General features: G+C 45.6%; 1 protein-coding gene across 2 annotated transcripts; it reads left to right on the top strand.

The window, feature by feature from the left end:
• The first annotated feature begins 12049 nt into the window (after positions 1 to 12049).
• Positions 12050 to 44075, top strand: LOC138637983 (protein CLN8-like). 2 transcript variants are annotated; one of them, XM_069726916.1, is made up of 4 exons: positions 12050 to 12412; positions 12718 to 12863; positions 37921 to 38556; positions 40644 to 44075. In XM_069726916.1, exons 3-4 carry the CDS (start codon positions 38008 to 38010, stop codon positions 40947 to 40949), a joined length of 855 nt encoding a protein of 284 aa, XP_069583017.1. In that variant the 5' UTR covers positions 12050 to 12412; positions 12718 to 12863; positions 37921 to 38007; the 3' UTR covers positions 40950 to 44075. The 2 variants fall into 2 exon arrangements, with proteins under 2 accessions (XP_069583017.1, XP_069583016.1); XM_069726915.1 differs by lacking the exon at positions 12718 to 12863.
• The last annotated feature ends 28014 nt before the right edge of the window (positions 44076 to 72089 follow it).

Here is a 72089-nt window from a genome sequence, read left to right as displayed (position 1 = left end):
CAGTATTCTTTTTCCTCTAAACACGACAAGTTGTGTTTCTACCAAACAGTTCCAGTTTGGTTTCATCAGACCATAGAACATTCTCCCAAAACTCCTCTGGATCATCCAAATGCTCTCTAGCAAACTTCAGACGGGCCCGGACATGTACTGGCTTAAGTAGTGGGACACGTCTGGCACTGCAGGATCTGAGTCCATGGTGGCGTAGTGTGTTACTTATGGTAGGCCTTGTTACATTGGTCCCAGCTCTCTGCAGTTCATTCACTAGGTCCCCCCGCGTGGTTCTGGGATTTTTGCTCACCGTTCTTGTGATCATTCTGACCCCACGGGGTGGGATTTTGCGTGGAGCCCCAGATCGAGGGAGATTATCAGTGGTCTTGTATGTCTTCCATTTTCTAATTATTGCTCTCACTGTTGATTTCTTCACTCTAAGCTGGTTGACTATTGCAGATTCAGTCTTCCCAGCCTGGTGCAGGGCTACAATTTTGTTTCTGGTGTCCTTTGACAGCTCTTTGGTCTTCACCATAGTGGAGTTTGGAGTCAGACTGTTTGAGGGTGTGCACAGGTGTCTTTTTATACTGATAACAAGTTTAAACAGGTGCCATTACTACAGGTAATGAGTGGAGGAAAGAGGAGACTCTTAAAGAAGAAGTTACAGGTCTGTGAGAGCCAGAAATCTTGATTGTTTGTTTCTGACCAAATACTTATTTTCCACCATAATATGCAAAAAAAAATGATAAAAAAACAGACAATGTGATTTTCTGGATTTTTTTTCTCAGTTTGTCTCCCATAGTTGAGGTCTACCTATGATGTAAATTAGAGACGCCTCTCATCTTTTTAAGTGGTGGAACTTGCACTATTGCTGACTGACTAAATACTTTTTTGCCCCACTGTATATATAATGTGTAAAAAGATGTAGAAGTGCATTACGGAAAACTATCTATACCATAAATAAATAGTGCAGTATAACATACAGTGAGCCTAACGATATGACAATATATAAAAGGACAGATGGATATTCTATAGGCAACAAATATATACAACAGATGTAAAGGCTATGTAAAGTACTATTGGAATTAGACATGGTTACAAAGACCAAACCAAGTACAGTATACAAATAAGCAATCTAGAATAACCAAAATACCCCCCCCCCCCCTCCCCATAACCCTTAGTAGCCCAATACGACGAATTGGCATATATGATGACAGTCCTTTAAACTTCAAGCTTCAAAGTCTTCCAGATTCCAGATGAAGATGAACACCCAATCCATCATACCCATACGAAGGTCCTAAATAACAAGGAAAAAGATATAAAAGCTAAAAAAAAGCACTCGGCGCCCAGCGATGAGAGGTATGTCTTTTTTTTTTTTAAATCGCAGCAGCTTACGGGGCATATTATATTATGGAGCATCTTATGGGGGCCATCAACCTTTATGGAGCAGCGTATAGGGCATATGGATGGGAGCAGACAATGACAGGATGAGGGAGCAGCACATTACAGAATGGGGGCGCAGGATGGGAGCAGCACATTACAGAATAGGGGCGCAGGATGGGAGCAGACAATGACAGGATGAGGGAGCAGCACATTACAGAATGGGGGCGCAGGATGGGAGCAGCACATGACAGGATGGGGGCGCAGAATGGGAGCAACACATAACAGGATGGGGCGCAGGATGGGAGCAGCACATTACAGAATGGGGCGCAGGATGGGTGCAGCACATTACAGAATGGGGCGCAGGATGGGTGCAGCACATTACAGAATGGGGCGCAGGATGGGTGCAGCACATTACAGAATGGGGGCGCAGGATGGGAGCAGCACATTACGGAATGGGGCGCAGGATGGGTGCAGCACATTACAGAATGGGGCGCAGGATGGGTGCAGCACATTACTGAATGGGGCGCAGGATGGGTGCAGCACATTACAGAATGGGGCGCAGGATGGGTGCAGCACATTACAGAATGGGGGCGCAGGATGGGAGCAGCACATTACGGAATGGGGGCGCAGGATGGGAGCAGCACATGACAGGATGGGGGCGCAGAATGGGAGCAGCACATAACAGGATGGGGCGCAGGATGGGAGCAGCACATTACAGAATGGGGCGCAGGATGGGTGCAGCACATTACAGAATGGGGCGCAGGATGGGTGCAGCACATTACAGAATGGGGCGCAGGATGGGAGCAGCACATTACAGAATGGGGCGCACGATGGGTGCAGCACATTACAGAATGGGGGTGCAGGATGGGAGCAGCACATTACAGAATGGGGGCGCAGGATGGGAGCAGCACATGACAGGATGGGAGCGCAGAATGGGTGCAGCACATTACAGAATGGGGCGCAGGATGGGAGCAGCACATTACAGAATGAGGGTGCAGGATGGGAGCAGCACATGACAGGATGGGGGCGCAGAATGGGTGCAGCACATTACAGAATGGGGCGCAGGATGGGAGCAGCACATGACAGGGTGGGGCGCAGGATGGGAGCAGCACATTACAGAATGGGGCGCAGGATGGGTACAGCACATTACAGAATGGGGCGCAGGATGGGAGCAGCACATTACAGAATGGGGGCGCAGGATGGGAGCAGCACATTACAGAATGGGGGCGCAGGATGGGAGCAGCACATTACAGAATGGGGGCAGCACATTACAGAATGGGGGGCGCAGGATGGGAGCACCACATGACAGGATTGGGGTGCAGGATGGGAGCACATGAAGGATGAGGGCTCAGGAAGAGAGTAGCACATGACAAGATGGAGGCGCACAAAACAGGATAAAGGCGCAGGATGGTAGCAGCACATGACAGGATGAGGGCTCAGGAAAAGAGTAGCACATGGTAGGATGGGGGCGCAGGATGGGACCAGGACATGATAGGATTGGGGCGCAGGATGGGAGCACATGACAGGATGCGGGGTCAGGAAAAGAGTAGCACATGACAGGATGGGGGCGTAGGATGGGAGCAGCACATACCAGAATGGGGGCGCAGGATAGGAGCAGAACATGATAGCATTGGGGTGCAGGAAGGGAGCACCACATGACAGGATGGGGGTGCAGGATGGGAGCACAATATGACAGGATTGGAGTGCAGGATTAGAGCACATGACAGGATGAGGGCTCAGGAAGAGAGTAGCACATGACAAGATGGAGGCGCACAAAACAGGATGAGGGCGCAGGATGGTAGAAGCACATGACAAGATTAGGGCGCAGGATGGAAGCAGCACATACCAGGATGGAGACCATATACCGATATAAATGCTCGCCACCCGGGCATAGAACGGGTTCAATAGCTAGTCAATAATATAACGCTGGGAGCCCAGGAAATCGCGTAAGCACTGAACACATAATGTGATCTCCGACGGAGAGGCAGGGACGTGCCAGGAGGGTGAGTATGCTATATTTACCTGTCCCTGTTCCACCGCTGCGCGCCGCTCTGTCTTCCGCGTCCTCTGCCTGTAACGTTCAGGTCAGAGGGCGTGATGACGTGGTTAGTGCCCGCCCTCTCACTGAACAGTCACAGCCAGAGGACCCGGAAGACGGAGCAGCACGCAGCAGTGGAACAGGGACAGATGAATATAGCAAGTGTCAGGGGCCTGAGCCAGCAGCGACTGCGGCACCTGAACCCATAGCGCGCCGGTGTCCCTGCCTGCTCAGGCCCCTGGCACTCGGCGCCCAGCGAAAAGAGGTGATTATGTCATTTTTCTTTTTAATCGCAGCAGCATATTATACTATGGAGCATCTTATGGGGCCATCTACCTTTATGGAGCAGCATACGGGGCATATTATGCTATGGAGCATCTTATGGGGCCATCAACCTTTATGGAGCAGCGTGCAGGGCATATGGATGGGAGCAGCACATGACAGAATAGGGCACAGGATGGGAGCAGCACATGACAGGATGAGGGAGCAGCACATTACAGAATGGGGGCGCAGGATGGGAGCAGCACATTACAGAATGGGGGTGCAGGATGGTAGCAGCACATGACAGGATGGGGGCGCAGGATGGTAGCAGCACATGACAGGATGGGGCACAGAATGGGTGCAGCACATTACAGAATGGGGGCGCAGGATGGGTGCAGCACATCACAGAATGGGGGCACAGGATGGGCGCAGCACATGACAGCATGGGGGTGCAGGATGGGAAGACCACATGACAGAATGGGGGCGCAGTATGGGAGCACCCCATGACAGGATTGGGGCACCGGATGGGGGCACATCACAGGATGAGGGCTCAGGAAGAGTAGCACATTACAGGATGGAGGCGCAGAATGGGAGCAGCACATACCAGAATGGGGGCGCAGGATGGGAGCAGCACATGACAGCATGGGGGTGCAGGATGGGAGCACCACATGACAGGATGGGGGTGGAGGATGGGAGCACCACATGACAGGATGGGGGTGGAGGATGGGAGCACCACATGACAGGATTCAGGCTCAGGAAGAGTAGCACATGACAAGATGGAGGCGCACAAAACATGATGAGGGCACAGGATGAGGGCGCAGGATGGTAGCAGCACACGACAAGATTAGGGCGCAGGATGGAAGCAGCACATACCAGGATGGAGACAATATACCAATATAAATGCTCACCACCCAGGCATAGAACGGGTTCAATAGCTAGTACAATTATAATTGTCTATGATACCCTTAGGCTCTGACTCAAGAGGGGAGTTATATCTCATGAGCAAAAGCTTCAATATACAGAATTGCTGGACTAATATCATATAGGGAATGTCTCTATTGGAACAGCCATTTAAGTCTCAATAACTATCCCACCAGTGGATGACATGGCTCCCCAAACCAACACTGATTGTGGAAACTTCACACATAAGGATTGGGGCCATGCATACCAGAATGGAGATGGGGTCCCTGCATACCAGGATGGGCATTGGGGCCAATCATACCAGGATAAGGATGGGGCCATGCATACCATAACGGAGATGGGGTCCCTGCACACCGGGACGGAGATGGCGTCCCTGCCTACTAGGATAAGGATGGGGCCATGCATACCAGGATAAGGATGGGATGATGTATACCAGGATGGAGATGGGGTCCCTGCATACTAGGATAAGGATGGGGCCATGTATACCAGGACGGAGATGGGGGGCCATGCATACCAGGATAGGGATTGGGGCCATGCATACCAGGATGTAGATGGGTGATCCTGCATACCAGGATAAGGATTGGGGCCACGCGTACCAGGATGGAGATGGGGTCCCTGCATACCAGGATAGGGATTGGGGCCATACATACCAGGACTGAGATGGGGGCCCTGCATACCTGGATAAGGATAGGTCCCTGTATACCAGGATGGAGATGGGGGCCAATAATACCAGGATAAGGATGGAGCCATGCATACCAGGATAAGGATGGAGATGAGGGGTCATGCATACCAGGATAGGGATTAGGGCAATGCATACCAGAACTGAGATGGGGGTCCAGCATACCAGGATAGGATTGGGACCACGCATACCAGGATAAGGATGGGGCCATGCTAACCATGATGGGGACGGGGGCCAATCATACCAGGATAAGAATAGGGCCATGCATACCGGGACGGAGATGATGGCCCTACATACCAGGATTAGGATGGGGCCAACCATACCAGGATAAGGATGGGGCCATGAATACTAGGATGGGGGCCAATCATACCAGTATAAGGACTGGGCCATGCATACCAGGATGGGAATGGTGGCCCTGCATACCAGGATTAGGATGGGGCCAACCATACCAGGATAAGGATGGGGCCATGCATACTAGGATGGGGGCTAATCATACCAGTATAAGGATTGGGCCATGCATACCAGGATGGGGATGGTAGCCCTGCACACCAGGATTAGGATGGGGCCAACCATGCCAGGATAACTGTTGTGATAGGCAATTCAGTATCACAATGGACATAGCTGTCAGAGCACATACAGTGATCTGACAATAACCCAAAATAATAGAACGAGCTCTGAGACGTGGGAACTCTGCAGACCGCAATCCCTAATCCTCTCCAAACAACACTAGAGGCAGCCGTGGATTGCGCCTAACTCTACCTATGCAACTCGGCACAGCCTGAGAAACTAACTAGCCTGAAGATAGAAAATAAGCCTACCTTGCCTCAGAGAAATACCCCAAAGGAAAAGGCAGCCCCCCACATATAATGACTGTGAGTTAAGACGAAAAGACAAACGTAGGGATGAAATATCACTGACCTGCAGAAAAGGAACTGAGCGGCACTCGATGTGTTAATCTTCACAGGCAGTAACAGTGTAGGAGAAGTCTCGGCATAAACTTCAAGCCACCAGTCTATGTATTTGCAGATGCCGGGTGGTGCTTAGCATATAAAGTCCAGGCACCTGGACCCGTGGAAGCGCATTTTGCATGAAACGGCCGTAGTCCTTCTCCTCTCCCCCGCACCCAATCCTCTTTCCTGCCGCCTCTCCGCATAATGTCTCACATCGCTTTAAGCGAATAAAGGACACTATCTTCAGCAAGAATCTGGTGAGTGCTGCATCTTTTGTTATTTAACAAGTAGGGATGAAATAGATTCAGCAAAGTGAGGCCCGACTTTCTTAACAGAGCGAGGATAGGAAAGATAACTTTGCGGTCTACACAAAACCCTAAAGAAAACCACGCAAAGGGGGCAAAAAGACCCTCCGTACCGAACTAACGGCACGGAGGTACACCCTTTGCGTCCCAGAGCTTCCAGCAAAACAATTAGACAAGCTGGACAGAAAAAATAGCAAACAAATAGCAAAGAAGAACTTAGCTATGCAGAGCAGCAGGCCACAGGAATGATCCAGGGAAAAACAAGTCCAACACTGGAACATTGACAGGAAGCATGGATCAAAGCATTAGGTGGAGTTAAGTAGAGAAGCACCTAACGACCTCACCAGATCACCTGAGGGAGGAACCTCAGAAGCCGCAGTACCACTTTCCTCCACAAACGGAAGCTCCCAGAGAGAATCAGCCGAAGTACCACTTGTGACCACAGGAGGGAGCTCTGCCACAGAATTCACAACAGATAACTATGGGGCCATGCATACCAGGACGGACATGGGGTCCCTGCATACCAGGATAGGGATTGGGGCCATGCCCTCCACCACCTCCATTATTGCCCTCTGATCCACCTCCACCATTGTTCTCCCCTACCACCCCCATCATTGCCCACTCCACCACCTCCATCATTGTTGTCCCCCACCACCTCCAGCATTGCCCTCTACACCACCACTATCATTGCTCTTTCCAACACCTCCAACATTCCCCTCTCCACCACCCCCATCATTGTCCTCCACCACATGTATTGTTAAAAAAAAAAAAACACACAGCACCACTCACCTATCTGCACATTCCCCCGCAGCATCATCATCGCCGGCAACTTTCTGTCTGAAACAGGCACGCGCTGAATGCTGACCTCATCCAGTCGTGTGGCTGTGTCAGACAGAAAGCACGGGCAAGAAGCAGAGCACGGAACCCGGCAGCTCCGCTACGCTGACATTTTCTAGTGCAGGCAGCGAAGTGCAGGGATCGTTCCTTGCCTGCCGCACATGATGGCAATAAGGCCATGGGTCTGAGGAGGCTCGAGGCCAGATAAACACCAGCCAGATTGCCCTCATTATTAGCCACCCTGCAGGGGCCCCTTTACGGGCTCCTGAACAGCTGTACCTGTTGCACCGGTGGTATGTCTGCCCCTGAAGCATTGTATGCATGAACATTGCTATGCTTTAGGCCGGCGTCACACACAGCGTATGAAAATACGGTCCGTATATTACGGCCGTAATACGCTGAAAAGTCCCGAAAATAGTGGTCCGTAGCTCCTCCGTAGGCAGGGTGTGTCACCGTTTTTTGCGCATGGCATCCTCCGTATGTAATCCGTATGGCAGCCGTAATGCGTGTTTTTAGCGCAGGCTTGCAAAACCGACATACCGCTATACAAGGGATCCATGTGTTAAAAAGAAAAAAACATATATACTGTCTCTCTCTCTCTCTCTCTCTCTCTATATATGTCAGTAGACACATATACAGTTAGGTCCATATATATTTGGACAGAGACACCATTTTTCTAATTTTGGTTATAGACATTACCACAATGAATTTTAAACGAAACAATTCAGATGCAGTTGAAGTTCAGACTTTCAGCTTTCATTTGATGGTATCCACATTAAAATTGGATGAAGGGTTTAGGAGTTTCAGCTCCTTAACATGTGCCACCCTGTTTTTAAAGGGACCAAAAGTAATTGGACATATTCAATAATTTTAAATAAAATGTTCATTTTTAGTACTTGGTTGAAAACCCTTTGTTGGCAATGACTGCCTGAAGTCTTGAACTCATGGACATCACCAGACGCTGTGTTTCCTCCTTTTTGATGCTCTGCCAGGCCTTCACTGTGGTGGTTTTCAGTTGCTGCTTGTTTGTGGGCCTTTCTGTCTGAAGTTTAGTCTTTAACAAGTGAAATGCATGCTCAATTGGGTTGAGATCAGGTGACTGATTTGGCCATTCAAGAATATTCCACTTCTTTGCTTTAATAACTCCTGGGTTGCTTTGGTTTTATGTTTTTGGGTCATTGTCCATCTGTAGTATGAAACGACGACCAGTTTTGCTGCACTTGGCTGGATCTGAGCACAAAGTATGGCTCTGAATACCTCAGAATTCATTCGGCTGCTTCCGTCCTGTGTCACATCATCAATAAACACTAGTGACCCAGTGCCACTGGCAGCCATGCATGCCCAAACCATCACACTGCCTCCGCTGTATTTTACAGATGATGTGGTATGCTTTGGATCATAAGCTGTACCACGCCTTCGCCATACTTTTCTCTTTCCATCATTCTGGTAGAGGTTGATCTTGGTTTCATCTGTCCAAAGAATGTTCTTCCAGAACTGTGCTGGCTTTTTTAGATTTTTTTTTAGCAAAGTCCAGTCTAGCCTTTTTATTCTTGATGCTTATGAGTGGCTTGCACCGTGCAGTGAACCCTCTGTATTTACTTTCATGCAGTCTTCTCTTGATGGTAGATTTGGATATTGATACGCCGACCTCCTGGAGAGTGTTGTTCACTTGGTTGGCTGTTGTGAAGGGGTTTCTCTTCACCATGGAGATTATTCTGCGATCATCCACCACTGTTGTCTTCCGTGGGCACCCAGGTCTTTTTGCATTGATGAGTTCACCAGTGCTTTCTTTCTATCTCAGGATGTACCAAACTGTAGATTTTGCCACTCCTAATATTGTAGCAATTTCTCGGATGGGTTTTTTCTGTGTTCGCAGCTTAAGGATGGCTTGTTTCACCTGCATGGAGAGCTTCTTTGACCGCATGTTTACTTCACAGCAAAACCTTCCAAATGCAAGCACCACACCTCAAATCAACTCCAGGCTTATATCTGCTTAATTGAGAATGAGATAATGAAGGGATTGTCCACACCTGCCCATGAAATAGCCTTGGAGTCAATTGTCCAATTACTTTTGGTCCCTTTAAAAACAGGACGGCACATGTTAAGGAGCTGAAACTCCTATGCCCTTCATCCAATTTTAATGTGGATACCCTCAAATGAAAGCTGAAAGTTTGAACTTCAACTGCATCTGAATTGTTTTGTTTGAAATTCATTGTGGTAATGTCTCTAACCAAAATTAGAAAAATGGTGTCTCTGTCCAAATATATATGGACCTAACTGTATGTATATATATATTATTACTTCATACAGCGCGAGATAGCAGAAAGCCGGTAATTCAATTACCGGCTTTTGCTTTCTCCTTCCTAAACCCGACATGATATGAGACCTGGTTTACATACAGTAAACCATCTCATATCCCCATTTTTTTTTTGCATATTCCACACTACTAATGTCAGTAGTGTGTCTATGCAAAATTTGGCCGTTCTAGCTAGTAAAATAAGGGGTTAAATGGCGGAAAAAATTGGCGTGGGCTCCCGCACAATTTTCTCCGCCAGAGTAGTAAAGCCAGTGACTGAGGGCAGATATTAATAGCCTGGAGAGGGTCCACGGTTATTGGCCCCCCCCCTGGCTAAAAACATCTGCCCCCAGCCACCCCAGAAAAGGCGCATCTGTAAGATGCGCCTATTCTGGCACTTGGCCACTCTCTTCCCATTCCTGTGTAGCGGTGGGATATGGGGTAATGAAGGGTTAATGTCACCTTGCTATTGTAAGGTGACATTAAGCCAAATTAATAATGGAGAGGCGTCAATTATGACACCTATCCATTATTAATCCAATACTAGTAAAGGGTTAAATAAAAAACCACACACACATTATTAAAAATTAATTTATTGAAAAAATCACAAAGGCTGTTGTATTCATTTATTCTACTCTCAATCCACTCACTGAAGTCCCTCGCTCCGTAAATAAAAAAAAATAATAAACCAACAATATACATACCTTCCGAGGATCTGGCACGTCCAACGATGTAGATCCATCTGAAGGGGTTAAAATACTTTGCAGACACGAGCTCCGCTAATGCAGGATGCTCATTTCTGCAAAACCCCGGCGAATGAAGCTAAATATAGATCAATGAGCTATATTTAGCTTCATTTGCGGTGAGGCGCCCTCTGCTGGCTGTCCTCATATGAACTCGAGCAAGGGAGCTTTCTAGGAAAGTTCCCACGATCTAGGAACAGCCAGCAGAGGTCGCCTCACCGCAAATGAAGCTAAATATAGCTAATTGATCTATGTCACCTGAATTTGGAGGGAACAATCTTCAGCCATAAGGGCGGGGTTTTCGGGTGTTTGATTCACCCTTTCCTTACCCGCTGGCTGCATGCTGGCTGCAATATTGGATTGAAGTTCATACTCTGTCCTCCGTAGTACATGCCTGCACAGTGCAATCTTGCCAATGCAAGTCAATGAGTGCGAGAAAAACAATCGCACAGCATACAGACCATCCGTATGCTGTCCATTTTTTACAGATACCTTACCATTCTTTGGCATAGAACACTGTAAATGGTCCTGTAGATGATTGTAGAAAAATAGTAGCAGAGAAAAAAAAACGCATTACATACGCATGTCATACGGATGCTATGTGAGAAAAATCGCATTCTACTCGCATGACACTCGTCCATTTTTTTTGGTCCAGATTATGGACCGTTTTTTTTCTCGCAAATGGGTATGAGCCCTTAGGGTTCATACCTGCGAGAAACTCGGATGAGTCTCGCACGTCAATCCCCGACGCTGCACCCGTCACTCAGGAGCGGAGCGTGCGGCTGCATGTATTCCTATGCGGACGCACGCTCCGATCTGAGTGACGGGTATTAACATGCGAGACTCATCCGAGTTTCTCGCAGGTGAGTATGAGCCCTCAGGGTATGTATGTGCACACGCAGCGGATCCGCAGCTGTGGATTCGCAGCTGTTTTCCATGCAATTACAATACCATTGTAAAGCTATGGAAAACAAAATCCGCAGTGCACATGCAGCGGAAAAAAACGTGCGGAAACGTAGCTTTGTTTATTCCGCAGCATGTCGTCTTTGTGCGGATTCCGCAGCATTTTACACCTGCTCCATAATAGGAATCCACAGGTGTAAAACCGCAGGTGGAATCCGCACAAAAATCGCGGTGAGGCTATGTGCACACGTTGCGGATTCTCTGCGGATCCGTAGCATTTTTTGAGGTGCAGAAACGCTGCAGATCTGCAATTGATTTACAGTACAATGTAAATCAATGAGAAAAAAAATGCTGTGCACACTTTGCGGAAAATCCGCTGTGGTTTAAGGCTATGTGCACACGTTATGAATTAGGCTTAGGAATTTCTGGTGCGGATTCTGTCTCTCCTGGCAGAAAACGCACCTGCGGATTTGTCGCGTTTTTTGTGTGGTTCCGCAGCATTTTTTGTGCGTTTTTGCTGCGGTTTTCTTGCGGATTTGCTGGGTTTTTTTACCTCTGCGGATTTCTATAATGGAATGGGTACAAAAACGCTGCAAATTCACAAAAAAGAAGTGACATGCTATTTCTTTTATCCGCAGTGCGGTTTACCTGCGGATTTACCAAAAACAGTCTGGAAAAATCTGCAGAGTTATCCGCAGTGTGTGCACGTACCCTCACAGTGACATTCGTCAGTCATAGATTACTTTATAAAAAAAAAAACCCACAGCTCCTGGCAGATAGAAGAGTGCAGGAAAGTATCACACCCCGGTGAGGCGGAAGCCAAGTGTATGTGCTCCAGCCCTCAGATACCCGCACTGTGGCCACAATGAATAGTGTGAGCGGGTCTCCAGCACAGTGTCCCCCGTATAGCGCTGAGCACTGTGACGTGAGGACGCTCCGGAGGTTCCGCAGCAGAAGCCCCGGCACCGCGCCCTCCCGGTCCTGGAAAGACTTGCTGGGGCGGTGATCACGTGACGCTGGGCACTAGTTCCCATCGCTGCGATACTCCTCAGATACAGTGAGCCAATAGTGCAGTGATCGGCGCGGTCGGATGGTCAGCGGCTGCCGGGTGAGTGACCGCCTGTAGTGCACGGCGCCGGCTGTGAGTACAGCTCTATTTCTAGTGTAATGTTATACAATGTCCTCATCAATTACAGCTGTAATCCTTGTCCTGTGTGCCTGGCTGGAAGGAGCAGTGTGGTAACTGCTGCAGCACTCAGTGATGGCTCATGTAATGCACAGTGTGGCAGCGGAGATGGGCAGTGGGTACAGTTACTGGGTGCCCCTGCAGTCTGGGAGATCACAAACATACACTACATACATATACATCAACTACATAGGATTTTGCTCTCACTAATTTATTTTCCCATAAAGAGATTTTCTAGTAGAAAGAAATGGAGAAATAGAAAGTGAAAGCGCTTCTCTACACAAAGCCCCGACAGCCCTAACCTCACTCCTGTGCCTCACCGACCGTACACGCCGTGGCCTGGATGGGAGCGGGCCTCATCTTCAGGCTTCAGGTAACTGCTAATTACAAAGTGACATTTACATGTAGAAATATCCACTCAGAACTCCCCTGCCTTATTATTTACTAGATGGTGGCCCGATTCTAACGCATCGGGTATTCTAGAATATGCATGTCCACGTAGTATATTGCCCAGCCATGTAGTATATTGCCCAGTCACGTAGTATATTGCCCAGTCACGTAGTATATTGCCCAGCCACGTAGTATATTGCCCAGCCACGTAGTATATTGCCCAGCCACGTAGTATATTGCCCAGCCACATAGTATATTGCCCAGTCACGTAGTATATTGTCCAGCCACATAGTATATTGCACAGCCACGTAGTATATTGCCCAGCCACGTAGTATATTGCCCAGCCACGTAGTATATTGCCCAGCCACATAGTATATTGCCCAGTCACGTAGTATATTGTCCAGCCACGTAGTATATTGCCCAGCCACGTAGTATACAGCACAGAGCCACGTAGTATATTGCCCAGCCACATAGTATATTGCCCAGTCACGTAGTATATTGTCCAGCCACGTAGTATATTGCCCAGCCACGTAGTATATTGCCCAGCCATGTAGTATATTGCCCAGCCACGTAGTATATTGCCCAGCCACGTAGTATATTGCCCAGCCACGTAGTATATTGCCCAGCCACGTAGTATATTGCCCAGCCACGTAGTATATTGCCCAGCCACGTAGTATATTGCCCAGCCACGTAGTATATTGCCCAGCCACGTAGTATATTGCCCAGCCACGTAGTATATTGCCCAGTCACGTAGTATATTGTCCAGCCACGTAGTATATTGCCCAGCCACGTAGTATATTGCCCAGCCATGTAGTATATTGCCCAGTCACGTAGTATATTGCCCAGCCATGTAGTATATTGCCCAGTCACGTAGTATATTGCCCAGTCACGTAGTATATTGCCCAGCCACGTAGTATATTGCCCAGCCACGTAGTATATTGCCCAGTCACGTAGTATATTGTCCAGCCACGTAGTATATTGCCCAGCCACGTAGTATACAGCACAGAGCCACGTAGTATATTGCCCAGCCACGTAGTATATTGCCCAGCCACGTAGTATATTGCCCAGCCACGTAGTATATTGCCCAGCCACGTAGTATATTGCCCAGCCACGTAGTATATTGCCCAGCCACGTAGTATATTGCACAGCGACGTAGTATATTGCACAGCGACGTAGTATATTGCACAGCGACGTAGTATATTGGCCAGTCACGTAGTATATTGCCCAGTGACGTAGTATATTGCCCAGTGACGTAGTATATTGCCCAGCCACGTATGTAACAGGTTAAAAAAGATAAACATATACTCACGTTCCGAGGGCCCCTTGTAGTCCCGTCGCCTGTGTGCAGTGCACCCGGCAGCTTCCAGTCCCAGGGTTGGTATGAGCGCAGGACCTGTGATGACGTCGCGGTCACATGACCGTGACGTCATGGAAGGTCCTTCTCGCATAGCATCCCTGCTACCGGAACCTGCCGCTTGCACTGCCGAGGAGAGGGCGCACGTCGGAGGGTGAGAATAACCTTTTTTTTTTTTATTATTATTATTATTAGTAACATTAGATCTTTTGACTATTGATGCTGCATAAACAGCAAAAAGTTGGTCACACAGGGTTAATAGCTGCGTTAATGGAGAGCTTTACACCGCGGCATAACGCGGTCCATTACCGCTGCCATTAACCCTGTGTGAGCGCTGACTGGAGGGGAGTATGGAGTGGGCACTGACTGCGGGGAGGAAGGAGGGGCAATTTTTCAGCCAGACTGTGCCCGTCGCTGATTGGTCGTGGCAAAACGCCCACGACCAATCAGCGACTTGGATTTCCATGACAGACAGAGATCTCGACCAATGATTATCTGTGACAGACAGACAGACAGACGGAAGAGACCCTTAGACAATTATATAGTAGATACTATGGCTTTTGGCATAGGAAAAATAGGTCCAAAACTTAAATCTTTCTAATGTCACAATCTAATTATTTTCTAATGTACTTTAATTAACAAGTCCCCAGCTTCCCCTCACTAAGGCTATGGTCACATTTGCGTTGAGGAGGGCTGTCTACTTCCTCCGTGAAGCCCCGCCTACGCTCTGCCTACTTCTGCATGCGTCCTGCATACCTATCTTTAACGTTGGGTGCGCAGGACATGCGGACATATGCGGGTGCGTCCGCATGCGGCGATTTGATGTGTGTGGCGACCGCATACATCGCATGTCCTGCATACCCAATGTTAAAGATAGGTACGCAGGACGCATGCAGAAGTAGTCGGACCTAAACGGCAGAAGTGGGGGGAGCTTAACGGAAGTACGCAGCCTTCCTCAAAGCCCCCGTACACAAGTGTGAATCCAGCCTTAGCGATCTAACTGCTGTTTTTTACCAACTTCCTGTGTGATGACGGTTCGTTGGAGAATACCAGTGCATGTTGGGATACTGAAGCGAATCGTCATCCTGGACAGATCTCTGCTTCCATCTCTGCTTGTGACAGCTGTCTAATAAAGAATCACTTACCTTTCCAGCCGATCCCCCGGGTGCCGTATTGTAAGACCCGTCCCTGTGACCTGTTTATGAGAAGATCACTTATATGGGCGCAAAACTGAAACAATTTTAGGGCCAGAGAGGGCAGTGAACAACTGTTAACTTGGTGTTCTTGGAATATCTGACTGCCCCCTCAGGCCCTACACTAGGCGTAAGAGTGGTGTTTCCTAGGATGCTCCTCATGGCCCCGATGACAGAAGCTCCTGCCCAGTGTCATCATGAGGGTATGTTTCCACGTTCAGGATTGCATCAGGATTCGCTCAGGATTTGACGCAGGTAAAATCTGCACCTGAGGTCACTGGCAGGTCACCTGCGTTTTTGAAGCGTTTTTCATGCATTTTTTTCATGTGGATTTGTGTGTGTTTTTGTAAGCTAAATAAAGATATACCAAAAAAAAAGAATTGTGATGTCATTTCTTGTCCAACCTCTTCATTTACATACTCCACAGACAGATGATAGATAACAGATAGATGATAGATAGATAATAGATACGATAGATAATAGATAGATACGATAGATCTATCTATTATCTATCTATTATCTATCTTATCTATCTATCTATTGTATCTATCTATCTATCTATCTGTAGATATATCTCTTATCTATCTATCGATAGATATATCGATAGATAGATAATAGAGAGATACGATAGATATGATAGATAATAAGAAAATTAGAGCAGCACAAAAAAAGAGTCCGGATGCAGAGCCCCCCAGGCAAATACCAAACCTCAATTATAAAAATCCAGAAAAATTGGAGGCAGCACAACGTTTGTAGTGAAAAGGAGCTACCGTATATACTCGAGTATAAGCCGAGATTTTCAGCCCATTTTTTTGGGCTGAAAGTCCCCCTCTCGGCTTATACTCGAGTCATACCCGGGGTCGGCAGGTGAGGGGTAGCGTGGGCTGTGTAGTTATACTTACCTGCTCTGGCGCGGTCCCTGCAGTCCCTGCTTCTTCCATCGCTGCATCTTCTTCCTGTATTGAGCGGTCACATGGTACCGCTCATTACAGTCTTGAATATGCGGCTCCACGTCCCATAGAGGTGGAGCCGCATATTCATTGCTGTAAATCAGCGGTAACTGTGACCGCTCAATACAGGAAGAAGATGCAGCGCTGGAAGAAGCCAGGACTGCAGGGACCGCGCCGGAGCAGGTAAGTATACGGGGAGGGGAGTGCTGCGTGATATTTACCTGCTCCTCGCTCCGATGCTGCTCCGTCTCCAATGTCCTCTGGCAGTGACGCTCAGGTCAGAGGGCGCGGTGACGTAGTCAGTGCGCGCCCTCTGCTGAGCGTCAGTACTGGAGACGGAGACGCACAAGGAGCAGGTAAATATTGAAAGCGCCGGTGTCCTGAACGAAGAGAGGTGAGTATGTGATTTTTATTATTTTTTTATTGCAGCAGCAGCAGCATTATATATTGGACAGCTTTATATGGAGCATCTATGGGGCCATAATGAACAGTGCAGAGCATTCTATATGGCACAGCTTTATGTGGAGCATCTATGGGGCCATAATGAACGGTGCAGAGCATTATATATGGCACAGCTTTATGTGGAGCATCTATGGGGCCATAATGAACGGTGCAGAGCATTCTATATGGCACAGCTTTATGTGGAGCATCTATGGGGCCATAATGAATGGTGTGGAGCATCTATGGGGCCATACTGAACGGTGCAGAGCATTCCATATGGCACAGCTTTATATGGAGCATCTATGGGGCCATAATGAACAGTGCAGAGCATTCCATATGGCACAGCTTTATGTGGAGCATCTATGGGGCCATAATGAACGGTGCAGAGCATTCCATATGGCACAGCTTTATGTGGAGCATCTATGGAGCCATACTGAACGGTGCAGAGCATTATATGTGGGGCACAGCTTTATATGGAGCATCTATGGGGCCATAATGAACAGTGCAGAGCATTCCATATGGCACAGCTTTATGTGGAGCATCTATGTGGCCATAATGAACAGTGCAAAGCATTCCATATGGCACAGCTTTATGTGGAGCATATATGGGGCCATACTGAACGGTGCAGAGCATTATATGTGGCACAGCTTTATGTGGAGCATCTATGGGGCCATAATGAACGGTGCAGAGCATTCTATATGGGGCACAGCTTTATGTGGAGCACCTATGGGTCCATAATGAACAGTGCAGAGCATTATATGTGGGGCACAGCTTTATGTGGAGCATCTATGGGGCCATAATGAACTGTGCAGAGCATTATATATGGCACAGCTTTATATGGAGCATCTATGGGGCCATAATGAACGGTGCAGAGCATTCTATATGGGGCACAGCTTTATGTGGAGCATCTATGGGGCCATAATGAACGGTGCAGAGCATTCTATATGGCACAGCTTTATATGGAGCATCTATGGGGCCATAATGAACGGTGCAGAGCATTCTATATGGCACAGCTTTATATGGAGCATCTATGGGGCCACACTGAACGGTGCAGAGCATTCTATATGGCACGGCATTATGTGGAGCATCTATGGGGCCATACTGAACAGTGCAGAGCATTCTATATGGCACAGCTTTATATGGAGCATCTATGGGGCCATAATGAACGGTGCAGAGCATTCTATATGGCACAGCTTTATATGGAGCATCTATGGGGCCATAATGAACGGTGCAGAGCATTCTATATGGCACAGCTTTCTATGGAGCATCTATGGGGCCATAATGAATGGTGCAGAGCATTATATATGGCACAGCTTTCTACGGAGCATCTATGGGGCCATAATGAATGGTGCAGAGCATTATATGGGGCACAGCTTTATATGGAGCATCTATGGGGCAATAATGAATGGTATGGAGCATCTATTTTTTTTTTTTAAATTCACTGGTAGCTGCTGCATTTCCTACCCTAGGCTTATACTCGAGTCAATAAGTTTTCCCAGCAAAATAAGGGGGGTCGGCTTATACTCGGGTCGGCTTATGCTCGAGTATATACGATGATACAAGGAGAAAAATACAGAGCATTGATGACCATTTTCGATTAAACAGATTTTATTCCAGAAATGGTACAAGGACATATAATTTAATATTAAATATTGTAAATTAGTAATAAGAATGAATGCCTGAAACATGCTGTGAAAAAGGCCCCCTTAACACCCCCCCCCCCCCCACAGGTGTAACTGCCAAAACGGGAGCTCAAAAGAGACTCCTGCACCACCCCCTCCAAAAAGGGGGAGAGGAAAGTAATAAATAGCCCGACACTGATTACAGGCAGATACAGGCACTAGTGTGCCTAACCTGAGAAGCACACACCCATGTATACAGCAAAAACATGTCCATATTAGGACTCCATAGTGGCACCAAAAGTCGTGGTGGCTGACATGGGGGCAGAGACTTACCAGGTACGAGGCAGGGTGGGGAGACAGTCAGGAGGTGGTCCCCGACGCGCGTTTCGCGGCCGCACGGTGCCGCTTCCTCAAGGGGATAGCTGTATTATGCCGAAAAGGACCTTCAAATAGCCCCTGACCCCGGTCACATGATACCCGGCGGCCAATTACAGTGGCGCTGTCGGCGCATGCGCACTGCGTCCGGCAGGTCCCGGCAGTGACACACAGCGTCAAGACAAGTGCGCACCCCTGGGAAAAACCCAGGCGTGCGGACGAGCCCTAAAGACGCCAGTTCACACCGAGGCATGACAGACCGCAGCGCAACACCCACGGCCACCAATGAGAAAGGGTATAATTTATGGGAAATAGACACATAATTATTATTAAATCTACAAGCCGCCCCATGGATAAGCTGGAGACCCATCAAATATAATTCTCATGAACCACATACATGAAAAAAAGCGCGCATATAAACAAATACATAATTAGAAAAACAAGAGAGATAATCCAGTCGCTGTACAACAAATCCACGCTGTAGTAAGCGTATTCCTCATTTCGTAAAGATGATGTCCATAATAATAGACTGGAATTATCCCATTCATTTTCTTAGTGGTATTTATTGGCGGGTCCCCATTACCCCAACTGGGGTGGTATCCGTGATGGATGTTTAACAAGGCCAAGGACACATTTGCAAGGAACACCTCAGGGCATGACATCAATTCAAATCATTAATAATGATTTAATGGTATTAAATGATTTAATGGTATTTAATCAGCCCAGAAAGTGACGTTTCGGTCCCAACAGGAACCTTTCTCAAGCAGTGAACATGTGAAAGTGCCAGGTATATAATGAGTATATACTATATAATTGTCTATGGGTCACTTCCGTCTGTCTGTCTGTCACGGTTATTCATTCGCTGATTGGACGCGGCAGCTGCCTGTCATAGCTGCCGCGACCAATCAGCGACGGCCACAGTCCGGAAAAAAATGGCCGCTCCTTCCTCCCCGCAGTCAGTGCTCGGCGTCCGCATTCTCCCCTCCGGTCAGCGCTCACACAGGATTAATGGCAGCGTTGACCGCGGTGTAACGCACTCGGTTACCGCTGCTATTAACCCTGTGTGACCACCTTTTTACTATTCATGCTGCCTATGCAGCATGAATAGCAAAAATATCTCATGTTAAAAATAATAAAAAAATAAAAAATAGTTACATACTCACCCTCCGGTGGCCCCCCCGGATCAGGAACCAGCCTTTTCCGCCCGCGCGACGGCCCGGTGACCGCTGCATGCATTGCGGTCTCGCGAGATGATGACGTACGGTCTCGCGAGACCGCTACGTCATCATCGCGCGAGACCGCAATGCACTCTTGGGACCGGACCGCGCGCCAAGCATCGGGAGCCGGCCGCTTCGATCCGGAGACTCCAGGAGGTGAGTATGTAACTATTTTTTATTTTACATTTTTTTTTAACAGGGATATGGTGCATACTACTGTCTGTGCTGTATACTACGTGACTGGGCAATATACTACGTGGCTCTGTGCTGTATACTACGTGGCTCTGTGCTGTATGCTACGTGGCTCTGTGCTGTATGCTACGTGGCTCTGTGCTGTATGCTACGTGGCTCTGTGCTGTATGCTACGTGGCTCTGTGCTGTATGCTACGTGGCTCTGTGCTGTATGCTACGTGGCTCTGTGCTGTATACTACGTGGCTCTGTCCTGTATACTACGTGGCTCTGTCCTGTATACTACGTGGCTCTGTGCTGTATACTACGTGGCTCTGTGCTGTATACTACGTGGCTCTGTGCTGTATACTACGTGGCTCTGTGCTGTATACTACGTGGCTCTGTGCTGTATACTACGTGGCTCTGTGCTGTATACTACGTGGCTCTGCGCTGTATACTACGTGGTTCTGTGCTGTATACTACGTGGCTCTGTGCGTAGCTGGGCAATATACTATGTTACTGGGCAATATACTACATGGCTGGGCAATATACTACGTGGCTGGGCAATATACTACGTGACTGGGCAATATACTACGTGACTGGGCAATATACTACGTGGCTGTGCAATATACTACGTGGCTGTGCAATATACTATGTGGCTGGGCAATATACTACGTGGCTGGGCAATATACTACGTGGCTGGGCAATATACTACGTGGCTGGGCAATATATCTACGTGGCTGGGCAATATACTACGTGGCTGGGCAATATACTACGTGACTGGGCAATATACTACGTGGCTGGGCAATATACTACGTGGCTGGGCAATATACTACGTGGACATACATATTCTAGAATACCCGATGCGTTAGAATCGGGCCACCATCTAGTACATGATTATAATTAGTGATGAGCGAATATACTCGTTACTTGAGATTTCCAGAGCATGCTCGGGGATCCTCGCCGCAGCTGAATGATTTACATCTGGTAGCTAGCATAAGTTCATGTGGGGGTTGCCTGGTTCCCCCTTACACTTGTCATTTCGACCTCACATCTGTCATTTTCCGATCACTCCACTATTTTCCCTCACTCCTCCTCATTTTGCACTCACACCTTTTCATTTTCACCTCACACCTCTCATTTTCACCTCACACCTCTCATTTTCCTCTCAGTATATACATGTTTGTCATCTCCCTTATACTGTATATAGTATACACCTGTATGTCATCTCCTGTATATAGTATATACCTGTATGTCATCTCCCCTGTATATAGTATATACCTGTATGTCATCTCCCCTGTAAATAGTATATACCTGCTGTATGTCATCTCCTCCTGTATATTGTATATACCTGCTGTGTGTCATCTCCTCCTGGATATAGTATGTACCTGTAAGTCATATTTTGTATATTGTATATACCTATGTGTCATCTCCTCCTGTATATACAGTAGTATATACCTGTGTCATGTCCTCCTGTATATAGTATATACCTGTGTGTCATCTCCTGTATATAGTATATACCTGTATGTCATCTCCTCCTGTATATAGTATATACCTGTATGTCATCTCCTCCTGTATTAGACCTAGTTCACACGTTATTTGGTCAATATTTTTACCTTAGTATTTGTAATCTAAATTGGCAGCCTGATATATCCCCAGCCAACAGGAAGCCCTCCCCCCTGGCAGTATATATTAGCTCACACATACACATAATAGACAGGTCATGTGACTGACAGCTGCCCGATTTCCTTTATGGTACATTTGTTGCTCTTGTAGTTTGTCTGCTTATTAATCAGATTTTTATTTTTGAAGGATAATACCAGACTTGTGTGTGTTTTAGGGCGATGTTATAACCTGGTGGTTAGAAGCACCCGGAATGACCTGATAGTTAAACCTCATACAGGATGAGCTATGGGATGTGGGAGATCTGCTGACCGCAAGCCCTAATCCTATCACACACACTAAAAATAGCCGTGAAGCGCTCCTGACCAGACCTAGGCGCCTCGTCACAGCCTAAGAACTATCTAGCCCTAGAGATGGAGAATTAAGCCTACCTTGCCTCAGAGAAACTCCCCAAAGGTAAAGGAAGCCCCCCACAAATATTGACTGTGAGTAAAGATGAAAGTCACAAACGCAGAGATGAAACAGGTTTCAGCAAAGGCAGGCCAGACTTACCTTTCCTATCCTCTGTCTATTTAGTAACTTTGCGATCAGCACAAAAACCTACAAAAGACCACGCAGAGTGTGCAAAAAAGACCTCCGCACCGACTCACGGTGCGGAGGGACCACTCTGCATCCCAGAGCTTCCAGCTAGCAAGACAAAATCATGAAAACCAGCTGGACAAGAAAACAGTGAACAAATAATGACTATCAGGAACTTAGCTTCTGCAGGAGAAGGCAGGTCACCAGAGAGATCCAGGAGCGAACTGAACAAATGCAAAAACATTGACAGCTGGCATGGAGTAACGATCTGAGAGGAGTTAAATAGAGCAGCCAACCAAAGGACAACCCACGTCACCTGTGGAAGGAACCTCAGAAGCAGCAGCTTCACCCATAGCCACCAGAGGGAGCCCATAGACAGAACTCGCCGAAGTACCGCTCACGACCACAGAAGGGAGTTCGACAACAGAATTCACAACAGTACCCCCCCCTTGAGGAGGGGTCACCGAACCCTCACCAGAGCCCCCAGGCCAATCAGGATGAGCCAAATGAAAGGCATGAACAAGATCGGCAGCATGAACATCAGAGGCAAAAACCCATGAATTATCTTCCTGACCATAACCTTTCCACTTGACCAGGCACTGGAGTTTCCGTCTCGAAACACGAGAATCCAAAATCTTCTCCACCACATACTCCAACTCCCCCTCGACCAACACCGGGGCAGGAGGATCAACGGAGGGAACCATAGGCGCCACGTATCTCCGCAACAACGACCTATGGAACACATTATGGATGGCAAAAGAAGCTGGAAGATCCAAACGAAATGACACAGGATTAAGAACTTCAGAAATCTTATATGGTCCAATGAAACGAGGCTTAAACTTAGGAGAGGAAACCTTCATAGGAACGTGACGAGATGACAACCAAACCAAATCCCCAACACGAAGTCGGGGACCAACACAACGCCGGCGGTTAGCGAAACGTTGAGCCTTCTCCTGGGACAATGTCAAATTGTCCACCACATGAGTCCAAATCTGCTGCAACCTGTCCACCACCGCATCCACACCAGGACAGTCCGAAGACTCAACCTGCCCTGAAGAGAAACGAGGATGGAAACCAGAATTACAGAAAAACGGAGAAACTAAAGTAGCCGAGCTGGCCCGATTATTAAGGGCGAACTCAGCCAAAGGCAAGAAGGACACCCAATCAACCTGATCAGCAGAAACAAAGCATCTCAGATATGTCTCCAAAGTCTGATTAGTTCGTTCGGTTTGGCCATTAGTCTGAGGATGGAAAGCCGAAGAAAAAGACAAATCAATGCCCATCTTAGCGCAAAAGGATCGCCAAAACCTCGAAACAAACTGGGAACCTCTGTCCGAGACGATGTTCTCTGGAATGCCATGCAAACGAACCACATGCTGGAAAAACAAAGGCACCAAATCAGAGGAGGAAGGCAGTTTAGATAAGGGTACCAAATGGACCATCTTAGAGAAGCGATCACAAACCACCCAAATGACCGACATCTTTTGAGAAACAGGGAGATCAGAAATAAAATCCATGGAAATATGCGTCCAGGGCCTCTTCGGGATCGGCAAGGGCAAAAGCAACCCACTGGCACGAGAACAGCAGGGCTTAGCCCGAGCACAAATCCCACAGGACTGCACAAAAGAACGCACATCCCGTGACAAAGAAGGCCACCAAAAGGATCTAGCCACCAAATCTCTGGTACCAAAGATTCCAGGATGACCAGCCAATACTGAACAATGAATCTCCGAGATAACTCTACTAGTCCATCTATCAGGGACAAACAGTTTCTCCGTAGGACAACGGTCAGGTCTATCAGCCTGAAACTTTTGCAGCACACGCCGCAAATCAGGGGAAATGGCAGACAAAATTACCCCTTCTTTAAGAATACCCGCCGGCTCCGGAACACCCGGAGAGTCAGGCACAAAACTCCTTGACAGGGCGTCAGCCTTCACATTCTTAGATCCCGGAAGGTATGAAACCACAAAATCAAAACGGGAGAAAAAGAGCGACCATCGAGCCTGTCTAGGGTTCAACCGTTTGGCAGACTCGAGATAAGTCAAATTCTTGTGATCCGTCAAGACCACCACGCGATGTTTAGCTCCTTCAAGCCAATGTCGCCACTCCTCGAATGCCCACTTCATGGCCAATAACTCCCGATTGCCCACATCATAATTGCGCTCAGCAGGCGAGAATTTTCTAGAAAAGGAGGCACATGGTTTCAACACCGAGCCATCAGAACTTGTTTGCGACAAAACAGCCCCTGCTCCAATTTCAGAAGCATCAACCTCCACCTGAAAAGGAAGCGAAACATCTGGCTGGCACTTCACAGGGGCAGAAGCAAAACGACGCTTCAACTCCTGAAAAGCCTCTACAGCCGCAGAGGACCAATTGACCACATCAGCACCTTTCTTGGTCAAATCAGTCAATGGCTTAGCAACACTGGAAAAGTTAGTGAAGAAGCGAGGATAAAAATTAGCAAAGCCCAGGAACTTCTGCAAGCTCTTCACAGATGTCGGCTGGGTCCAATCGTAAATGGCCTGAACTTTAACAGGGTCCATCTCGATAGTAGAAGGGAAAAAAATTAAACCCAAAAATGAAACCTTCTGAACTCCAAAGAGACCCCTTCACAAACAAGGAATTTGCACGAAGGACCTGGAACACCATTCTGACCTGCTTCACATGAGATTCCCAATCATCCGAAAAGACCAAAATGTCATCCAAATATACAATCATGAATCTAGCCAGGTACTCTCGGAAGATGTCATGCATAAAGGACTGAAACACAGATGGAGCATTAGAAAGCCCGAATGGCATAACCAGGTACTCAAAATGGCCCTCGGGCGTATTAAATGCCGTCTTCCATTCATCACCCTGTTTAATTCGCACAAGATTATACGCACCACGGAGATCTATCTTGGTGAACCAACTAGCCCCCTTAATCCGAGCAAATAAATCAGACAGCAGCGGCAAAGGATACTGAAATTTGACTGTGATCTTATTAAGAAGGCGGTAATCAATACAAGGTCTCAAAGAACCATCCTTCTTGGCCGCAAAAAAGAACCCTGCTCCCAATGGTGACGACGATGGGCGAATATGACCCTTCTCCAAGGATTCCTTTACGTAACTCCGCATAGCAGCGTGCTCTGGCACAGATAGATTAAACAGACGGCCCTTAGGAAACTTACTACCAGGAATCAAATCAATAGCACAGTCGCAATCCCTATGAGGAGGTAGGGCACCAGATTTGGGCTCTTCAAATACATCCCGGTAATCTGATAAAAACTCAGGGACTTCAGAAGGAGTGGAAGGTGAAATTGAGAGCAATGGAACATCACCATGTACCCCCTGACAACCCCAACTGGACACAGACATAGATTTCCAATCCAACACTGGATTATGGACCTGTAGCCATGGCAACCCCAAAACGACCACATCATGCAGATTATGCAACACCAAAAAGCGAATATCCTCCTGATGTGCAGGAGCCATGCACATGGTCAGTTGAGTCCAGTACTGAGTCTTATTCTTGGCCAAAGGCGTAGCATCAATTCCTCTCAATGGAATAGGATACTGCAAGAGCTCCAAGAAAAAACCACAGCGCCTGGCAAACTCCAAGTCCATCAAATTCAGGGCAGCGCCTGAATCCACAAATGCCATTACAGAATAGGACGACAGAGAGCAAATCAGAGTAACGGACAAAAGAAATTTAGACTGTACTGTACCAATGGTGGCAGACCTAGCGAACCGCTTAGTGCACTTAGGACAATCGGAGATAGCATGAGTGGATTCACCACAGTAAAAACACAGCCCATTCCAACGTCTGTGTTCTTGCCGTTCAGCTCTGGTCAAAGTCCTATCACACTGCATAGGCTCAGGCCTATGCTCAGAGAATACCGCCAGATGGTGCACAGCTTTGCGCTCACGCATGCGCCGATCAATCTGAATGGCCAAAGACATAGACTCATTCAGACCAGCAGGCGTGGGAAATCTCACCATGACATCCTTAAGGGCTTCAGAAAGACCCTTTCTGAAAATTGCCGCCAGGGCACATTCATTGCACTGAGTAAGCACAGACCACTTTCTAAACTTTTGACAGTACACCTCCGCTTCATCCTGACCCTGACACAAAGCCAGCAAGATTTTCTCTGCCTGATCCACTGAATTAGGTTCATCATAAAGCAATCCAAGCGCCAGAAAAAACGCATCAACATCACGCAATGCAGGATCTCCTGGCGCAAGGGAAAATGCCCAGTCTTGAGGGTCACCACTGTTATGTTTGCTAATGACAGGTGTTATGAAGGCAATCCAGAAACACAGTGTGCTTAGCGATCAGAGCGCACACAGTGATCTGACAAATACCCAAAAATACAAGAACGAGCTCTGAGACGTGGAAACTCTGTAGACTGCAAACCTGATCCTATCCTAAACACAACTAAAAGCGGCTGTGGATTGCGCCTAACAACTACCTAGGCAACTCGGCACAGCCTAAGAAACTAGCTAGCCTGAAGATAGAAAAATAGGCCTGACTTGCCCCAGAGAAATTCCCCAAAGGAAAAGGCAGCCCCCCACATATAATGACTGTGAGTAAGATGAAAAGACAAAACGTAGGGATGAAATAGATTCAGCAAAGTGGGGCCCGATATTCTAGGACAGAGCGAGGACAGTAAAGCGAACTTTGCAGTCTACAAAAAACCCTAAAGCAAAACCACGCAAAGGGGGCAAAAAAAAACCCACCGTGCCGAACTAACGGCACGGCGGTACACCCTTTGCGTCTCAGAGCTTCCAGCAAAACAAAAGACAAGCTGGACAGAAAAAAAGCAACAAAAAAGCAAAAAGCACTTAGCTATACAGAGCAGCAGGTCACAGGAACGATCAGGAGAAGCTCAGATCCAACACTGAAACATTGACAAGGAGCAAGGATAGCAGCATCAGGCGGAGTTAAGTAATGAAGCAGTTAACGAGCTCACCAGAACACCTGAGGGAGGAAGCTCAGAAGCTGCAGTACCACTTGTGACCACAGGAGTGAATTCAGCCACAGAATTCACAACAGTACCCCCCCCTTGAGGAGGGGTCAACGAACCCTCACCAGAGCCCCCAGGCCGACCAGGATGAGCCGCATGAAAGGCACGAACAAGATCGGAAGCATGAACATCAGAGGCAAAAACCCAGGAATTATCTTCCTGAGCATAACCCTTCCATTTAACCAGATACTGGGGTTTCCGTCTAGAAACACGAGAATCCAAAATCTTCTCCACAATATACTCCAATTCCCCCTCCACCAAAACCGGGGCAGGAGGCTCAACAGATGGAACCATAGGTGCCACGTATCTCCGCAACAACGACCTATGGAATACATTATGTATGGAAAAGGAGTCTGGGAGGGTCAAACGAAAAGACACAGGATTGAGAACCTCAGAAATCCTATACGGACCAATAAAACGAGGTTTAAATTTAGGAGAGGAAACCTTCATAGGAATATGACGAGAAGATAACCAAACCAGATCCCCAACACGAAGTCGGGGACCCACACGGCGTCTGCGATTAGCGAAAAGTTGAGCTTTCTCCTGGGACAAGATCAAATTGTCCACTACCTGAGTCCAGATCTGCTGCAACCTATCCACCACAGAATCCACACCAGGACAGTCCGAAGACTCAACCTGTCCTGAAGAGAAACGAGGATGGAACCCAGAATTGCAAAAAAATGGAGAAACCAAGGTAGCCGAGCTGGCCCGATTATTAAGGGCGAACTCAGCCAACGGCTAAAAGGACACCCAATCATCCTGGTCTGCAGAAACAAAACATCTCAGATATGTTTCCAAGGTCTGATTGGTTCGTTCGGTCTGGCCATTAGTCTGAGGATGGAAAGCCGAGGAAAAGGATAGGTCAATGCCCATCCTACCACAAAAGGCTCGCCAAAACCTTGAAACAAACTGGGAACCTCTGTCAGAAACAATATTCTCAGGAATGCCATGCAACCGAACCACATGCTGAAAGAACAAAGGTACCAAATCAGAGGAGGAAGGCAATTTAGCCAAGGGCACCAGATGGACCATTTTAGAAAAGCGATCACAGACCACCCAAATGACTGACATCTTTTGAGAAACGGGAAGGTCAGAAATGAAATCCATCGAAATATGTGTCCAAGGCCTCTTTGGGACCGGCAAGGGCAAAAGCAACCCACTGGCACGAGAACAGCAGGGCTTAGCCCTAGCACAAATCCCACAGGACTGCACAAAAGTACGTACATCCCGTGACAGAGATGGCCACCAGAAGGATCTAGCCACTAACTCTCTGGTACCAAAGATTCCAGGATGACCAGCCAACACCGAACAATGAAGTTCAGAGATAAGTTTATTAGTCCACCTATCAGGGACGAACAGTTTCTCTGCTGGACAACGATCAGGTTTATTCGCCTGAAATTTTTGCAGCACCCGCCGCAAATCAGGGGAGATGGCAGACACAATGACTCCTTCCTTGAGGATACCCGCTGGCTCAGATAAACCCGGAGAGTCGGGCACAAAACTCCTAGACAGAGCATCCGCCTTCACATTTTTAGAGCCCGGAAGGTACGAAATCACAAAGTCGAAGCGGGCAAAAAATAACGACCAACAGGCCTGTCTAGGATTCAAGCGCTTGGCAGACTCGAGATAAGTCAAGTTCTTATGATCAGTCAATACCACCACGCGATGCTTAGCTCCTTCAAGCCAATGACGCCACTCCTCGAATGCCCACTTCATGGCCAGCAACTCTCGATTGCCCACATCATAATTACGCTCAGCGGGCGAAAACTTCCTGGAAAAGAAAGCACATGGTTTCATCACTGAGCAATCAGAACCTCTCTGTGACAAAACCGCCCCTGCTCCAATCTCAGAAGCATCAACCTCGACCTGGAACGGAAGAGATACATCTGGCTGACACAACACAGGGGCAGAACAAAAACGACGCTTCAACTCCTGAAAAGCTTCCACAGCAGCAGAAGACCAATTAACCAAATCAGCACCCTTCTTGGTCAAATCGGTCAATGGTTTGGCAATGCTAGAAAAATTACAGATGAAGCGACGATAAAAATTAGCAAAGCCCAGGAACTTTTGCAGACTTTTCAGAGATGTCGGCTGAATCCAATCCTGGATGGCTTGGACCTTAACTGGATCCATCTCGATAGTAGAAGGGGTAAAGATGAACCCCAAAAATGAAACTTTCTGCACACCGAAGAGACACTTTGATCCCTTCACAAACAAAGAGTTAGCACGCAGGACCTGAAAAACCATTCTGACCTGCGTCACATGAGACTCCCAATCATCTGAGAAGATCAAAATGTCATCCAAGTAAACAATCAGGAATTTATCCAGATACTCACGGAAGATGTCATGCATAAAAGACTGAAACTCAGATGGAGCATTGGCAAGTCCGAACGGCATCACTAGATACTCAAAATGACCCTCGGGCGTATTGAATGCAGTTTTCCATTCATCTCCTTGCCTGATTCTCACCAGATTATACGCACCACGAAGATCTATCTTAGTGAACCAACTGGCCCCCTTAATCCGAGCAAACAAGTCAGATAACAATGGCAAGGGATACTGAAATTTAACAGTGATCTTATTAAGAAGGCGGTAATCAATACACGGTCTCAGCAAACCATCCTTCTTGGCTACAAAGAAGAACCCTGCTCCCAGTGGTGATGACGATGGGCGAATATGTCCCTTCTCCAGGGATTCCTTCACATAACTGCACATAGCGGCGTGTTCGGGCACGGATAAATTAAATAATCGACCTTTAGGGAATTTACTACCAGGAATCAAATTGATATCACAATCCCTATGCGGAGGTAGAGCATCGGACTTGGGCTCTTCAAATACATCCTGATAATCAGACAAGAACTCTGGGACCTCAGAAGGGGTGGATGACGAAATCGACAAAAATGGAACATCACCATGTACCCCCTGACAACCCCAGCTGGATACCGACATGGAATTCCAATCCTGGATTATGGGTTTGTAGCCATGGCAACCCCAACACGACCACATCATGCAGATTATGCAACACCAGAAAGCGAATAACTTCCTGATGTGCAGGAGCCATGCACATGGTCAGCTGGGCCCAGTATTGAGGTTTATTCTTGGCCAAAGGTGTAGCATCAATTCCTCTCAATGGAATAGGACACCGCAAAGGCTCCAAGAAAAACCCACAACGTTTAGCATAATCCAAATCCATCAGATTCAGGGCAGCGCCCGAATCCACAAACGCCATGACAGAAAACGACGACAAAGAGCATATCAAGGTAATGGACAGAAGGAATTTGGACTGTACAGTACCAATGACGGCAGACCTAGCGGACCGCTTAGTGCGCTTAGGACAATCAGAAATAGCATGAGTGGAATCACCACAGTAGAAACACAGACCATTCAAACGTCTGTATTCCTGCCGTTCAACTCTAGTCATAGTCCTATCGCACTGCATAGGCTCAGGTTTAACCTCAGGCAGTACCGCCAAATGGTGCACAGATTTACGCTTGCGCAAGCGTCGACCGATCTGAATGGCCAAAGACAAAGACTCATTCAAACCAGCAGGCATAGGAAATCCCACCATGACATCCTTAAGAGCCTCAGAGAGACCCTTTCTGAACAAAGCTGCCAGCGCAGATTCATTCCACTGAGTGAGTACTGACCATTTCCTAAATTTCTGACAATATACTTCTATATCATCCTGACCCTGGCACAAAGCCAGCAAATTTTTCTCAGCCTGATCCACTGAATTAGGCTCATCGTACAGCAATCCGAGCGCCAGGAAAAACGCATCGACACTACTCAATGCAGGGTCTCCTGGCGCAAGAGAAAATGCCCAGTCTTGAGGGTCGCCGCGCAAAAAAGAAATAATAATCAAAACCTGTTGAATAGGATTACCAGAAGAATGAGGTTTCAAGGCCAGAAATAGCTTACAATTATTTTTGAAACTTAGAAACTTAGTTCTATCTCCAAAAAACAAATCAGGAATAGGAATTCTTGGTTCTAACATAGATTTCTGATCAATAGTATCTTGAATTTTTTGTACATTTATAACGAGATTATCCATTGAAGAGCACAGACCCTGAATATCCATGTCCACACCTGTGTCCAGAATAACCCAAATGTCTAGGGGAAAAAAAAAAAGTGAACACAGAGCTGAGAAAAAAAAAAAAAAATGATGTCAGAACTTTTTCTTTCCCTCTATTGAGAATCATTAGTTGGGCTCCTTGTACTGTTATGTTTGCTAATGACAGGTGTTATGAAGGCAATCCAGAAACACAGTGTGCTTAGCGATCAGAGCGCACACAGTGATCTGACAAATACCCAAAAATACAAGAACGAGCTCTGAGACGTGGAAACTCTGTAGACTGCAAACCTGATCCTATCCTAAACACAACTAAAAGCGGCTGTGGATTGCGCCTAACAACTACCTAGGCAACTCGGCACAGCCTAAGAAACTAGCTAGCCTGAAGATAGAAAAATAGGCCTGACTTGCCCCAGAGAAATTCCCCAAAGGAAAAGGCAGCCCCCCACATATAATGACTGTGAGTAAGATGAAAAGACAAAACGTAGGGATGAAATAGATTCAGCAAAGTGGGGCCCGATATTCTAGGACAGAGCGAGGACAGTAAAGCGAACTTTGCAGTCTACAAAAAACCCTAAAGCAAAACCACGCAAAGGGGGCAAAAAAAAACCCACCGTGCCGAACTAACGGCACGGCGGTACACCCTTTGCGTCTCAGAGCTTCCAGCAAAACAAAAGACAAGCTGGACAGAAAAAAAGCAACAAAAAAGCAAAAAGCACTTAGCTATACAGAGCAGCAAGTCACAGGAACAATCAGGAGAAGCTCAGATCCAACACTGAAACATTGACAAGGAGCAAGGATAGCAGCATCAGGCGGAGTTAAGTAATGAAGCAGTTAACGAGCTCACCAGAACACCTGAGGGAGGAAGCTCAGAAGCTGCAGTACCACTTGTGACCACAGGAGTGAATTCAGCCACAGAATTCACAACACACCACGCAACAAAGAAATAATGATTTTTACCTGTTGAACGGGGTCACCAGAGGAGCGGGGTTTCAAAGCTAGAAACAGTTTACAATTATTTTTGAAATTCAAGAACCTAGATCTATCCCCAGAAAATAAGTCAGAAATAGGAATTCTAGGCTCTAACATAGGATTCTGAACCACAAAATCTTGAATGTTTTGTACCCTTTCAGTGAGATGATCCACACAAGAGGACAGACCTTGAATGTCCATGTCTACACCTGTGTCCTGAACCACCCAAAGGTCTAGGGGAAAAGAAAGACAAAACACAGTGCAAAGAAAAAAAAATGGTCTCAGAAGTTCTCTTATCCCTCTATTGAGATGCATTAATACTTTGGGCCAGCTGTACTGTTATGACCTGGTGGTTAGGAGCACCCGGAATGACCTGATAGTTAAACCTCATACAGGACGAGCTCTGGGATGTGGGAGCTCTACTGACCGCAAGCCCTAATCCTATCACACAGACTAAAAATAGCCGTGGAGCGCTCCTGACCAGACCTAGGCGCCTCGTCACAGCCTAAGAACTATCTAGCCCTAGAGATAGAAAATAAAGCCTACCTTGCCTCAGAGAAACTCCTCAAAGGTAAAGGAAGCCCCCCACTAATATTGACTGTGAGTAAAGATGAAAATCACAAACGCAGAGATGAAACAGGTTTCAGCAAAGGCAGGCCAGACTTACTAAATAGACAGAGGATAGGAAAGGTAACTTTGCGATCAGCACAAAAACCTACAAAAGACCACGCAGAGTGTGCAAAAAAGACCTCCGCACCGACTCACGGTGCGGAGGGACCACTCTGCATCCCAGAGCTTCCAGCTAGCAAGACAAAATCATGAAAACCAGCTGGACAAGAAAACAGTGAACAAATAATGACTATCAGGAACTTAGCTTCTGCAGGAGAAGGCAGGTCACCAGAGAGATCCAGGAGCGAACTGAACAAATGCAAAAACATTGACAGCTGGCATGGAGTAACAATCTGAGAGGAGTTAAATAGAGCAGCCAACCAAAGGACAACCCACGTCACCTGTGTAAGGAACCTCAGAAGCAGCAGCTTCACTCATAGCCACCAGAGGGAGCCCATAGACAGAACTCGCCGAAGTACCACTCACGACCACAGGAGGGAGTTCGACAACAGAATTCACAACAGGGCGAGTTACATGTGTCAAGTTGTGTGTGTTGAGTTGCGTGTGGTGACATGCATGTAGCAACTTTTTGTGTATCGAGTTGCATGTGACAGGTTACTGTAGCAAGTTGTGTGCAGCAAGTTTTGCGCATGGCGAGCTTTGCGCTTGGCGAGTTTTATGTGTGGTGCGTTTTGAGTATGTGCAAGTTTTGTGTGAGGCAACTTTTGCATGTGTTGCAACTTTTGTGCATGTAGCAAATTTTCCGCTTGTGCAAGTTTTGCGTGTGGCGAGTTTTCCATGAGGTGAGTTTTGCACGTTTGGCGAGTTTTGCGTGAGCCTAATTTTGCATGTGGCGAATTTTGCGTGTGGCGAGTTTTGAGTAGCGACTTTTGTGTTTCGACTTTTATGTGACGAGGTTAGTGTATGTGTGGTGAAATGTGTGCAGAGGGTGGTATATGTGTTCACGCACGTGGCAGTGTGTGGCACATTTTTTGTGTGTGTCCATATCCCTGTGTGTGGTGAGTATCCCATGTCGGGGCCCCACCTTAACAACTGTACGGTATATACTCTTTGGCGTGATCGCTCTCATTCTTTAAGTCCCCCTTGTTCACATCTGGCAGCTGCCAATTTGCCTCCAACACTTTTCCTTTCACTTTTTCTCCATTATGTAGATAGGGGCAAAATTGTTTGGTGAATTGGAACGCGCGGGGTTAAAATTTTGCCTCACAACACAGCCTATGATGTTCTCGGGGTCCAGACGTGTTACTGCAAAATTTTGTGGCTGTAGCTGCGACGGTGCAGATGCCAATCCCGGACATACATACACACACACACACACACACACACACACACACACACACACACACACACACACACACACGCACACCTTTATATATTAGATCTACTATATAATTGTCTAATGGTCACTTTCGTCTGTTTGTCTGTCTGTCTGTCTGTCTGTCACAGATATTCATTGGTTGCGGCCTCTGTCTGTTATGGAAATCCAAGTAGCTGATTGGTCACGGCAAAACAGCCACGACCAATCAGCGACGGGCACAGTCCGAAAGAAAATGGCCACTCCTTCCTCCCCGCAGTCAGTGCCCGGCGCCCGCATACTCCCCTCCGGTCAGCGCTCACACAGGGTTAATGGCAGTGTTGACCGCGGTGTAATGCACTCCATTAACGCTGCTATTTACCCTGTGTGACCAACTTTTTAGTATTCATGCGGCCTATGCAGCATGAATAGTAAAAAGATCTAATGTTAAAAATAATAAAAAAAATAAAAAATCGTTATATACTCACCGTCCGTTGGCCCCTCGGATCCACAACAGGCCTTTCCCGCTCGCGATGCTCTGGTAACCGGTCCATGCTGCGATCTCGCAAGATGATGACGTAGCGGTCTCGCGAGACCTCAATGCAATCTTCAGACCGGAGCACGCGAGGACCATCGTTAACCGGCTACTTCGATCGGGAGGCTCCGTAAGGTGAGTATGTAACTATTTTTTATTTTAATTCTTTTTTTTAACAGGGATATGGTGCATACTACGTGACTGGCCAATATACTACGTGACTGGCCAATATACTACGTGACTGGGCAGTATACTACGTGTCTGTGCTGTATACTACGTGTCTGTGCTGTATACTACGTGTCTGTGCTGTGTACTACGTGACTGGGCAATATACTACGTGGCTGGGCAATATACTTTGTGGCTGGGCAATATACTACGTGGCTGGGCAATATACTATGTGGCTGGGCAATATACTACGTGGCTGGGCAATATACTATGTGACTGGGCAATATACTACGTGGCTGGGCAATATACTACGTGGACATGCATATTCTAGAATACCCGATGCGTTAGAATCGGGCCACCATCTAGTATATACATATAAACAGAAAAATTGATTTTTATGAGAGATAATAGATTGATAAGATGTATATCTACAGATAGGTAGGTAGATGGATAATACCAAGCCCAATAATAATAATCATCTTTATTTAATAATAATCTGTATTTTCATATAGTGCTAACATATTCCGCAGCGCTTTACAGTTTGCACACATTATCATCGCTGTCCCCGATTGGGCTAACAATCTAAATTCCCTATCAGTATGTATTTTTGAATGTGGGAGTAAACTGGAGCAAACCCACGCAAACACGGATAGAACATACAAACTCTTTGCAGATGTTGTCCTTGGTGGGGTTTGAACCCAGGACTTCAGCGCTGCAAGGCTGCTGTGCTATCCACTGCGCCACCGTGCTGCCGAATGTTTAGTAATAAATATAAGCAAATGGTACATAAAGAGTAAGGTCGGGATCACACAGGCGAGAAACTCGGACGAGTCTCGCATCTTAATACGCAGCACTGCCGCCGGCACTCAGGAGCGGAGCGTGCTGTTGCATGTATTTCTGTGCAGCTGAACGCTCCGGTCCTGAGTGTTGGCGGGAGTGCCGAGTATTTAGATTCGAGACTCGTCCGAGTTTCTCGCATTTGTGATACCGGCCTTAAATAAAGACACAAACACACACACAAGATATGCGTTAGACCGGGGTCACACTTGCAAGAAACTCGCACGAGTCTTGCACCGCCATGCCCTGCACTGCCGCCGGCACTCGGGACCAGAGTGTGCGGCTGCATGTATTTCTATGTAGCTGAACACTCCGGTTCGATTGCCGATGGCAGTGACGGATATTGATGCGAGAGACTCATGTGAGTTTCTCGCAAGTGTGACCCTGACCCCGACCTTAAAAGCAATGTTTAATTTAAAAAAAAAAAACAACAAATTTTAAATGGCGTGGGCTCCCTCGCAATTTTCTGCGCCAGAGAGGGAAAGCCAGCGACTGGGGGACTGATTTTTGTAGCCTGGGTAGGGGTTAATACCCATGGAGCTTCCCAGGCTATAAATATCAGCCCACAGCTGTATATTTAGCCTTTACTGGCCATAAAAATAGGGGGACCCCCCCAAAAAAATGACATGGAGTCCCCCTATAATTTTTAGTCAGAAAGGCTACGCAGACAGCTGTGGGCTAACATCCATAGCCTAGAGAGGTGCCATGGATATTGCCCCGCCGGCTACAAATACCAGCCCCCAGCCGCCCCAGAAATGGCGCATCTGTAAGATGCGCCAATTCCGGCGCTTAGCCTCTCTCTTCCCACTCCCCTGTAGCGGTGGGATATGGGGTAATAAAGGGTTAATGTCACCTGTGTAAGGTGACATTAAGCCGGTTTAGTAATGTAGAGGCGTCAATAAGATACCTACCATTACTAATCCTATACTTAGTAAAGGGTTAACAAAACACACAAACATGCAGAATAAAGTATTTTAATGAAATAAAACACGCACCACACAGTTTGACCATATTTTTATTGTACTGGTAATCCAAGCGAAGCCCTCGTCTCCTAGAAAAAAAGAAAAATAATAAACCAACAGTATACTCTTTGAGTCCGATGTAGTCCTTAATAACGAGTGTCCCATGACGAGTCCAGCTCTGCTACATCTGGATGCCTGACATCCAGACAATGCAGAGCTTGCAGATAACCGCCGGGGAGTTATCTCCGGTGGTTATCACCTACACTCTAGCACTCGTGGTCAGCTGACTGTGAGAACTAGCCTAGGATGACCGGAGATAACCCCCGGTGACGTGCACGGCAGTTCTCGCGGAAAGCCAAGTTATCGTGAGAACTTAGCTTGCCGCGAGAACTGCAGTGGACGCGGACTTCCAGCGGCGGGACAGGTAAGAGCTTATTTAAATTAGGAGACATGCGTAGTAAGCTGTGGTTACGCAGTTACTACGCATGTGACTAATCATTAGATGCGGTTTTACCGCATCTAATGATGATCTGTGGGAAATTTACTGTGCGGCGACAGAGCGTCGCCGCATTGTAAACAAGCATGCTGCGTTCTGAAAAGACGAGCCACATGTCTGTTTTGCGCGGGTCTGCCGCCTGCGTGTTTTAATGCATAGTGGAGACGGGATTTCATGAAATCCTCTCCACTATGATGTAACATCTGGACGCTGCGTGTGTTTGACGCTGTGGCTCTACGCAGCGTCAAACACGCAGCATTTACTGACCGTGGAAACATACCCTTAGAGTTTGGCTTCCTGGTTTATTTTCCTGAAAGCTGGTACTTGCTAATTGATATATGAATATCCAGCACCAGTGACACCAGCTTTCTGAGATTTGGCCCTGGTCCTATTTGTTATCTTTGAAGTCGCTGCCCAAACATATAAGTGGTCACAGCTTTAGTAAAACATACATTTTGTAGTACGAAAGATTCTCACCATTTTTACAGAAGAAGAGAACACTGCATGACATTACAGTCAGTTCCTTTCTATATGTATACTTTGTTTTGCAGATAATGCTGACATGTACTATGTGTAATAAGAAGATGCCAGTATATATGTAGAAGGAAGGCACATACACGACTCGTTCTTCCTGCAAGATGGCTGCTCCTCGTGATCTCATATCTGCCCTGAGCAGTTTAGACTTTGATTTGGACTATTCATCATGGAACGTCCGTCTGATGTTGATAGCAGGAGGATTTGGATTTTATGCAGGCATTTTTGCATTTGGTTTCCTTGCATCACTGGTGCTTTTTGCCACTTTTAGATCACTACCTATAAGAGACAAGGTATCTTGGAATTTGGCAACTACACGGGCATCTTTCGGACTCCTGTGCTATGTGGCTGGGCTAAATGCATTATTCATCGATCCAGTTCTCGCTGCTGATAAGATCACTGGTCAGCAGGGGTGGGCTGCTTTTATTATCTTGATAGCAGCTGGTTTCTTTTTATATGAAATCGTAGCTCTTTTCATATATGATTTTGTGTTCTGGACATTTGAAATCCCGTCAGCTGCCCACCACATTACCGCTTTTATTGGATGTTTTGGTGCTGCGATTTGCAGTACAGCAGGACATTATTTGCCAGTAGCTGCATTACTATCAGAGATGACTACTCCATTCACTTGTACTTCACGGATTCTAATAAAGGTAAGAATAATTTGTTGGTATGAAATGGGATTTGTACTTTCAGTAGAGCTTGCATAAATCAATAGTACAGCCAAATGAAGAAAAAAAAGTAGTATATATTTTCAGGCAAATTTACTTTCTCCACTTGTGAACCATTACTTCTTCTCCCTCCCCAGTATTCCCCATTAATTCTTGACAAAATAGCTCAAATCCATCATCCTCAAGTATAGCTGGACTGCCAGAACAATGAGGTGTTAGGAACATTTATTACTATATTCTATGAAAGGGAGGAGAAGTAAGGAGCAGAGTGAAAAAACAACAAGCAGAGGGAGATTCAGAAAGATGATACTGAGCTTTCTAACAAGTCTTACCTCATCCCAGAGGGGAAGTCACCTATAAACAACTCAGGACTGTGATAGATTGTACTCCATGTCCTGGTTCTGTATGTGAGCTTAAAAAAGGAATAATGAACATGACTCTCTCTATGTGTCAAAGAGAAAAAAAACAAAACAAAAAAAAAACTCCAAGTAAATGTGGCGCTAAGCACCTACGGATTTTTTTAATTCATCCACTTCAAGTGAAAAATGTTAAAAAATTCATTTATTTTCTCAAAATAAAATATATTTGTAAATTTTTTTAAAAAACAGTACAACGCGTTTCGGCTGCTATTTTTACAGTGCAGCCTTCATCAGGTAGTAAAAAAACAAAAAGAACAAACAATACAATAAGCACTATGTGTGCTGTACTTTGGGAAACACAACAGCTCAGAGACTATTGGGACCTGGGGATCCTAGTGAATGATAACTTATCTGGAGCAGCCAGTGCCAGGCAGCGGCAGCCAAGGCAAACAGGCGCATGGGGTGCATTAAAAGAGGTCTGCATACACATGATGAGAACATTATACTGCCTCTGTACAAATCCCTGATTAGACCACACATGGAGTACTGTGTACAGTTTTGGGCATTGGTGCTCGGGAAGGATATAATGGAACTAGAGCGAGTACAAAGGAGGGCAACAAGATCAATAAAGGGGATGGGGGAACTACAATACCCAGAGAGATTAGCAAAATTAGGATTATTTAGTCTAAAAAAAAGATGACTGAAGGGCGATCAAATAACCATGTATAAGTATATAAGAGGACAATATAAATATCTCTCCGAGGATCTGTTTATACCAGGGAAGTTAACAGTCACAAGGAGGCATTCTCTGCGTCTGGAGAAGAGAAGTTTTTTCCACCAACATAGAAGATGATTCTTTACTGTTAGGGCAGTGAGAATCTGGAATTCCTTGCCTGAGGAGGTGGTGATGGCAAACTCAGTTGAGGGGTTCAAGAGAGGCCTGGATGTCTTCCTGGAGTGTAACAATATTGTATATTATAGTTATTAGGTTCTTTAGAAGAACGTAGATCTGGGGATTTATTCTGACGGAATATAGGCTGAACTGGATGGACAAATGTCTTTTTTTGCTAACCATGTTTACTATGTAATTACAAATAAAGAAATCAGGCATGCAGAGGGGAAAACTGCTGAAAATGGAAAATACAAATCGTAAAATGGCCAGAAATAGTGTTATTCCTCATGTACACACACGAAAGCTAATATTGCTACGATGCCAGAATTTATAGTTGCCTTTTGAGGATCATAGTTGAAAATGAAGCTTTGTCTATGCTCAACATTAGTTGTTAAATCTTACTTTGTTCACCCATTACTCTGCGTTCACACGTTGTGGCCTTGTATTTTTTTAGCACAATAACATTTTTGCCACATTTTTGGAAAATGGAAGCAAAACAGCGAACATACACAGTGTGACTGCAATGTGTGAATATGCTATAAGGATAGGAGCATAATAAGGTGACACGTGATTGCAGGGTCAGACTACATAGGGTTTGATTGTAACCATAGAGACATAGGAAGGACATTTTCCTACTTGTAAAGTTGCTTTACTTTAGAATGAATCGAGGCAATAATACAATTTTTGAAAATTGGGCATTTACTGTATGAGTTAACTCCTGATTTGTTGCCACAAATTGTAGTTTCAGAAGAGAAGTCACTATGTAGATGTTGTTAACCTCTATCATGATAATTTTATGCATTTTTTTTTTCTTTTAGGCTGGCTGGTCACAAACATTTATTTGGAAGGTGGATCAGTGGATTGTGGTTCACTTGTTCCATTGCCGCATGTTCCTTACCTATCATTTGTGGTGGGTATCTCTTAACAACTATGATCGTCTGGTGAAATCCACCACAGGATTGTATGTAGCTTTATTCTTCTTTGGGCTGGTTTTACTTACTTTTATGTTGGTCCCTTATTGGACCTATATGAAGACTAAACAACTTCTGACTCCTGTTCATTCAACATCCACAAAATCATCAAGTGAAGAAAACAGCGAAATTAGCATAAAGAAAAATGACTAACACATCGTTATGGTTCCTGTTCTTGCTCTGTGGAAAGATCATGATAGACCAGTTCTTGTCTGTTATAAAAATGTCTTCTGATTATGTTTGCTTATGCTTTTATTTGAGGACAGAGCTGGAGACTGCGTTACCTTAATTTATGTCAAATTTATCTAAGTTTTCTGAATATTTGAATTTAACCAATTCTGTCTAGAACGGTTTATCCAATTTTACTTCTTTTACCCTATGGGAGTGAGAATTGTAACTTTAAAAACCCGAGTAAGACCTATTCTCAAAGCTAACCAAGCCAATCTTCCCACCCATACATCAAAAGTGTCAAAGTCACAATTTTTTTTGCTGGAAAAAAAGCTTGCGGCAAAATGTGCTACTTAACTCTACAGATGAGAGTATGGCTTCGTGCAACCCCGATTCATGGTCCAGATAATTTCTCCCTGGCCGTGGACAGGAGGTGCCCGAATTTCCTGACCTTCTGGGTTACTTAACCCAACTTTTAATTCTTCTTTAATTTTCTATCATATGTGCAGTACCCCAGGTATCGAGATGCCAGCCAAGCAAATCAATAGGGAAGTTGGGGATCCTAGATGGTCAGAAAAAGTGCGCAGCTCATGTCTACAGCCAGAGAGCACTGACCTGGACCATGGACCGATAATGCACAAAGCAATCCTATCACCTCTAAATGACACCAAAAAACTGGTGCAAAAGACTTTATAGTCTTAAAATTTACCCAATTTTTCAAAGTAGTTTATGCTGTTTAATAATTCACTTTACACCAATATTTTACCCCACAATTTTGGCACTTTTTTGTTGGACGTTTTTTGCACACCAGTTATTGCCCCTTTTCACTGGGGCCACTACAGGCCTCAGGGCACGGTATGTTACTGAACACAGGGTACTACACCTGCGTTTATATATTTTTAATATATAGGCTTGTTACACATCAACTTAACCCCTTCATTACCGAAGGTATTATCGGTTTTGCATTTTCGTTTTTTTTGCTCCCTAGTTCCCAAAGCCATAACTTTTTTATTTTTCCATCAATATGGCCAAGTGAGGGCTTATTTTTTGCAGGATAAGTTTTACTTTTGAACTACACCATTGGTTTTAACATATGATGTACTGGAAAATGGGAAAAAATTCAAAGTGCGGTGAAACTGCATAATGCATAACACACTGCGGGGCTGGGATTCACAAGCTGGGTGGCCGCACAGGCGCAGTCTGCGAGACTGCATCTGAGGTCAGACGGGCAGCGTTCACTGCGCCTGCCCCAGGCAGAACAAAACAGTGCACGCGCCGGATTTGATTTGAAAACAGAGCGGAGGGGGCAGCGCCCGGCGCTGAAGAAGCCTTGAGTGACGGCAGTGTGGCATGTGCAGCAGGGGGGTTAAGACCTGCCTCCACGACTAAAGACAGGTATTTTTGCGAAATGATAAAACGCTTTATTTCTGCTTTGACTGCACCAATAACTAAAAGAGCCACCTTGTCAGAATGCTGCATTACTGCTGCACAAGGTGGCTCTTTTAGTTTCTAACGGCTGGAGGGGGTGACAGTCCCTTTAAATGCTGCTGTCAGCATTTCACAGCGGCATTTAACGGGTTAATAGCCACGGGTGGATCGCGATTCCACACGCAGCTGTTCCAGGCACATGTCAGCTGTTCAAAACAGCTGACGTGCCAGGAAAGATGTAGGCTCAGCTCCGGAGCCCACATCAAAGGGAGGGAGTCTGGCATTGGTGTACTATTACACCCGATGTCTGAAAGGGGTTAAGCATGCTAAAACTACACACGTACGCATTCATATGTGGCACATTACCTGCTGCTTTTGGTTCAGCAGCTTCACAATGATACCACTCCATCTTGTAAACTAGTCCTGCTGACTCTGGAAACTGGATGGGAAGCCCTACATTACTCCATTGGTTGGTCATCTAGGAACTGACGTACAACGCACACTAGCATTATCATGGCAAATTTCTTCCCCAGACATGATACAGGTCAAACATAGGGGCAAGAATATTCAATAATATTGTTTTAAATGTTACATAATCTCAAATTGTATTTTGCTTGGTAGGTGTAGACGTGTGTAAATTGATACATTGTTTCAAATTGTATTTTGCTTGACTAATGTAAACATATTCCCATTATTTTGCATATGTTGGGTTTACCACTATGGTAAGGCTAATACTCTGTGGTTTTGTTTGTAGCAAGGTGGAGGGATAAATCATAACATTTATAAGATATTTAATACATCATAGAACCAGTCCAAAAAGTGTTCGCTTTTGTTTAACATGACCAGGAGCGTGTTTAGGCTTGCTCCCTTGACTTGCAGTACACAATTATCCTTTAAAGGAAATCTATCAGCAGGTTTTTGCTATGTAAGCTGAAGACAATATGAGGTAGGGGTTAAAACACAGATTTCACCAATGCCTCTCTTATCAAGCTCTGATCTTTCGTTTGCTTGCAGAGATTGTTTTAGCACCAGGAACTGATCATGCTGGGACAGAGCAGTGTGTGCATGCTAGTCCAACATGCCTTCTTCTGTGATAGGCACCTTAATGTCTATCGATATTGTGCATACAGAGCCTGGTGTGGGCGGGGTTAGATTGGTGTGGGCGGGGTTAGCTTCCTCAGCTCTGCTTCATTCTAAATCTAAAAACTCTGTGTCAGAACAGCTGCACCCAGTAATCTAAGTGATACATTGTTGGATTCAGCTTCTCTTTGCCTACATCATGCTGCTCTCAGATGAGGTAGCAAAAACCTGCTGTCAGATTCCCTTTAAAGAAATATGTTTATTGGCTGCAGCAGCGGCCACAAATGCCTGGTGCTTCTACCCACAATTCTAACAGCACCCTGCTTTTCTATTCTGTTTTTACAACTACCCATTTTCTTATAGCCCTTGCCTAAACAATCTGAAGAATAATGATGTTGGCTAGTTATAGCCATTACTACTTAATCCCGCTTTATGAACTCTCTTCCTGATCATCAAGGCAGAGCCGTTCCCATGACTTTGGACTGTAAGCTGTGAAAACTTTTTATCCAAATTTTGTTTTGCCATAAATATTTAGTCTGAAAAATATATTTTTTTTTTATGGGTTGCTACTTTTGCACAATAAAAACACATTTGGAAAATACATTTCTGTGTTGAATTCATGGTTATTAAGTCAAAATATTCTTATTTGTGCATTGACATATATGGGAAGTTACAAGGTATATTTAATTTTTAATCAAAAACACTGGCTCTAGACAGGATGGAGGACTGACCAGCTGCCTAGTTTGTTGCACAATTACCACCTGTTGTCTAAAAATTGTAGGTTAAGGGTATGTTCACACGTTCCTGATTTCCATCCTTTTTTTTTCAGGACTGTTTTTTAAAAAACTGCAGCTCTTGGCAGAAAACACAGGTCCTTTTTTTGGTCCTTTTTTTGTCCTTTTTTGATGCGTTTTTTTGATCCTTTTTTTGATCCTTTTTTTGATCCTTTTTTTATGCAGTTTTCTATGCAGAGTCTGTGTGTTTTCTAGGAAGTTTTTTAGGGTTAAAATGGCTGAAAATACCCTAACCCTAACCCTACCCCTACCCCTAACTCTAACCCTATTCTAACCTTAGTGGAAAAAAAAAAAAAATTCTTAATTTTTTTATTGTCCCTACCTATGGGGGTGACAAAGGGGGGGGGTGTCATTTACTATTTTTTTATTTTGATCACTGAGATAGGTTATATCTCAGTGATCAAAATGCACTTTGGAACGAATCTGCCGGCCGGCAGATTCGGCGGGCGCACTGCGCATGCGCCCTCCATTTTGCAAGATGGCGGCGCCCAGGGAGAAGACGGCCGGACGGACACCGGGACGCCGGGTAAGTATAAGGGGGGGAGATTAGGGCACGGGGGGGGCATCGGAGCACTGGGGGGGGCATCGGAGCACGGGGCGGTGGGATTGGAGCACGGGGGGGCGGGATCGGAGCACGGGGAGGGCAGCCACACTCCGCCCACGCACTTCCGCCCGCTTTCCCGCACTTCCTGCTGCAGCGGTTCTGCACCACAAACCGCAGTAAAACCCGCAGATATTTTTTTCATCTGCGGGTTTTACTGCGGGTTTGACCTCACAATGGAGGTCAATGGGTGCAGAACCACTGCGGCTCCGAAAAAAGAAGTGACATGGTACTTCTTTTTCCCGCAGCTATTCAGCGCGGCTTTTTTTTTTATTTTCCGCATTGTGGGCACAGCAGTTCCTGTTTTCCATAGGGTACAATGTAATGTACCCTGCATGGAAAACAGCTGCGGACCCGCAGCGGGAAAATCGCGGCAATTCCGCATGAAAAAAAGGATCGTGTGAACATGGCCTAAGTTAAAACAACATTAACGCAATTGTGACTAGTCCTAGAGTCTGATCTCAAATGGATGCAATAAAATACATTGCTCGGTGTGTAACTATACCGAGTGTCAACTCCCATACAATAAAAGAGCTTGTCTAGTACAACATAGCCGTAACAGGACAATAGTGCCATGAGGTCATTACTCTAAAGATATGGTATCATCATGTAATAAAATACTATGCCCAGGTGGTATCGCGGTCAATATCGTACATAGCTGCTAGTAAGCGGAAATCTGAGACCTCTATTGCAAGGTGATCCCTGAGTATGGAGGGGAAGAAAGAGGAAAAGAGAGAGAGATGAGAAGAGGTGCCGTGGTGCACTGATCCTGTGCGTTAGAATACCGCAGGACCACACAGCATCCAGCTGGTCCGGGTGGTGGGAATTCAATGTTCAAAGTCTGTGCGGCGATCCAGAAACAGCAAAGCAACCCGGTGTAACAATTATGTAGTTACTGGAATCTGATAGCGTGGGATAATACCAGCACAATATAGTAAATCACAGCACACAGAATAGCGGGCTGAATAACAGGGCGCGACCGCTAGTACGAACCAGTCCAGCAAGGATATGATGTGGGAGTGAACGAGACACTTAACGAGGAAGTCCTGTAAGGATATTAGAGCGAATGCACACCGTACTTAAATGTGTGAATCCAGCAAAAATGTAGAGCGAATGCACACAGCACTTAAACGGGGAAGTCCAGCAATGACTTGATCACACACACGCACTTGTTTGTGGAAGTTCAAAAATACGCAGATGGTGCGTTGTGAGAATGAAGTCCTAGGAAAGAAAGAGAGAATGAGGGGGAAAAAGAGGGAGAGCGCTATCTAAGCGTATGCAGATGAGTAGTGTTACTTGGTGCGAAAAGTACTACTTGAATCTTGCTCACCTGGTGTGGTTGTGCAAGGAGGCACAACTCAGGGAAAAGTTTGCAAACAAGGGTGATCAATATGCAACCCAATTCAGGATCCAGAAGCACACAGAAGATGGAAGGCAGCTGCACGCGGCGAGGCAGACCACCGGGTAATGAGCAGCAGAAGCAGGGAGTTCACCAGCAAACAGGCAGAAGCTCAGGAGCCAATAGCACAAAATATTCAGGCAAGGAGGAACAGACGACCCAGACTTAAATAACAGGACAGACAGGAAGATCCGTGACAAGGCGCTATACAAGACTCCATCTTGGATCAAGGCAAACAGGCTCAAAGGGAAATCCGTAATCCTTACACCCGGCAGGTCACGTGATCACTCTGCTGACATCATTCGCCACCACGCAGAGGCGTGAAGAACATTGGTCGTAGTGCAGAGCAGGTGTGGTGGGAGGTTTAGGATAATGGAGGGTGGGGAAGATTTGAGGACAATAGTTTGGGGAGCAAGGAAGGGACAGGTGCAATATGGGGAGCAGGAGAAACTTGAATACACAGTATGAGGAGGGAGATGCGGGGCATGTATGAGGAAACAGTATGGGGGATGGGTGCTAACACAGTATGGTGAGTGGGGGATGGGTGTGGACACAGTATGGTGAGTAATAGGGGGATGGGTGTGGACACAGTATGGTGAGTGGAGGTATGGATGCGGACACAGTATGAAGAGCAAGGGGGGAATGTATGAGCGGGGATAGGTGCAGACACAGTATGGTGAGTATAGGGATTGGTGCAGACACAGAATGGGTGTGAAAGCAGTATGGGGAGATGGGGGAATGTATGCAGACATGGTATGGGAAACAAGTGGGGGAATGGGTGCAGACACAGTATGTGAGTGGGGCATGGGTGCAAACACAGTATGAGTAGCGACGGGAAAAATATATGCGCACACAGTACGGGGAGCGAGGGTGTTGGTATGTGTCCAGACACAGTATGGGCAGTCGGAGGGAATGTGTGAGGAGGCAGTATAGAAAGTGAGGGAATAAATATATGAAGAGACTGTATGGTGAGCAGGGGGATGTGAGAGGAGATAGTATGAGGAGAAAGAGGGAAACATTTGAGGGGGATAGTGTGAGGAGACAGTACAGGGGGAGAAAAGTGTGATTAGGCACACAGAATAGAGACCGAGTAGTGTGGGGGTAGCATGGGAGGACAATGTAAGGGCACGGCTACGAGGGGACAGTATGCCAAGAAGGGGAAGAATGATGAGGGGGCACAGTATAAAGACTGGGCCATGCAACCCCCCCAACCTACTGTCTCCTTCCCCACCATCCTGTAGAATGTAATCCCACAAGGGCAGGGTCCTCTCCCCTCTGTATCAGTCTGTCATTGTTAGTTTGGGGCTCAGCGTAGGGCAGATATTTTTATTCATAGGCATTATAATGACACTGCATCATGTGGGGATGTGCTGCAGAAGACCGTAGAAGATTGGAGTCTGCAGGGAAGAGCTGTAAATGTGAAAACTCATCATGGAGTATGGACAAAATGAGGAAAAGAAAGAGAACGACTTCAATCAGAGACAACGTCCTCTACCAGGTACCTGAATGTAAATGTTTTTTGTGGTACTGACTAATTCTCATACTTATATTTTTTAGAAGCATTAAAGGGGTTGTCCAAGTTTGTGATGAGTCTGCAATCCTTCTATGTGACTGCCGACTTGTGAATTCTCACTGCATGCTCTCATGACTCTGGTGGAGGCGATTTGCATATATGGAGTTATGCGCCGACTAGGCATGCATGGCCACCCTCAATGAAAAAGAATTGAGCGATGATGGACACGTCTAGTCGAAATGTGGCCAGAAGTATACAACTCTTATACTGGTGCTGACATGAATTTTCACTCTTGCCACTGGCAAATGAATGTGCTGTGAGAATTGAGAAGCCAGCAGTCACATATAGTGACTGCAAACTTGTATCTCAAACCTGGACAAGCCCTTTAATTCTAAAATGAAAGCCCCGTGGCATGCCAATCCTAACAATGTGTAATATACCTACTGTCAGGATTCAGCTTTGCTTGCTGGTTCCATCAATCATCACATTGGATACTTTACACATATGCGATTTTCAAACACACAGTCACATGACAATGAGCTGTTCTTCCTGCTTCTTTTAGCAAAACTGAATTCTTGACCAGGGTGCCAGAAAACCTAGATACATTTTTGCATGTCCTCAAAAAATGTGCTGGAAGAGACAGTGGTGCAGGTTGTCAACAACAGAATCCTACTGGATTTTTTTTTGTTTTTTTTTAACTAAGGCACATCATTTGAACAAATACCAATTATTGCTGTTTTTATACTACTGGTAGTTTGCAACCTGTAAGATCAAGACCTGCCAGATAAAGAATTGGGGTTCCTCCAAATGAAATACTGGGTATAGAAGTAGGCTGATTTGATCAGCCATCAGCTGATTGCTAAAAAAATAACTTGAAAAAAAGTATTTTTAGTTTTTTTCTGTATAAACAAATAAATTAATATGCACACACAGCTTGTATTTTAGAAAAATGTGAACAATGCTTTATTAAGGCCAAAGACACAGTGCCTATACACATAAAAACATTTAAAAATAGCATGTAAAAACATACCCAATAGCGTCATCACTCTTTTATAGCTTCAGCTAACTACAGGTGATTTTTCTTATTACAACAGCATTATTGTTTTAGCCAGTGGAGCTTCTATTTAGTAGATTACATGTTTATTGCAGCTGTGCTTTATTCAATTGCACAGCTCTCCATTGGGAAGCCCTGATTCTGATATTTTGCAGCATTGTGTGTGCACGATTTATTATTACATCTTCCTACTACACTCACTGTTCAGTCTTGAGGGATTATTTTTCCCTATGGGGTCTGCTTTTTGACCGTATCCCTTTATTCAGAGGGTACGGCAGTGATATGTCTGGGTATGTTTTTACATGCTATTTTTAAATGTTTTTATGTGTATAGGCACTGTGTTTCTGGCCTTAATAAAGCATTATTCACATTTTTCTAAAATACAAGCTGTGTGCACATTTATTGCGCTTCTTTTTCTTCCTTTCTTCACACAAGTATTTACTAGCGCATGTTTAGCACCTGGTATCTATCACAGAAGTTATTATAGTGGTGCCCGCTCAAATTTCTTTTTCCAAAATAAATTAATATACCATATTTTGCAGATTATAAAACGCACCACAAATTTTGTGAAGGAAAATAGGAAAAAATGTTTTAATTAAATGGTGGTGCACCTTATAGTCAGCTTTACTGTAGTATACCAGGGGAGGAGGACGGCTGCGTTGGAGCAGGGTTGCTGCAGCAGTAAGCTGGCGGTGGTGGCAGCAGTGGGCTGGGAAAAGGGGATGTTCATCGCTGTGTGGTTGTGACGGGTTCCGGGATTTCAGAAAATGTCCAGAGTCCCCACACTTCCCATGCTTTTCACTGTGGTTGAAAATGGCCATCGGCCACATTCACATATTGAGATCTCGGGAGCAGAAATTGGGTGTGGGAGTGCGTCATATAATTGGAAAAATACGGTACTCGTTCTAAAAAAATTCTCTCTGTTTTCAAGAATTGGAAGAATTTTTATTTTACTGTATATTGCATGCTTTCTGCGTTACCACCAGCCACCACTGCAATCTACCTCGTTCTGGTTTCACACTTGATATTTCCGGTACAGGAGAAAAACGATACCAGAAATGTCAGTGTGTGTAATACTTGCGGCACACATGTGGCAACAGTGTTCCACCTGTGTGCCGCATCAGCACCACTCGGACGGGCACCAGGGAAGAGGCAGTACCATAAGCACTGTTCCCCGGCACTGGGTGCTGAAGACGACTCTAATGATGATCTCTCTCTCTCTCTCTGTATATAAAAGATAAAGGAAAACAGCACAACAAAATGAAAAAAAGTGGACTTTATTGCCTGAACGGCGTGGCAACATTTCGGATATACTATCCTTTCTCAAGCAGTGTATACATAGAAATGTCAGGTTTTTATACAAACCACAGGTAAATCTCATTACAAAGATCATTACTGTTGTGAATTCCGCTCTTGGGCTCCCTCCGGTGGTTGTAAGTGGCACTTTTGTGAGTTCTGCTCTTGGGCTCCCTCTTGTGGTTTCTAGTGGTATGGCTGCTCCTTGGAGTTAGCTGTCATCAGCTGCCTCCACTTATTGTCCGCTATTTAAGTCTGGCTCTTTATTCAGCCTGTGCCACTTGTCAATGTTCCTAGCTGGATTCACATCTCTGCTTGGATTCTCCTGGTTTCCTGACCAGTTTAGCAAAGATAAGTTCTGGCTTTGCTCATTTCAGTCCACATGTTGTGGACTTATTGTTCTGTGCATTCTATATTTGTCCAGTTGTCAGTACGGATTTTTTCTGTTAGCTGGAAGCTCTGGGAAGCAGATTTACCCTCCACACCTTTAGTCAGGTGTGGAGATTTTGTAAACTCTGTGTGGATTGTTTTTGTAGTTTTTATACTGACCGCACAGTATCCTTTCCTGTCCTGTCTATCAAGTAAGACTGGCCTCCTGTGCTAAAATCTGATTTCATTTCTGCATATGTTATTTTCCCCTCCTCTCACCGTCAATATTTGTGGGGGGCTATCTTTCCTTTGGGGATTTTCTCTGAGGCAAGATAGGTTTCCTGTTTCCATCTTTAGGGGAAGTTAGATCTTAGGCTGTGCCGAGGGGTCTAGGGAGCGTCAGGTACCCCCACGGCTATTTTTAGTTGCGCTGCTAGGTTCAGGGTTTGCGGTCAGTACAGATACCACCTCCTTCAGAGCTTGTCTCATGTTTTTCCTAAACCACCAGATCATAACACATTACATCAATTTATCAAAAAGTACAATATCACAATAGTGCAAAGTGACTTAAAAAAGTGCATTAGTGCTGAGATCAAAGATCCCTTTGAGACATCGCATTAAAAAACATATGTTGTACAGCGATCTCTCAAATAGTACATAAAAAACAATAAGTACCTAATCGCCATAATTATATCTAACAGGTGTGCAGCCATATGAAGCGCAATCCAAAAGAAACACACATGTACTTGCTTGCAGACGCCATGTCCACGGCGTTCCCAGAATCACAGTGCGCATGACCATGACATCATTACCCATGAGTCTAAGCGCCACTCTCCGCACCTGCGCAAACAGCATCTGAGGTGCTGGGCGCCATCTTACTTATGGTATTCACTCGCCGTTGTACAGATGCCACCGCAAAAGCAATACTAACGCAGGACTCAGACCTGCATCGAACGTATACTCTTGAGTATACTCTTTTTTTCATTTTGTTGTGCTGTTTTCCTTTTTCTTATATATATATATATATATATATATATATATATATATATATATATATATATATATATACATTCACTGAGCTTGACCTGCGGTGACCTCATCACTGACTTTTTCCCATGGTTCTGAGGTTACTGTAGTTCAGCCCTGCTGGGAACGCAGGCTCACTGACCGGCGGTAACCTCAATGATGTCACCATTGGTCGATAATGCTGTGCTCACAGCAGCTCATTCACCAGTGGTTCTCAGCCTGGGTGGTCGCATCTTGGCACCATCCAGATTGAAAACTATTTATCCCCCAGACATGGATTACGGCTTGGGACAGAATGACAGACAGGCGAGGGATATAGTTTTTTTCTTTTTTTGGTTTATCACAGGAGACGAGGGACTCGGTGGAATTTGGCATTAGGTTAGTATAACTGAGTTTGTTGTTTTTAAACAAAAATGGTAAACTGTGTTTTGTTTTATTTCTAATAAAAGACTTTATTCTGGCTGAGTATTTACCATATAACTATAGGATTAGTAATGGAGAGGTGTCTTATAGACATCTCTCCATTACTAAGCTGTGGGCTTGATGTCACCTGACAATACAAAAGTGACATCAACCCCACAGATATGAACCCAACTTGCCACCGCTACAGGGCAAGTGGAAGAGCCGGGCAAAGCGCCAGAATTGCCCCCTTCTTGATAACCAGCCTTGCTGAAGCTGAGGGTTGCAGCCCTCAGCTGTGAGTTTTGCCTGGCTGGTTATAAAAAAATACAGGGGAAACCACGCCAGTATTTTCACATATTTATTTATAGCGCAAGCGGCAGGTGAGCAATACTCCAATCAGCCACTCCTGCTCTCACTGGTATTAGCGGCAGCAGGTGTAGGCTCATAGAAGTAATAGTCCCATCAGCCTGCTGTCATTGTGATCACTTCAATATAACTCTCATCGTTCTTCCCTACTCATGCTGATTGCCGGCAGAACATGGGAGAATGATGAGAGCCATCTTCAGCACCGGGCATCGGAGAACAGCGCTTACTATACGCTGCTTCTCAGGCACCAGGATGTGTCATACGGATGACATCCCAGTCGGTCATCAGTGTGCGGAATGTTTTGCGTCCCGTGCTCACGATAAAAAAAACACGTCAGCATGTTTTGCCCATGGACACATAGTCTGTGGAAACTCACTGACATGTGCACAGACCCATTTAATTTAATGGGTCTACGTGTGTCAGTCACGGATGTGTGAAAAAGCCCTCATAGTTACTTCTGTTAACCCCTTTACCCCAAGGGTGGTTTGCACGTTAATGACCGGGCCAATTTTTACAATTCTGACCACTGTCCCTTTATGAGGTTATAACTCTGGAACGCTTCAACGGATCCCGGTGATTCTGACATTGTTTTCTCATGACATATTGTACTTCATGATAGTGGTAAAATTTCTTTGATATTACCTGCGTTTATTTGTGGAAAAAAATGGAAATTTGGTGAAAATTTCGCAATTTTACAAATTTGAATTTTTATGCAATTAAATCACAGAGATATGTCACACAAAATACTAAATAAGTAACATTTCCCACATGTCTACTTTACATCAGCACAATTTTGGAACCAAAATTTTTTTGTTCGGGAGTTATAAGGGTTAAAATTTGAGCAGCAATTTCTCATTTTTTCAACACCATTTTTTTTAGGGACCACATCTCATTTGAAGTCATTTTGAGGGGTCTATATGATAGAAAATAACCAAGTGTGACACCAATCTAAAAACTGCACCCCTCAAGGTGCCGAAAACCACATTCAAGAAGTTTATTAACCCTTCAGGTGTTTCACAGGAATTTTTGGAATGTTTAAATAAAAATTAACATTTAACGTTTATTCACAAAATATTTACTTCAGCTCCAATTTGTTTTATTTTACCAAGGGTAACAGAAGAAAATGGACCCCAAAAGTTGTTGTACAATTTGTCCTGAGTACGTCGATACCCTATATGTGGGGGTAAACCACTGTTTGGGCGCATGGCTGAGCTCGGAAGCAAAGGAGCACTATTTGACTTTTCAATGCAAAATTGACTGGAATCGAGATGGGACGCTGTTATGATACGGTGGTCTAGGAGCAACATGGAACGAGCTCTGAAGGAAGTGGTAACTGTACTGACCGTAGTCCCTAAGCTCAACACAACACTAGAAGTAGCCGTGGAATGCTCCTAACTCTCCCTAGGCATCTCGTCACAGCCTAAGAGCTAACTACCCCTAAAGAAAGAAGCAGGAAAACTATCTTGCCTCAGAGAAAATCCCCAAAGGATAGATTAGCCCCCCACAAATAATGACTGAGTGGAGAGGGAAAAGACATACACAGAATGAAACCAGGATGAGCACAGGAGGCCAGTCTAGCTAAATAGATAGGACAGGATGGAATACTGTGCGGTCAGTATAAAACACTACAAAAATCCACGCAGAGTTTTACAAAAAATCTCCACACCTGACTAAAGGTGTGGAGGGCAAATCTGCCTCCCAGAGCTTCCAGCAAGACAGAATAAATTCACACTGATAAGCTGGACAAACATAGAAAGCACAGAATGGATAAGTCCACAATCTATGGACAGAAAAGAGCAAGCAAAAACTTAGCTTAGCTGAACTGGTCAGGATAACAGGGAACTCCAAAGAGATGTGAATCCAACCAGGAACCATTTACAAGTGGCACTGGCTGAAGAAAGAGCCAGACCTAAATAGCCGAGCAGAAGAGACGATAAGTGAAGGCAGCTGATGACAGCTAACTCCAAGGAGCAGCCATACCACTAGAAACCACAAGAGGGAGCCCAAGAGCAGAACTCACAAAAGTGCCACTTACAACCACCGGAAGGAGCCCAAGAGCGGAATTCACAACAGGACGCCATGTTGCGTTTGGAGAGCCCCTGATGTGCCTAAACATTGAAACCCCCCACAAGTGACATCATTTTGGAAAGTAGACCCCCTAAGGAACTTATCTAGATGTGTGGTGAGCACTTTGACCCACCAAGTGCTTTACAGAAGTTTATAATGCAGAGCCGTAAAAATAAAAAATCATATTTTTTCAGAAAAATTATCTTTTCGCCCCCAATTTTTTATTTTCCCACGGGTAAGAGAAGAAATTGGACACCAAAAGATGTTGTACAATTTGTCCTGAGTACACTGATACCCCATATGTGGGGGTAAACCACTGTTTGGGCGCATGGCAGAGCTCAGAAGGGAAGGAGTGCCATTTGACTTTTTAATGCAAAATTTACTGGAATTGAGATGGGACGCCATGTTGCGTTTAGAGAGCCACTGATGTGCCTAAACATTTAAACCCCCACAAGTGACACCATTTTGGAATGTAGACCCCCTAAGGAACTCATATAGATGTGTTGTGAGAGCTTTGGACCCCCAAGTGTTTCACTACAGTTTACAATGCAGAGCCATGAAAATAAAAATGTTTTTTTTCCCAAAAAATTATTTTTTAGCCCCCAGTTTTGTATTTTTCCAAGGGTAACAGTTGAAATTGGACCCCAAAAGTTGTTGTCCAATTTGTCCTGAGTATGATGATACCCCATATGTGGGGGGGAACCACAGTTTGAGCGCATGGCAGAGCTCGGAAGGGAAGGAGCGTCATTTGGAATGCAGACTTAGATGGATTGGTCTGCAAGCATCACATTGCGTTTGCAGAGCCCCTAATGTACCTAAACAGTAGAAACCCCCCACAAGTGACCCCATATTGAAAACTAGACCCCGCAAGGAACTTATCTAGATGTGTTGTGAGAACTTTGAACCCCCAAGTGTTTCACTACAGTTTATAACCTAGAGTCGTGAAAATAAAAAATCTTTTTTTTCCACAAAAATTATTTTTGAGCCCCCAGTTTTGTATTTTCCCAACGGTAACAGGAGAAATTGGACCTCAAAAGTTGTTGTCCTATGTGTCCTGAGTACATTGATACCTTATATGTTGGGGTAAACCCTTGTATAGGCGCACGGGAGAGCTCGGAAGGGAAGGAGGTCTGTTTTACTTTTTCAACGCAGAATTGGCTGGAATTGACATCTGACGCCATGTCGCGTTTGGAGAGCCCCTGATGTGCCTAAACAGTGGAAACTCCCAATTATAACTAAAACACTAATCCAAACACACCCCTTACCCTATTCCCAAGGGTAACCCTAACCACACCCCTAACCCTGACACACCCCAACCCTATTCCCAACCGTAAATGTAATCCAAACCCTAACTTTAGCCCCAACCCTAACCCTAACTTTAGCCTCAACCCTAACTGTAGCCTTAACTATAGCCCCAACTCTAGCCCCAACCCTAACCCTAGCCCTAACCCTAGCCCTAACCCTAGCCCCAACCCTAACCCTAATGGGAAAATGAAAATAAATACATTTTTTTTATTTTTTTCATTTTCCCTAAGGGGGTGATGAAGGGGGGTTTGATTTACTTTTATAGCGGGTTTTTTAGCGGATTTTTATGATTAGCAGCCGTCCCACTTTTTATCGCTAAAAGTTTTTTTTGCGTTACCACATTTTGAGAGCTATAATTTTTCCATATTTGGGTCCACAGAGTCATGTGAGCTCTTGTTTTTTGCAGGACGAGTTGACATTTTTATTGGTCACATTTTCTGACACGTGACTTCTTTTATCGTTTTTTATTGCGATTTTTTGAGGCAGAATGACGAAAAACCAGCTATTCATGAATTTCTTTTGGGGGAGGCGTTTATACCGTTCCGCGTTTGGTAAAATGGATAAAGCAGTTTTATTCTTCGAGTTAGTACGATTACAGCGATACCTCATTTATATAATTTTTTTATGTTTTGGCGCATTTATACGATAAAAACTATTTTATAGAAAAAATAATTATTTTTGCATCGCTTTATTCTGAGGACTATAACTTTTTTCTTTTTTATTTGATGATGCTGTATGGCGGCTCATTTTTTGCGGGACAAGATGACGTTTTCAGCGGTACTATGGTTATTTATATCCATCTTTATGATCGCGTGTTATTCCACTTTTTGTTTGGCGGTATGATAATAAAGTGTTTTTTGCCTCGTTTTTTTTTATTTTATGGTGTTCACTGAAGGGGTTAACTAGTGGGACAGTTTTATAGGTTGGGTCGTTACGGACGCGGCGATACTAAATATGTGTACTTTTATTGTTTTATTTTTTATTTAGATAAAGAAATGTATTTATAGGAACAATATTTTTATTTTTTTTAGGAAAATTTTTTTTTTACACTATAACATTGCCCCGGGGGAGGAGGGGGGGGGGCATCATGTTATAGTGTAAGATCGCTGATCTGACACTTTGCTGTGCACTGTGTCAGATCAGCGATCTGAAGTGCACAGTTCCAGGTTTCCCGGGGCCTGCTCTGAGCAGGCGCTGTGTCGCCACCTCCCCGCAGGACCCAGATGCCGCGGCCATCTTGGATCCGGGCCTGCTGCAGGGAGGAGGAGGTAAGAGACCCTCGCAGCAACGCGATCACATCACGTTGCTCTGGGGGTCTCAGGGAAGCCCGCAGGGAGCCCCCTCCCTGCACGATGCTTCCCTATACCGCCGGAACACTGCGATCATGTTTGATCGCAGTGTGCCGGGGGTTAATGTGCCGAGGGCGGTCCGTGACCGCTCCTGGCACATAGTGCCGGATGTCAGCTGCGATAGTCAGCTGTTGTGAATTCTGTTGTCAGGCTCCCTCCTGTGGTCATGAATGGTACTTCGGCTGGTTCTGTCCATGGACTTTCTCTGGTGCCTGTGGGTGTTTCTGAGTTTCCTTCCACAGGTGACGAGGCTAATTCGTTAGTGGGCTGCTCTATTTAACTCCACTTAGATCTTTGCCCCATGCCAGCTGTCAATGTTGTACTATGGCTCTAGTTCGCTCCTGGATCATTCTGAGTTCCTGTTGCTCCAGCAGAAGCTAAGTTCCTCTGTGCTATTTTGCTTGTTTGCTATTTTTTCTGTCCAGCTTGCTTTTGTCAATATTGCCTTCCTTGCTGGAAGCTCTGGGACGCAGAGGGGCGCCTCCCGCACCGTGAGTCGGTGCGGAAGGTATTTTTCCCTGCACTCTCTGCGTGGTCTTTTGTAGGTTTTTGTGCTGACCGCAAAGTAACCTTTTCTATCCTCGGTCTGTTCAGTAAGTCGGGCCTCACTTTGCTAAATCTATTTCATCTCTGTGTTTGTATTTTCGTCTTTACTCACAGTCATTATATGTGGGGGGCTGCCTTTTCCTTTGGGGAATTTCTCTGAGGCAAGGTAGGCTTTATATTTCTATCTTCAGGGCTAGCTAGTTTCTTAGGCTGTGCCGAGTTGCATAGGGAGCGTTAGGCGCTATCCACGGCTATTTCTAGTGTGCTTTGATAGGTTTAGGGATTGCGATCAGCAGAGTTCCCACGTCCCAGAGCTCGTCCTTATTATCAGTAACTATCAGGTCCATTATTTGTCCAAACCACCGGATCATAACAGTACAGCTGGCCAAAAGTATTGATGCATCTCAATAGAGGGATAAGTGAAGCTCTGAGACCATTTTTTTTTCTTTGCAGCGTGTTCTGTCTCACTTTTCCCCTTTACCTCTGGGTGGTTCAGAACACAGGTGTAGACATGGACATTCAAGGTCTGTCCTCTTGGATGGATAATCTCACTACAAGGGTACAAAACATTCAAGATTTTGTGGTTCAGAATCCGATGTCAGAGCCTAGGATTCCAATTCCTGATTTATTTTTTGGTGATAGATCTAAGTTCTTGAATTTCAAAAATAATTGTAAATTGTTTCTAGCTTTGAAACCTCGCTCCTCAGGTGATCCTGTTCAACAGGTGAGGATCGTTATATCCTTATTACGTGGCGACCCTCAAGACTGGGCATTTTCCCTTGCGCCAGGAGACCCGGCATTGCGTGATGTAGATGCGTTTTTCCTGGCGCTCGGATTGCTTTATGATGAAATTCAGTGGATCAGGCAGAGAAAATCTTGCTGGCTCTATGTCAGGGTCAGGATGAAGCAGAGATATATTGTCAGAAGTTTAGAAAGTGGTCTGTGCTCACTCAGTGGAATGAATGTGCCCTGGCAGCAATCTTCAGAAAGGGTCTCTCTGAAGCCCTTAAAGATGTCATGGTGGGATTTCCCATGCCTGCTGGTCTGAATGAGTCTACGTCTTTGGCTATTCAGATCGATCGGCGCTTGCGTGAGCGTAAAACTGTGCACCATTTGGCGGTACTATCTGAGCATGGGCCTGAGCCTATGCAGTGTGATAGGACTTTGACCAGAGCTGAACGGCAGGAACACAGACGTCAGAATGGGCTGTGTTTTTACTGTGGCGACTCCACTCATGCTATCTCCGATTGTCCTAAGCGCACTAAGCGGTTCGCTAAGTCTGCCACCATTGGTACGGTACAGTCTAAATTTCTTTTGTCCGTTACTCTAATTTGCTCTTTGTCGTTCTATTCTGTTATGGCATTTGTGGATTCAGGCGCTGCCCTGAATTTGATGGACTTGGAGTATGCTAGGCGCTGTGGTTTTTTCTTGGAGCCCTTGCAGCATCCTATTCCATTGAGAGGAATTGATGCTACGCCTGTGGCCAAGAATAAGCCTCAGTACTGGACCCAATTGACCATGTGCATGGCTCCTGCACATCAGGAGGATATCCGTTTTTTGGTGTTACATAATCTGCATGATGTGGTCGTTTTAGGGTTACCATGGCTACAGGTCCATAATCCAGTATTGGGCTGGAAATCTATGTCTTCGTCCAGCTGGGGTTGCCAGGGGGTACATGGTGATGTTCCATTTTTATCTATTTCGTCTTCTACTCCTTCTGAAGTTCCGGAGTTTTTGTCGGATTATCAGGATGTATTTGATGAGCCCAAAGCCAGTGCCCTACCTCCTCATAGGGATTGCGATTGTGCAATTAATTTGATTCCTGGTAGTAAGTTTCCTAAGGGCCGATTGTTCAATTTATCTGTGCCAGAACACGCCGCTATGGGGAGTTATATAAAGGAATCCTTGGAGAAAGGCCATATTCGCCCATCGTCATCACCGTTGGGAGCAGGGTTCTTTTTTGTGGCCAAGAAGGATGGTTCTTTGAGACCTTGTATTGATTACCGCCTTCTTAATAAAATTACAGTCAAATTTCAGTATCCTTTGCCGTTGCTGTCCGACTTGTTTGCTCGTATTAAAGGGGCTAGTTGGTTTACCAAGATAGACCTTCGAGGGGCGTATAATCTTGTGCGTATTAAACGGGGCGATGAATGGAAAACAGCATTTAATACGCCCAAGGGCCATTTTGAGTACCTGGTGATGCCATTCGGGCTTTCCAATGCTCCATCAGTATTTCATTCTTTTATGCATGACATCTTCCGAGAGTACCTGGATAAATTCCTGATTGTGTATTTGGATGATATTTTGGTCTTTTCGGATGATTGGGAGTCTCATGTGAAGCAGGTCAGAATGGTGTTCCAGGTCCTTCGTGCTAATTCCTTGTTTGTGAAGGGGTCAAAGTGTCTCTTTTGAGTTCAGAAGGTTTCATTTTTGGGGTTCATTTTTTCCCCTTCTACTGTCGAGATGGACCCTGTTAAAGTCCAGGCCATTCATGATTGGACTCAGCCGACATCTGTGAAGAGCCTGCAAAAGTTCCTGGGCTTTGCTAATTTTTATCGTCGCTTCATCGCTAATTTTTCTAGTGTTGCTAAACCGTTGACTGATTTGACCAAGAAGGGTGCTGATGTGGTCAATTGGTCTTCTGCGGCCATGGATGCTTTTCAGGAATTGAAGCGTCGTTTTTCTTCTGCCCCTGTGTTGTGCCAGCTAGATGTTTCGCTCCCGTTTCAGGTTGAGGTTGATGCCTCTGAGATTGGGGCAGGGGCTGTTTTGTCGCAAAAAAGTTCTGATGGCTCGGGAATGAAGCCATGTGCTTTCTTTTCTAGAAAGTTTTCGCCTGCTGAGTGCAATTATGATGTTGGTAATCGAAAATTGTTGGCCATGAAGTGGGCATTCGAGGAGTGGCGTCATTGGCTTGAAGGAGCCAAGCATCGCGTGGTGGTCTTGACAGATCACAAAAATTTGACTTATCTTGAGTCTGCCAAATGGTTGAATCCGAGACAGGCTCGATGGGCGTTGTTTTTCTCCCGTTTTGATTTTGTGGTTTCGTACCTTCCGGGCTCTAAGAATGTGAAGGCTGATGCCCTGTCAAGGAGTTTTTTGCCTGACTCTCCGGGTGTTTCTGAGCCGACAGGTATTCTCAAAAAGGGGATAATTTTGTCTGCCTTCTCCCCTGATTTGCGGCGGGTGCTGCAAAAATTTCAGGCTGATAGACCTGACCGTTGCCCAGCAGAGAAACTGTTTGTCCCTGATAAATGGGCTAGTAAAGTTATCTCTGAGCTTCATTGTTCGGTGTTGGCTGGGCATCCTGGAATCTTTGGTACCAGAGATTTGGTGGCTAGATCCTTTTGGTGGCCGTCTTTGTCACGGGATGTGCGTTCTTTTGTGCAGTCCTGTGGGACTTGTGCTCGGGCTAAGCCCTGCTGTTCTCGTGCTAGTGGGTTGCTTTTGCCCTTGCCGGTCCCGAAGAGGCCCTGGACGCATATTTCTATGGATTTTATTTCGGATCTCCCCGTCTCTCAAAAGATGTCAGTCATTTGGGTGGTTTGTGATCACTTTTCTAAGATGGTCCATTTGGTACCCTTGTCTAAATTGCCTTCCTCCTCTGATTTGGTGCCATTGTTTTTCCAGCATGTGGTTCGTTTACATGGCATCCCGGAGAACATCGTTTCGGACAGAGGTTCCCAGTTTGTTTCGAGGTTTTGGCGATCCTTTTGTGCTAGGATGGGCATTGATTTGTCTTTTTCCTCGGCTTTCCATCCTCAGACAAATGGCCAAACCGAACGAACTAATCAGACGTTGCAAACATATCTGAGATGCTTTGTTTCTGCTGATCAGGATGATTGGGTGTCCTTTTTGCCGTTGGCTGAGTTTGCCCTTAATAATCGGGCCAGCTCGGCTACTTTGGTTTCGCCGTTTTTCTGCAATTCTGGTTTCCATCCTCGTTTCTCTTCAGGGCAGGTTGAGTCTTCGGACTGTCCTGGTGTAGATACTGTGGTGGATAGGTTGCAGCAGATTTGGACTCATGTGGTGGACAATTTGACATTGTCCCAGGAGAAGGCTCAACGTTTCGCTAACCGCCGGCGCTGTGTGGGTCCCCGACTTCGTGTTGGGGATTTGGTTTGGTTGTCATCTCGTTATGTTCCTATGAAGGTTTCCTCTCCTAAGTTTAAGCCTCGTTTCATTGGTCCGTATAAAATTTCTGAGGTTATCAATTCTGTGTCATTTCGTTTGGCCCTTCCAGATTCTTTTGCCATCCATAATGTGTTCCATAGGTCGTTATTGCGGAGATACGTGGCGCCTGTGGTTCCATCCATTGACCCTCCTGCTCCGGTGTTGGTTGAGGGGGAGTTGGAGTACTGTTGTGAATTCTGTTGTCAGGCTCCCTCCTGTGGTCATGAATGGTACTTCGGCTGGTTCTGTCCATGGACTTTCTCTGGTGCCTGTGGGTGTTTCTGAGTTTCCTTCCACAGGTGACGAGGCTAATTCGTTAGTGGGCTGCTCTATTTAACTCCACTTAGATCTTTGCCCCATGCCAGCTGTCAATGTTGTACTATGGCTCTAGTTCGCTCCTGGATCATTCTGAGTTCCTGTTGCTCCAGCAGAAGCTAAGTTCCTCTGTGCTATTTTGCTTGTTTGCTATTTTTTCCATCCAGCTTGCTTTTGTCAATATTGCCTTGCTTGCTGGAAGCTCTGGGACGCAGAGGGGCGCCTCCCGCACCGTGAGTCGGTGCGGAAGGTATTTTTCCCTGCACTCTCTGCATGGTCTTTTGTAGGTTTTTGTGCTGACCGCAAAGTAACCTTTTCTATCCTCGGTCTGTTCAGTAAGTCGGGCCTCACTTTGCTAAATCTATTTCATCTCTGTGTTTGTATTTTCGTCTTTACTCACAGTCATTATATGTGGGGGGCTGCCTTTTCCTTTGGGGAATTTTTCTGAGGCAAGGTAGGCTTTATATTTCTATCTTCAGGGCTAGCTAGTTTCTTAGGCTGTGCCGAGTTGCATAGGGAGCGTTAGGCGCTATCCACGGCTATTTCTAGTGTGCTTTGATAGGTTTAGGGATTGCGGTCAGCAGAGTTCCCACGTCCCAGAGCTCGTCCTTATTATCAGTAACTATCAGGTCCATTATTTGTCCAAACCACCGGATCATAACAGTCAGCTGACACCCGGCCGCGCGTCCCCCGTGAGCACGCCTGATCGCGCTGGACGTACTATTCTGTCCTTGGGAATTAGGGCCCACCCCACATGGACGGAATAGTATGTCCAATGGCAGAAAGGGGTTAAACCCCTCACTACATTGCAATTTTCCTTTTTTTTTTCCTCCCCTTCTTTCAAGAGTTATTTATATATATATTTTTTTAGGCTGTATAGTCGTATGAGAGCTTGTACTTTTGAATCACATACTTTTATCACATGAAGAAGGAAGAAAATTCACAGTACAATTGAAACTGCGAAAAAAGTGCAGTTCCACAATTGTTTATCTACCATGTTCAATATATGGTAAAATTGACCTTGATTTATGATTCCACAGGTTAGAAAGAGCAAGCAGATACCAAACATGTATATTTTTTTGTATTTAAGTGGTGAAAATTTTGGGGGAAATTTGTAAGAGAAAAAAATGTTGCTTTTGTCACCATATTCTGAGACCTGCATCGTTTGCATTTTTCAGGCTATGGTGCTATGTGATGGCTTATTTTTTGCGCACTGAGCTGACTTTTGTACTGATACAATTTAGGGGTTTATGCCGTTTACCAATCAGATTAATTAATGTTATATTTTGATAGATCAGACTTTTATGAACACATCAATAACAAATATAGGGTTTTTAACTGTTTTATTTGTAATCCTGTAAAGGGGTTGATATGCACTTTTTGTGTTTTTTTATTTTTTCATATTCTTTAAAACTTTTTTTCACTTTTCACTGTGTTTAATAGTCCGCTTGAAGCCGCGATCGTCTATGCATAGCAAAGCATCAGCACTGGTATGTATAGCTAAAATAATAATCTATTATGAACGCCAGCTATGGGCTGACTTTCATAAGAGGATCACAATGACCGGCAACGGGGTTATCTTCAGAGATTTCGGCATTATCCACTACTAAAGCAACCCCTTCTTGATCAAAATGTTTGGCCCCCATAAAATAATAAGGCCAAGGTCACACTTGTGAGTTCAATGCAAGAAACTCGCGAGAGTCTCTCGCTTCAATACCCAAAACTGCCGCCGGCACTCGGACGGGAGTATGCAGCTGCATGTATTTCTATGCAGCCTCACGCTCCGGTCCCAAGTGCCAGTGGCAGTGTCGGGTATTGATGTGAGAGTCTCTCGTGAGTTTCTTGCATTAGACTCGCAAGTGTGACCCCAGCCTAAAGCTTATACTCGCCTCCATTGTCGGCGCTGTTCCCGCAGTGTCAGCACTCACTCTCCCGTATGGTTGTTGTGACACTTGACACAGACGCCCAATCAGTGCTAGCGTAACTGTCTCCACCTTCAGATAAATCAAACAGGAAGAGGAAGTCTGGGCTGAAGCTGATCTCAGACTTCCTCTTCATGCTCAATTCGATAGGAGGTAGGAACAGTGACGATGGCGATGATTGGGCGCCAGGGTCACGTGTCACAGCAATAGCACGGTAGCCCCGGGGAGAGAGAGAGCCGACAAATGAGGGGTATGACGAGAAGTTTTTTCAAGTAGTGGTCAACTTAACAGATTAAATGTCGTAGGCCGAGCTCCGCTCAACCTACGGCTGTTAAAGGCACATGATGGTGATATCACACAAAAAAGTTAATAACTAACATTTACCACATGTCTATATCTGCATTATCATTGAAGCTAATATTTTTTTTTGTCTGGACGTTAGAAGGGGTAAAAGTTTATCAGCAATTTGTCATTTTTCCAACAATTCTACAATTCTACAAAAATGAGCAATTTTTTTAGGGACCTCATCACATTTGAAGTGACTTTGAGGGGACTATGTGATCAAAAGTGACACGATTTAAAAAAAAAAATGCAACCATCAAAGAGCTCAAATCCACATTCAAGAATTTTATTAATCCTTCAGGTGCTCCGCAGGAATTAAAGCAATGTGAAAGGAAAAAAGGAAAATTTCATTTTTTCACACAAAAATGTTACTTTAGCCACAAATCTTTCATTTTTACAAGGGTTACGGGAGAAAATGGACCATAAAATTTGTTGTGCAATTTCTCCAGAATACGCTGATCGCCTATATGATATGGAAAACTACTGTTTGGGCGCACCGCACGGCTTGTAAGGGAAGGAACACATTTGACTTTTGGAGTGCAAAATTACCTGGAATAGATAGCAGATGCCATTTTGAATTTGCAGAGCCCACTGATGTGCCTAAACGGTGGAAACCCCCCACAAGTGACCCCATTTTGGAAATTACACTTCTCAAATTATTTTTTTAGCGGTATGGTGAGCACCTTGAACCTGCAGGTAGGGTTGAGCGAAACGGGTCGAACATTTTCAAAAGTCGCCGACTTTTGGCTAAGTCGGGGTTTCATGAAACCCGATCCGACCCCTGTGCGGGGTCGGCCATGCGGTACGCGACTTTCGCGCCAAAGTCGCGTTTCAATGACGCGAAAAGCGCCATTTCTCAGCCAATGAAGGTAAACGCAGAGTGTGGGCAGCGTGATGACATAGGTCCTGGTCCCCACCATCTTAGAGAAGGGCATTGCAGTGATTGGCTTGCTGTCTGCAACGTCACAGGGGCTATAAAGAGGCGTTCCCGCCGACCGCCATCTTACTGCTGCTGATCTGAGCTTAGGGAGAGGTTGCTGCCGCTTTGTCAGAAGCAGGGATAGCGTTAGGCAGGGTCCATTAACCACAAAACCGCTTGTGCTGCAGCGATTTGCACTGTCCAACACCACCCTCGGTGTGCAGGGACAGTGGAAGTTTTTTTTTTTTTTTTTTCCCCTCAGCGCTGTAGCTCATTGGGCTGCCCTAGAAGGCTCCCTGATAGCTGCATTGCTGTGTGTACGCCGCTGTGCAAACCAACTGCTTTTTTCAAAGCACAAATCCTCTTGTTCCTTCCTTTCTGCACAGCTATCTTTTTTGTTTGTCCACACTTTTTATTTCATTTGTGCATCAGTCCACTCCTTATTGCTGCCTGCCATACCTGGCTGAGATTACTGCAGGCAGGGAGATAGTAGCTGCCTGCCATACCTGGCTGAGATTACTGCAGGCAGGGAGATAGTAATTGTAGGACATTCCCTGTTTTTTTTTTTTTTTTTTTTTTGGTGGGAGATTAAGATTGGCAATTTGGCATTTCTGCTAGAGTGCCATCCCTGTGTGTGCCATCTCTCTCACATAGTGGGCCATAGAAAGCCTTTTCATTTTTCTGTATTTTTTTTTGTGGGGTGTATAAATTCTCCCTGATAAAAATACAGTGGGAGATTAATATTGGCCTTTGGGCTTGTGTGCCAGTCCTGAGTGTGCCATCTCTCTCACAAATAGTGGGCCATAGAAAGCCTATTTTATTTTTTTTTGGGTTTTATAAATTCTCCCTGAAAAAAAGGGAGATTAATATTGGCCTCTGGGCTTCTGTGCCAGTCCTGAGCGTGCCATCTGTGCCAGTCCTGAGCGTCCCATCTCTCTCACAAATAGTGGGCCATAGAAAGCCTATTTAATTTTTTTTTTGGTTTTATAAATTTTCCCTGAAAAAAGGGAGATTAATATTGGCCTCTGGGCTTGTGTGCCAGTTGTGAGCGTGCCATCTGTGCCAGTCCTGAGCGTGCCATCTCTCTCACAAATAGTGGGCCATAGAAAGCCTATTTAATTTTTTTTTTGGTTTTATAAATTTTCCCTGAAAAAAGGGAGATTAATATTGGCCTCTGGGCTTGTGTGCCAGTTGTGAGCGTGCCATCTGTGCCAGTCCTGAGCGTGCCATCTCTCTCACAAATAGTGGGCCATAGAAAGCCTATTTAAATATTTTTTTGGTTTTATAAATTCTCCCAGAAAAAAAGGGAGATTAATATTGGCCTCTGGGCTTCTGTGCCAGTCCTGAGCGTGCCATCTGTGCCAGTCCTGAGCGTCCCATCTCTCTCACAAATAGTGGGCCATAGAAAGCCTATTTAATTTTTTTTTTGGTTTTATAAATTTTCCCTGAAAAAAGGGAGATTAATATTGGCCTCTGGGCTTGTGTGCCAGTTGTGAGCGTGCCATCTGTGCCAGTCCTGAGCGTGCCATCTCTCTCACAAATAGTGGGCCATAGAAAGCCTATTTAATTTTTTTTTTGGTTTTATAAATTTTCCCTGAAAAAAGGGAGATTAATATTGGCCTCTGGGCTTGTGTGCCAGTTGTGAGCGTGCCATCTGTGCCAGTCCTGAGCGTGCCATCTCTCTCACAAATAGTGGGCCATAGAAAGCCTATTTAAATATTTTTTTGGTTTTATAAATTCTCCCAGAAAAAAAGGGAGATTAATATTGGCCTCTGGGCTTCTGTGCCAGTCCTGAGCGTGCCATCTGTGCCAGTCCTGAGCGTCCCATCTCTCTCACAAATAGTGGGCCATAGAAAGCCTATTTAATTTTTTTTTTGGTTTTATAAATTTTCCCTGAAAAAAGGGAGATTAATATTGGCCTCTGGGCTTGTGTGCCAGTTGTGAGCGTGCCATCTGTGCCAGTCCTGAGCGTGCCATCTCTCTCACAAATAGTGGGCCATAGAAAGCCTATTTAATTTTTTTTTTGGTTTTATAAATTTTCCCTGAAAAAAGGGAGATTAATATTGGCCTCTGGGCTTGTGTGCCAGTTGTGAGCGTGCCATCTGTGCCAGTCCTGAGCGTGCCATCTCTCTCACAAATAGTGGGCCATAGAAAGCCTATTTAAATATTTTTTTGGTTTTATAAATTCTCCCAGAAAAAAAGGGAGATTAATATTGGCCTCTGGGCTTCTGTGCCAGTCCTGAGCGTGCCATCTGTGCCAGTCCTGAGCGTCCCATCTCTCTCACAAATAGTGGGCCATAGAAAGCCTATTTAATTTTTTTTTTGGTTTTATAAATTTTCCCTGAAAAAAGGGAGATTAATATTGGCCTCTGGGCTTGTGTGCCAGTTGTGAGCGTGCCATCTGTGCCAGTCCTGAGCGTGCCATCTCTCTCACAAATAGTGGGCCATAGAAAGCCTATTTAAATATTTTTTTGGTTTTATAAATTCTCCCAGAAAAAAAGGGAGATTAATATTGGCCTCTGGGCTTCTGTGCCAGTCCTGAGTGTGCCATCTGTGCCAGTCCTGAGCGTCCCATCTCTCTCACAAATAGTGGGCCATAGAAAGCCTATTTTTTTTTTGGGGGGGGTTTTAGAAATTCTCCCTGGAAAAAAAAAGGGAAATTAATATTGCCCTTTGGGCTTGTGTGCCAGTACTAAGCGTTCCATCTCTCTCTCTCTCTCTTAGTCAGTGGGCCATAGAACGCCTATTTTTGGTTTTATTTGTTTTCTAAATTCTCCCTGAAAAAATCATTTTATTTTATTTGGTTTCTAAATTCTTCCTGATAAAATCATATTTTTTTTATTATTTTTTTTTCTAAAGTCTCCCTGAAAAAAAAAAAAAAAAAAAAAAAACAGTGGGAGATTAATATTGGCCTTTCTGCTTGTGTGCCAGTCTTGACTCCTGGGTGTGCCATCTCTCTCTCTCTCTCTCTCTCTCTCTCTCTCCAATTGTGGTCCATAGAAAGCCTATATTTTTTTTCCTTGATTTGGGTTCCAAAATCTACCAGAGAAAATAACTCCATCAATCATTGGTAGAAAAATATTGGCCTCTGGGCTTGTGTGCCACTCCTGATTCCTGTGTGCGTCATCTCTCAGTCAGTGGGCCATAGAACGCCTATTTTTGGTTTTATTTGTTTTCTAAATTCTCCCTGAAAAAAATAATTTTATTTTATTTGGTTTCTAAATTCTTCCTGATAAAATCATATTTTTTTTATTTTATTTTTTTCTAAAGTCTCCCTGAAAAAAAAAAAAAAAAACAGTGGGAGATTAATATTGGCCTTTCTGCTTGTGTGCCAGTCTTGACTCCTGGGTGTGCCATCTCTCTCTCTCTCTCTCTCTCTCTCTCTCCAATTGTGGTCCATAGAAAGCCTATATTTTTTTTCCTTGATTTGGGTTCCAAAATCTACCAGAGAAAATAACTCCATCAATCATTGGTAGAAAAATATTGGCCTCTGGGCTTGTGTGCCACTCCTGATTCCTGTGTGCGTCATCTCTCACTCAGTGGCCCATAGAAAGCATATAGTTTGTTACATTTGTTTTCTAAATTCTCCCTGCAAAAATCAATTTTTTTTTTTTGGGGGGGTTTCTAAAGTGTTCCTGAAAAAAATAAAAATAAAAAACAAATAATAGTGTGACATTAATATTAACATTTGTGCTTCAGTGACAGTCCTGCGTGTGGGGCATCTCTCTAATTTGCAGCCACCAAAAAAAGAGTGTGTAACATTGTGCCTGATTTTCGCGGTGGTCTCACCAACCTGTAAAGGGGTAGCTAAATCATACTGAAGTTATAGCTCACCGTGTAAGTTGTGTGACTGCAACAAATAACGTTAGTTTGGTTACGTTTTTAAAACAATGAGGAAGTCTAGTGGAAGAGGTCGTGGCCGGGGGCGTTCATTGTCAGCTGGTAATGAGGGTAGTGGTAGTGGTGGAGCATCAGGTGGTCGTGGGGAAAAAAATATTGCACCTAAGTCTGGAGCTGTGGAGCCAGGTTCGTCGTCCGGCTACACAAGGCCTCGAACGCTCCCTTTTCTGGGATTAGGAAAACCGCTTTTAAAGCCGGAGCAGCAAGAGCAAGTTTTGGCTTATCTTGCTGACTCAGCCTCTAGCTCTTTTGCCTCCTCTCGTGAAACTGGTAAAAGTAAAAGCAGCGCGTCGTTAGTGGATGTTCACGGTCAGGGACAAGTCACTTCCTTGTCCTCTTCAGCAAAAACAACAACAGAGAAGAATGCAGCAGGCGACACAACGGGTTACTCCATGGAGCTCTTTACACATACCGTCCCTGGCTTAGAAAGTGAAGCAGTTAACAGTCCATGCCCATTACAAATTGAATCTGACATGGAGTGCACTGACGCACAGCCACAGCCAGACTACTATGCTGGTCCTTTGACTCAGACCACAACATTGCCCTCGCAGGGTGCTGATCAAGAATCAGACCCTGATGAGACTATGTTGCCCCATCACGAACGCTATACCACCGAACGACACGGTGACACAGACGAAGTTGCGCAGGAGGTACAAGAAGAGTTATTAGATGACCCAGTTCTTGACCCCGATTGGCAGCCATTGGGGGAACAGGGTGCAGGCGGCAGCAGTTCTGAAGCAGAGGAGGAGGAGGGGCCGCAGCAGGCATCAACATCGCCACAGGTTCCATCTGCCGGGCCCGTATCTTGCCCAAAACGCGTGGCAAAGCCAAAACCTGGTGGAGGACAGCGTGGCCATCCGGTTAAAGCTCAGTCTGCAATGCCTGAAAAGGTATCCGATGCTAGAAAGAGTGCAGTCTGGCATTTTTTTAAACAACATCCAATTGATCAGCGCAAAGTCATCTGTCAAAAATGTTCTACTTCCTTAAGCAGAGGTCAGAATCTGAAAAGTCTCAATACTAGTTGCATGCATAGACATTTAACCACCATGCATTTGAAAGCTTGGACTAACTACCAAACGTCCCTTAAGGTTGTTGCACCCTCGGCCAATGAAGCTAGTCATCAACGCAACATCCCTTCCGGCAGTGTAGGACCACCATTTAGCGCACCACCTGCTGTATCTGTGCAGGTATCTTTGCCAGGCCAAAGCAGTCAGGGTCAGGGAATCACCAGTTTCGTAGTAGGAAACACTGCATCTAGGGCACCGGCGGCAACAATACCATCTCCCACCGTCTCTCAGTCTGCCATGTCCACCGGCACCCCCGCTAGTTCCACGATCTCCATCTCTCCAGTCCAGCTCACCCTACATGAGACTATGGTTAGAAAAAGGAAGTACTTAGCCTCGCATCCGCGTACACAGGGTTTGAACGCCCACATAGCTAGACTAATCTCGTTAGAGATGATGCCCTACCGGTTAGTTGAAAGCGAAGCTTTCAAAGACCTGATGGACTACGCTGTACCACGCTACGAGCTACCCAGTCGACACTTTTTTTCCAGAAAAGCCATCCCAGCCCTCCACCAGCATGTTAAAGAGCGCATCGTCCATGCACTCAGGCAATCTGTGAGCACAAAGGTGCACCTGACAACAGATGCATGGACCAGTAGGCATGGCCAGGGACGTTACGTGTCCATCACGGCACACTGGGTAAATGTGGTGGATTCAGGGTCCACAGGGGACAGCAAGTTTGGGACAGTTCTGCCTAGCCCACGGTCTAGTAAACAGTTGTCTGTAGCCGTTCGCACCCCCTCCTCCTCCTCCTCCTCCTCGTCCTCCTGCAGAAGCAAGAGCTCGTCCACAGACCGCAGTCGCACAAACACTCCATCCGCACCTGCCACTGTTGCACACCAGGTCTCCCATTATGGGGCAGCTACTGGCATACGTCAGCAGGCTGTATTGGCTATGAAGTGTTTGGGCGACAATAGACACACCGCGGAAGTTCTGTCCGAGTTCTTGCAGCAAGAAACGCAGTCGTGGCTGGGCACTGTAGATCTTGAGGCAGGCAAGGTAGTGAGTGATAACGGAAGGAATTTCATGGCTGCCATCTCCCTTTCCCAACTGAAACACATTCCTTGCCTGGCTCACACCTTAAACCTGGTGGTGCAGTGCTTCCTGAAAAGTTATCCGGGGTTATCCGACCTGCTCCTCAAAGTGCGTGGACTTTGCGCACATATCCGCCGTTCGCCTGTACACTCCAGCCGTATGCAGACCTATCAGCGTTCTTTGAACCTTCCCCAGCATCGCCTAATCATAGACGTTGCAACAAGGTGGAACTCAACACTGCACATGCTTCAGAGACTGTGCGAACAGAGGCGGGCTGTTATGTTTTTGTGGGAGGATACACATACACGGGCAGGCAGTAGGATGGCAGACATGGAGTTGTCAGGTGTGCAGTGGTCGAAGATTCAAGACATGTGTCAAGTCCTTCAGTGTTTTGAGGAATGCACACGGCTGGTTAGTGCAGACAACGCCATAATAAGCATGAGCATCCCCCTAATGCGTCTGCTGATGCAAAGTTTGACGCACATAAAGGATCAGGCGTCTGCACCAGAGGAAGAGGAAAGCCTTGATGACAGTCAGCGATTGTCTGGTCAGGGCAGTGTACATGACGAGGTACCGGGCGAAGAGGAGGTGGAGGATGAGGAGGATGATGGGGATGAGTATATTTTTAATGAGGAAGCTTTCCCGGGGGCACGGGAAATTGGTGGCGTGGCAAGGCCGGGTTCTGGTTTTTTGAGGGACACAAGTGACGTAGATTTGCCTGCAACTGCCCCTCAACCAAGCACAACCGCAGATTTGACAATGGGAACTTTGGCCCACATGGCGGATTATGCCTTGCGTATCCTCAAAAGGGACACACGCATTACAAAAATGATGAACGATGACGATTACTGGTTGGCCTG

The sequence above is a fragment of the Ranitomeya imitator genome, chromosome 5 (assembly GCF_032444005.1).
Source record: "Ranitomeya imitator isolate aRanImi1 chromosome 5, aRanImi1.pri, whole genome shotgun sequence".
NCBI lineage: Eukaryota > Metazoa > Chordata > Amphibia > Anura > Dendrobatidae > Ranitomeya > Ranitomeya imitator.
The sequence above is the reverse complement of the archived record's forward strand: the minus strand, read 5'-3'. Positions and strand labels throughout refer to the sequence as shown.

Bases quoted from the DNA above. Each gene is read 5' to 3' on its own strand.
- LOC138637983 (XM_069726915.1), top strand. From the start codon at position 38,008: ATGGCTGCTCCTCGTGATCTCATATCTGCCCTGAGCAGTTTAGACTTT. The intron at 38,557-40,643 runs GTAAGAATAATT...TTTTTCTTTTAG, and splicing joins CTTCACGGATTCTAATAAAG to GCTGGCTGGTCACAAACATT.